At 38.3% G+C, this 72,089-nt stretch overlaps 1 protein-coding gene across 1 annotated transcript; it reads right to left on the minus strand.

Moving 5' to 3' along the window:
• Positions 1-11,736: 11,736 nt before the first annotated feature.
• LOC105442035 (E3 ubiquitin-protein ligase MIB2-like) lies at positions 11,737-47,355 on the minus strand. Its single transcript, XM_030987522.1, has 22 exons — positions 47,133-47,355; positions 44,794-44,965; positions 43,805-43,911; positions 42,857-43,048; positions 41,535-41,644; positions 40,490-40,597; positions 40,097-40,201; positions 39,255-39,411; positions 38,438-38,646; positions 37,941-38,089; positions 37,218-37,377; positions 36,713-36,819; positions 33,477-33,603; positions 21,791-22,000; positions 20,702-20,888; positions 20,097-20,590; positions 17,013-17,191; positions 16,063-16,208; positions 14,178-14,364; positions 13,528-13,648; positions 12,642-12,761; positions 11,737-12,216 (listed from the first exon to the last, which is right to left on the minus strand). The coding sequence occupies exons 1-22, from the start codon at positions 47,353-47,355 to the stop codon at positions 11,800-11,802; spliced, it is 3,987 nt and encodes a 1,328-aa protein (XP_030843382.1). The 3' UTR covers positions 11,737-11,799.
• Between the last annotated feature and the right edge of the window lie 24,734 nt (positions 47,356-72,089).

A 72,089-nucleotide genomic window follows, 5' to 3' on the forward strand; every position in this document is an offset into this window, starting at 1 on the left:
AAAGTACGCGACCCATCATCCTGCCCCTGCCCCCCCCAAAAAACCCCATTACGACCACGCTACGCCATTCGGTCTACCCTCCCCGCAGTATTCCCTTGGTACGGTACGAGTAAACAGCGGGGGCTAGGGTACGTCGCCGCCCCCAGAAATAAAAAAACACATTTGGCCCCGACCCCTAACATAACAAAATTCTCTATGTGGGCATGCCTTGAACCATAATGCATGGTCCTACAGAGTTCCTATTAACTAACATCTACATTATTATAAGAGCAGTTTCATTATCAAATCGAATAAACACTTACATACAGATAATGTTATATATGTTTTGTTCTTATACACATCATATTTATACCTAATATGGTGATCAGGGGCGTCGCTAGACCTTTTTCAGTGGGGGGGGGGGGGTGTAGAGGCCAACGATTACCGACAAAACTAGCCACCAATTACCGACAAAATTAAATTTCCAGTACAAATTTAACCCTATAAACCCGGGGCCGAAGGCTAAATTGTTTTTCCTATGGACTATCTATTGTACTTTCATATGCCCAACAACCCCCTTCTCTATTACTCCCACTCCTCCTCTCTCAGGCTCTTACCTCCCCTCTTTCTCCTCTCTTTCATCCCCGTTTGTTTTCTTTCCCTTTTACTCTTTTTTCTTCTTTTTTCCTTTTCTTTCTTTTCTTTTCTTTCCTCTCCTCCCTCTTTTTCTCTTTTCTCTTTCTTTCTTCTCTTTTCTTTCCTTTATTTTTCTTTCTTTCCTTTCTTTTCCTTTCTTTCTTTTCTTTTTTTTTTTTTTTTTTCTTTTCTTTCCCTTTCCCTCTGTTTTCCCCTCCCCTTTTCTCTTTTTTCCCGACGGCAGCGCAATTTCCCGACAATATCCTGACAGGTGGGGGGGGGGGGGGGGGGGGTGTCGCACCCCGCACCCCCCCCCCCCCCCCTTGGAGACGGCCCTGATGGTGATTCGTTATACCCTAACTTTAAATTAGACCTTCATTGTACCTAGGCAATCTCATCTAAACGCGCTAATCTATTATCCTCTCAGATTTAGAAATAATAATACTAACATAGAAATATATGTTGTATTCCTCCAGCACACAACACATACATAATCTCAGGTGTAAATATCGTTTTAGGAAAACGAACTTATCAATCAATACTGCAATCTGCATGTGATTCACATATAATTATTGCACTATTATTATGCTTCGACTACCCATATGACATATAACATAGAAATATAAAGGAATAATCATAAACTATATACAAGACAAGAAATATAGACTAAAGAATATTAAATTGATCGTCTCTAAGAAATGTGATAACTTCCACTTATGCAATATACAGCAATACATGTTGTATTATAAGCCAATCAACATCCAAACATCAACCCTTAAATATAATTAGGCCTATGGGATAAATATGAGCAGGTTTATTCGATTGAAAACTACCAAATAATAATGGTCAGACAATCCCTTGTGCCAAGCAAATGCAAACTCTTCACAGTGTTTCCAACTTCTAATCTGATAAGCAAACATGCCTCCTATCACTAATCCCCCTGTCCTAGCCCAATGGAGAGTGTTGCTCAACAACACAACATTAACGAGAATATTGGGGGAGAAAGGGAGAGAAAGAGAGAGTGTGTGGGTTCCCCTACCACGAGTGAGGTTGACCTGACCCAAGAGAGATAAAGGAGAGATGGAAGAGGGGGAGAGGTCTTGTTCCAACACTATGTATCTACACTGGATCATACACATTATCACAATGGCACTGTTGCATAGTATATCCCTAATTTGCAATTAAAGTAGGTTCTGAATGATAGACTGTAAATCTGGAAACTACCATTCATGATATTAGACTTACCTTTTCTTTATCAACCCTAGACTAGCTTTATAGTATTTAGAAACTCCAATACTAGGTGGAGGATAAACGTTAATCATATAGCAGTTCGGTACCTCGTTTATAATTTGACATACTATTCTTTGCATCAGAAGGTTCCAACCTCATTGGAAGTACTCTTACAATTTATACTTCTTTTCTGACATAGAAATCAAAGTCAATACTTTTAAGAACGGTAAGAGTACCACGTGCGTCGATCACCACGTGCAAGGCACATTTTTGCTTGTCTGCGCTGCATGCACTCACCGTACACACACATTAAACTCCATATTAAACAAGATATCTGATTGGTCAATCAATTCCAGACGCATGCGCAGTAAACAGCATCCGTCTGGAAAAAGGCACACGTGTGCTAATAAAGTAACAGGCGTGTGCTATCGCACCTTGCACGCGCCTGCTAAATAACAGGCGGTGATTGGTCAATTTAGCAGACGTGTGCCGCGTTCCATACGTCTGGGGCACGTGAATAAAGTCACCAACGGCTTTCCATATACTAGTACACCGTACGGACACACAGCCTGAGGGAAGGTGAATTCGTGGGGAGTACGCATATCATACACGCGCGCGCATTCGGGAAAGGGCAACAGATTAAAACGACCATTAAGCTGGTCTACACGAGTGCTTGTCCCACTGATCATATTCGTCGCGCGATTAGTCTTTTTATTCAGGCGCGTTTAGGGAAATAACAGCACGAGTGCCTTGACTAAAGGCTATACTGTTTCGTTGAAGAAACTGATTTTCATTATGTTTTTTGATTTGCAGATACCAGTATGAATACTGATGAGGCTACCCTGGATAAAACAAGACATATTATTATTATTATTATTATTATTATTATTATTATTATTATTATTATTATTATTATTATTATTATTACGCAATTCAGTTGTCGACGTGTACGTATGTGCTAATTAATGTAAAAACCAGCAGAGCACTTTTCGGTTTTCCAGAGTCGACATCTTGCAATGTTCGCTTACTAATTTTTTGTTCAAGAATGCCTCATTTTAGAATGAGACCATTAGTATTTCGACAGTTTTATCCTGCCAAGAAGTGAGTACAGCTTGGTGTGAATGTGATTTCAGAATGACTGATGCAGACATGGAAATTCTGGATGTTTTCTTATTTGTTCTAATCGAAATGGAGTTTCGCTTGAAGTGACAGTGTACACGTGTAAAGTTTATAGTCTTGTGTGCAGACCATTTCATATAAAGTATATATTTGACATGTATTTGAAACATTGCTAAGAATATTAAAGCAGTTTATACATATTAAAGGGCATTATTTTCAGGGTTAATTGTAGCACTCGGGTATTTACAATTTACAGGAAAAAAGCTGAATTTGGTGGTTTATTTATGGTCGTATTGATAGACTTTCAATTAATGGTCTTAATTAAGACTAGCTATTGGTATTGCACACGGAGGTTGTTGTTGGCTTTTCAACTGAATATGGTCTTAAGAAAGGGAATTTATGATATCTGTTGTATTCTGGTAAAGCTATTTTATGAGTATGACAATCTATGAAGTCATTTAAAAGGATTTCTGTATGAGTTTTAATATGAATATCTGTGACTTGAAAGGTGTGTCACATTTGTTATAAAGGTCAAGAGAAATGATTTGACCTTGTGTTATCATTCATAAAACATGAATGTTAAAGAGGGACATTTATAGAAATATTATGAAAGATATAAAATGCCGTTTTGGGAATATAGTAGTTATATCAATATTTAAATTAGTGCTTAATTATTCACGAAAAAAGGGAGATTCAGGCAGATTTGCATTTTTTGTTATATAGGTTACATTTATACTTGCAACATTATGAATGAGTCAAGTTGACTTTATGAATTCTTCAATTTGTTCTTTCAGATTGAATAAAATTAGAGTACGGTCTTATCCGATTCCAAGCGGGATATTCTGGCTGGGTTCGTCTTTCTTATGAACAAAATTGTATGGGTTGAAATATATGAAAAACGATGGAGCGAGGCGTCAGCGGCGAAGGAGCGGAGCGACCAAGTGGGGGTGGGTCTGGTATTGGGTCAGAACCCCCTCCTAGAGTAGGAAGCATTTGCAATTTTAGAACCTCATTAGGCGCATTTTCAGGCACCTCCTGGAGTAATACGATGTAAAATTGCTTTCTCCTACCCCCTCCAAGAGTAGGGAGCTTTTGCAATTTGAGAACCATATTTGGCGCATTAATGTCTGGGAAAAATGAGGCTTTCTGATTGGTTAAAAGTTAGAGTAAAGTGAGCTGTCACCTCGCGCGACGTTGTATATGCTTCGTTGCTGCACAATGCACAAATACGGTGGTCTGGTACTTCACCAGTAGTACTTGCAAAAATTATCTCGAGTGCATGAACTCTGTTGGTATCAGGGGCGTCGCTAGACCTTTTTCAGTGGGGGGAGGGGGGGGGGGGGATGGAGGCCACCGATTACCGACAAAACTAGCCACCAATTACCGACAAATATATTAATGCCAACGTCCCAATGTCAACAAATATAACCCTATAAACCCGGGCCAGGAACTAAGTTATTTTTAAATTCCACCCCCCCCCCCCTCCAGCGCGAAAGCTTTGACACGTCATTAAAAGATTAGAGAAAGAAGACGATTATTGTACCGTTACCAAATTTTAATTTTCTTTTCGCCTCTCTCGCGCGAAGTGCAGAGGGTAAGACGTTTTATTTAATTATTAGAGAAAGAAAACGATTCGTTGAACCGTTCTCGACTCTTAATCCTTGTCTGACTTCAGTTACACCCTCCTGCGCGAAGCGCGGAAGCTTTGACGTTTAATTAAATTATTAGAGAAAGAAGACGATTCCTTGTACTGTTTTCGACTGTTCATTCTTGTCTGAATTCAGTTCCCCCCCCCCTCAATCGCGAAAGCATTGATGTTTGTTAAGCTGATAAAAAGAAAACTCCGCTAAATTGTAATCCGACGCCTAAAAGAGTTTGTAAAAAAAAAAACTTCTTATAATATCATCCCCTTTCTTTCATTTCCATTCTTATTATTCTCCTTTTCCCCTTTTTCTCTCCTCCGTCTTTCCCCCTTTCTTACTTTTCTGCCTTTTCTCGCCTCTCATTTCCCCTTTCTTCCTTTCCCCCTCTTTTTCTCCTCTCCCCATCTCTCTCCTCTCTCCTTTCTTCTTCTTTCTCTCTTCCCTTCTCTTTCTTTTCCCCCTCCTTTTTCTTTCCCCCTCATTTTTCTCCTTTTCTTCATTTTGCTTTTCCCCTTCCCCCTTATTTAAAAGAAAGACAAAAACACAAACCCTGATCAGTTTTAAGCACAATCTAATGAAGAAACACTGACAAGTTCTTTTCAAAGTAACATAATTTTAAGTACTAGAAATGCGAGCGAGCTCTAGGGACAATTAAAGAAAAGGGACAGTCTAAGTCGCTTTGAATTAATTAGGGGTTCATTTTACGGAGCAAGGAAAAAGGTACATATCAGAAGGGTAAAGGACAGTCATTAGAAAGAAGAAAATGAAAGTTAAAGGGGCACTTATCCGAACGATGTATCATGTATGGTAGTTATTAAAAATGAAAGGGGCACCATTATGGCAAAATACTAACTAAAAAGCACTTTGACATCACACGGTGAATCACCAGCAACGCAGGTAATCATTGTCATTGTCATTGGCGAGGACTGCCTATGAAAATCACTAGCCAGCTGCACCAATCAATGCTTCCAAAAGAATTGGTAGGCTAATTCTGCTACGGAGCTGTCTAAAACTTAGGGTAGGCCTACATTACTTGTCTCCACTCGCGATAGTCGTATTTTACACACCTTGTCCGGTGCTAGGCTTCGTCTGTTGAGGTCTTAAAGTGTAACATGGTCTTAAAGTGTAACACGACCCCCTAGCTCCTGAAAAAAGAGTCGCTGCGTGCGCGCGGCGCTTACGTACAGCTAGCTGTAGTTATCATGCATGCAAACAGCAGTATACTGCTCGCTTTCGTTCCAGCTAACTAGCTAGTTGCTGCAATTGTTCGACTAAAGTGTACCAATTCAACATTTAAAGCTTAATACAGACCGATAGGAAAGATTATGCCTTACATGAGTAGCTTCGTAAGCTTTCTTTTATCCCATAAAGAGAGAGAGAGAGAGAGAGAGAGAGAGAGAGAGGGAGAGATTCAAGTGGAAAAGGCCGAAGATTGTCATTACCGCGAAGCATTTATAGACTGCGCTCCGACTGCGCTACATGCACAGCAGGCCGTGTTAATCGCCATTCGTTATGGGGGGGGGGGGGGGGGGGGGGGGGGGGGGGACAAAGCCATCACCTACCTACTACGTAATTCTGGCGTGTTTCATCAAGTGACTTCAGTCTAATAGCAATACCAGTTGCCATTAGAATTTGGAGATATCATTGTTTCTGATTACATCTATCTAGCACATTTAACTTCTCTTGATGATGAAAATATGCCGGAAAGTAAGCCGCAAAGAAAAGAAAACAAATGAAAAAGAAATTGAAGAAGCAGAAGGAAGGAAAGGAAGAAAGAAAATGGGATAAGAAAGAAAAAAGAAAAAGTAAAAAAAAAGAAAATAAATATAAATAATAAATGAATAGAATATAGGAAAAAGAAACCAAGAAAGATAGAAATAAATTGAACGAAAATTGAAATGAAAAGAAGACGAAAGAAGAAGGGAAAGGAGCAAGATAATATTGATATCATGTCTTCACTTCTAGTCAACCTCTTGTTTTTTTTTATAGGCCTGGCTACCTTTTTTTCCCTTCTTTCCTTTATCTTTTTCTTATTTTTTTCTCTTATTTTAAAAGTAATCTTGGTTTCTTATATTTTTCTTTCCTTACTCGTATACTGTGAAGAAATGATTTCATCCTATGGCGTATTTCATCTGGATTGTATGTTTGTCACAAGTTCATAAGTGCCCCTTATGATATCTGATAATAGCCCTTTTTATTGTTTACCTTGACACGCGTCCCCTCTAATAAGTGCCCTTTTACTTTTTGATATGTGCCACTTTCCCCTTTTTAATAAGAGCCCCTTTCCTTTCTCATAAATTCCTCTTTGACACATGCCTCCTTTTCCTTTCTTGTAAGTACCCTTTCCCTCCTAATGGGTGCCCCTTTTCCCTTTTTTATACGGCCCCTCTCCTTTTCATAAATACCCCTTTTCATCTTTGATAAATGCCCCTATTAAAATCTTATAGGTTCCCCTTTTCCTGCGACAAATGCCCATTTTTCATTATCATTAGTGCCCCTTTTAAAAATCTCTGTTGAGTGCCCCTTTTCAGGTGCGAGAAATGCCCCGTTTTCACCACTGATTACTGCCCCTTTTACTTAGACACATATTCCTTTTCTTTTCAAATAAATGTCCTTTTTCCATCTGAGTGCTCCATTTTCATTTATCCATAACATGTGCCCCTATTCTTTAAGCGACTAAGAGCAACTCTTTTTCTTTACCCCCCCCCCCCCAAGCTTGTGTCTACGCTAGATCGCATTTATAGTTGATATAAGTGTGTTATATAGTTTTCAGTCTTTCATCATCGTGATTAAAATCCCAAGCTGTAATTTTTCGCACAGCGACCTCACTTATCTTGAAACTTTTGCTTCCATGTCATGTAAGTGAATATTCAGATTGTGCATAGTAACATGATGCTTAAACAGTAGCTAATTGGACCATGCATGTTCAGTTAAAAGAGTCTGAGAAACAAATATTGAAATCATCCCTCATTATTGTGACCACAATGTAAACAATTTTATATTTTTGCTTTGAGATTTCCCTTTGTATGTGCCCTCCCCCCCCCAGAAAGTGTCTTTTTTTTGTCCCCCCCCCTGAATATATTGATTAGTTAGTTAATTCGGCGAGACATTGCTGCGGCCAGCTGGTTAGTTCGAGTGAACAGCAAACACTAGATGTATTATGCCAAGGCGCTGTGCGCATCGACTAATTTTTCAGGAACTTAGGCACCGTGTTACACTTTAAGACCATGTTACACTTTAAGACCTCAACATTCGTCACTCCAGGATCAGACCAGTCTGTTCATGTATTTGTCTAGGAGGTACTAAATAACATATTTCAACCGATCCTTAATAATCAGTTACGCTCAGCTTAATGCGAGGAAATCTTCTGTTCAAAGCAAGTGATCACTTTACAGAAGGACATTTATCACATTCAGTGAATACAATAAGCAAGAATAGGTTTGTTAATTACTAGTGAAAATGTTTTACTTTGGTGTGTGATCTGGAGAAGACCGATTCGGAGTTCATTTCGTCTTATGTTGCTTTTTAAAAAAATGTTCATGAAACACTCCTAATGATAATAATAGTACTAATGATAACAATACTACTACTTGTTATAATAAAAATTGATGAGAATAATCACCATCATTATTTGTTGATAACAAGTGCTTAAATATTACGCAGTAAAGATTAATATTAAAGCATAATGAACAGTGTAGTCATGACAAGTGAATTCTCTTCTCTTTGTTGACCGAAATCAGAAATGAAATGCTTACTTTTTAGCTAATGCGGATCTTATAAATCAACTTGCAATAGGGACTTTTAGATTAATTTGCACGTCGACAAAGTGGACTGCTACGTGTGACGTCATTTTAAGGCAATGTGACGTCTTTTTAAGGCACTGCCAGTGCCTTAAAAGGACGTAACACTTAGCAGTCCCCTATGTTGATGTGCAAATCTAAAAGTCCCCTCTGTCAGTAGACGGTGGTTGAAAAAAAAATGAAAATAGGTAATTGCAGTTCTGTATATTATCCACAATTGCAAACACATGATAAGACTGACGGTAAGGTTATGTGTATGTGTCGCGTGTGCGTGTGTGTGTGTGTGTGTGCGTGTGCGTGTATGTGTGTGTGCGGGGGGTGTTTGTGTAAGAGAGGGTTCCAATCAGCTAGCTTCCTTCACTCCCATAATTACAATACTGTACACATTTCTGTAACAAAAATATATCAGTTGAAATATTTCAATTGTAGAGTCATAACTTTTGCTAATTTATTGAGTGTAATTCTGCTCCATAATTTTTTTTATTGTTTTAAACAAACATTGACTGTCGAACGAGTCGCATTTTTAACATATATTTTTAAGTTAATAAAGCAAAACAGCAAACAAAACAAACAAAATGAACGGATGTGACATCAACCAATTATAATCAGTTAGAGCTTAAGCGCATTTTAGAGCGTTATTTAACCAACATTACAATGTACATAAGAGGCCTTGGAATACACATGATTTGATTTGTATAAAATATCAAAAATCATCTAACATACTACTTAAATTGAAATAATAATTACGTATAAAAAAAATCTCCATTGTGTGAAAAATACAATCATTTGCCATTACTTGAATCTATTACAAATGTTTTATAGATGTAAAATTTACCCTATTTTTATTTTTCAATTTGCAATTTATGAAACAATATTAATGAATATAAGAATATTCAAAGACTCTTCGATGAAACAAAATCAAGAGAGTAAAGTATATAGGTTGATTAAATATATAATGAATTATGATATAATTAAGTTTTACATCAAGCATAGGTAATTTCAACGACGTCGAAAACAAAACAAAACGAACGGATGTAACATCAACCAATTATAATCAGTAAGAGCTTAAGCGCATTTTAGAGCGTTATATAATCAACATTACAATGTACATAAGAGTCCTTGGAATACACATGATTTGATTTGTATACAATATCAAGAATCATCTAACATGCTACTTAAATTTACATACACATTATGTATAAAAACAAATCTCCATTGTGTGAAAAATACAATCATTTGTCATTATTTGAATCTATTACAAATGTTTAAAAAATGTAAATTTTACCCTATTTTTATTTTTACATGGTAAAGTTGTTCAGCCATTAGCCACATGCTTAGTGTAATAATAATATTAATAACAATATGTCTTTTTTTTTACCCAGGGTAGCCTCATCAGTATTCATACTGTTCTCCCTGAGGGCTCTGCAATCATATTATTACCCGGTCATCGGATTCAGGCTTACCACTCCCTGGGGAGCATTCCAGCTAGGCGTCATTTTTACAAGCGCACACTTGCTAATCTAAGCACATTAGCTTTCGCATCCTACCGGGTACCCATTTAACACCAGGGTGAAGAGTGGCAAATGTAGCTCAATGTCTTGCCAAAGCGCATTAGTGCCGGGGTGGGACTTGAACCGCGGACCTTGTGATCCAAAGTCTGGTGACATATCCACTTGTCCACGACACCTCTTAATACATTAAAACATAAGACAATGTAATATAACAACTTAGGTTTGTTTCAGATGTATCTACATGCACTGTTACAAGAGGAATTTTGGGCCCCCGTCAAAAGAGATACTTCGTAAATCTACGCATCTGTTTTCGGTTTGTTGTTAGTCTCATTGGTGCGACTGGGCTAAGACACCCTCCTGGACCCTGTTTCATAAAACATGTTATCAATAACCAGTTACAATCCCTGTTATAAGCTACTGAAATCGTAGCATCTGATTGGCTGAGAGCAAATTAGTCTTAGAAACTTAGCTTTTATTATTGCCAACAGGTTTTATGAAAAAGGGCCCTGTTATTCAGCAGACACTGAACTACTCTATACACTGTGCAGCAATATTAAATATAATTTGTAGATTAGGTGAACAATATGGAGGAAAGTGAAAGACTTAAAATTGCAGCAAAGTAGACTAATCTGTCACAAAGTATGATATCTGGGTAAAGTGTTAAATCTCACACCCTAATCAAACGATACAAATATATATTCCTTAAATATATTTGCAGATACTTGAAGATTTCTGGAATATATACTTCACCATATATCAATATATCCTGTAGACTCAAAGGTAATATGCTAGCAGTAAGAGTATGTCTGTCACACAATAAAGTCTGCTGATACAAATGTTTTAGTCACTAAAATGAATCAGGTAATTACAGATTTAGAGATCAACAGAGAAATATATAGTACTTCTTTCAAACCCAATCAGAGCAATGCAGCAAGTGCTATCCATAACATCGAGACTTGTGTACAAGATGTTCATATTTGGTTTAACTCACATTCACTCAAATTAAATCTTGCCAAATGCGAATGTATAATGTATGGTTCTAAGACTCAGTTAGAGAAGATTTCCATCACTTCAATTACTCTTGCTGGACATGAAATTACCCTATCCAATGTATGTCGCAACCTTGGTTTTTTTCTCGACTCAAATATTACAATGTCTACACAAATTCAATATGTCTCAAAATCAGTACGTTATCAGTTACGCAATTTGGGTTTTATTCGTAAATATCTTAATCGTAGTGCAACTGAAAAAAATTACTCATGCTTTAATTTCATCTCGCTTAGAGTTTGGTAATGGCCTTTTGTTTGGTTCGCCTCACAACCTACTCGCAAAATTACAAAAATTACAGAATGCTGCTGCTCGTGTCGTGACCCTGTCCAACAAGTACAGTCACATCACACCAGTCCTCAAATCACTTCATTGGTTGCCCTTAGAAGAATGTGTTGTTTTGCTATTATTTCACTGTATACATGGCTCTGCTCCGCAGTACAACATCGGCTTGATCAAGCATTAATTTCCCTTTAAACAGCTACGTTCTCAAAACTCTGGATTACTTGTTACTCCTAGGGTTAAAACCAGGTGGGGGGGGGGGGGGGAGCGAACCTTTGCTCATGCCGGGCCTTCATTATGGAATACTCTCCCTCAATAAATTAAGAATAGCAGTTCTGCTTAAGTGTTAAAAAACAATCTTAAGAAATATCTGTTTAATCTAGCTTATAATTGATTACCATAACCTAAAGTGCAATAATATGCTTCACATTACTGTAGCTTACTCAGTGAATACGCACAGGACCATTGTTGCACGCAGTTGTCATTCAGTATTACAAGCAAAAACCATGGGAGGTTTTTGCGGCGGTTTACAGTGTCGTATCTGAACGAGCCTTAAGGGCAGCTCAGCCCACTGAACTGCTGCATCATCGATTCCGCTGACGGACGTTCGGATGGCTCTTTCTGAAAGCATGGCTTCAGAATTTTCTTTATGTTTGGAGCGAGGTCCTTCACACTAGCTGGCATGACATCAGCACCCGCGAACGTATTGCATAGTACAGCTGCTGGATTGGGGACCGTAGGCCAGACGCATTGTCCTGAGAAGACCTCAAGTAATGTACAGGCTAAGGACCAGACATCGCATGCCGATGATGCAGGCATGTTACCATCCTTTCGTGTAAAACATTCAGGAGGCATGTACCTGATTGTACCTCTGGCAGGCAAGAGGGAGGGACATGACATGATTGACCTCGTCTTGATGTGTGCCAGACCAAGGTCACACAAATATGGCTTCTTCGTCTTTGATTCAACCTGAGCGTAACAGGATGGGGAACAAACAGAACAAATGAGTGAAGCTTGTCAAAAGAATGCTTTTCATGATGTTGGTTATAACAATTTGTGTGCGTGCAAAATGCCACCTTTTAAATGTTTGTTATTCACATTCTCCATGGAAATTGGAACATTGGTAGCATCAATGACAAGTGACAAAAAAGTGGGAAATAAGGGACAATATTGCCCACATGGCTCTCAGCAATTTAACCTCTTGCCTAGACGGGATAAAATGTTAGGACAGAGAAAGAGAGAAAAGACGGAAAGAGAGAAAAGACGGAGAGAGATAAAAAGATGGAGACTAAAATTAAGAGAGAAAAAAATTAAGGCAAGGGTAAAGGGAAGTGAGGAAGAGAATGAGACAGAGAGGTAGAGAGGTGAGGGAGATATAAAGAAAGAATACTTACGATAACATTATGTGGTTTGATGTCGAGATGGAGTATCTTAGACTGGTGGAGAAAGGTGACTGCTGACAGAAGATCCTTAGATAACTCTACCTTCTCCAGGTAATCAAAAGGATTATCATCCTGCAAATTTTAGTTATAAAAGGGTCATAGAGTGATTAAAAATGGTAGAATGATATAAATGTTCATAAGCATAACATCCCCGAGAAAACCAATGCCCGACAAGTACCAATGTGGCAATAGTACCTCTGAATAACCCTCTACACAATTACCTCTTAATAAAACTACCTGCAAGGAAAATTAACCACATTACCCTCATACATCATTGTCATCATCATCATCATCATCCTGTGGGTCCCATCTATGGGGGGGGGGGGGGGGGTCAGGTATCCTTGATACCACTCTCCATCTCCATCTTGTACTGTCTGTAACCATGTCCTAGTCAATTCATTTATCGTGTTCCTAAATACAATCTATCCATCTCTTCCAGGGTCTTCCTTTCTTTCTCCTTTCTCTCTGCTGCCCATCTAATCAGTTCATCTCTTCTCTTCACGTATCCAGTCTGCTCTCTCTAACCCTCTCCCTTAGACAAGTATAAGGGTAATTAACAGATGCTCGTCCCGGACAATTGCCCTAGTAGGCTCATTGTCCAAGGGTGTGGTGGGTAGCTGTTTGAGGTTTATTGTCTTTGGAGTGAGTTCTTCTAGAGTTGTTTCATAATATTTCCGTTATAAAAAATTGGTATATCAATGACTGAAAGAAATCATGATATTGCTTAAAAAATCTGCCTCCTTAAAGTTTGTTTGACAATACAGAATTAATAGTGTCATGCAGTGTCATTCATCCTCATGCTCATTATTTAATGTGGTCTATTTTTTTGTCTTCATACCAGGAAGATGACCGTATTGAGATTACTCCCCTCGATGAGCTGCATGACGATCAAAGCCTGTGCAGGTGAACGTTGGTGACAAACCGCCATAATCCGAACAATGTTTCGATGACGGGCACACCTGCATAGACCAAAACAAAATCCACCAAAGTGAGAGGAAAAATCCTCCTTTGAAATTTTCTAACTCTATTAGACTTTAAATTAACACTATCACCATTTTTAAGAGAAAATTAATACTGGGACAGCTAAAGAATAATTCCATGTTCGATTCCATTTGCCATGAAAAAACATGTGCATAATATTTTATTTGCTTGTAACATGAAGAATATGCCTCACTTTCAGGTGAAAAGCTAAAAAACGTTAACATTTAGGTAAATGAAATGTTAGTCTAATCTTTGTACATATTATTTAAACTTAACTGATATGATCTATTATTCCCACCCAATCAACAGGTGTAAACCAAAAACTAAATGACATGCTCTATTTGACAAGAATCATGGTAACTTCAATCTATCTTTTCTCTTTGGTCGAGGTCTGAAGGAAAATGAATGAAATTCTCCCTCTTCCCAGCTGTGTGATCAAGTGAATTAATGTTACATGATTGGGAAATGATATCACATGAAGTTGGTAAAGAAGATGAAATATCGTACTTATGGATTGCAATCTCCTTCTCTACTTCAGAATCTTGACTACCGTCTGTGGTAAGGACCTTGACTGCAACAGGTTTACCTTCCCATTGGCCCTTCCAAACCTCACCAAAGCCACCTTTCCCGATCATTTCTTCACGTATCACCTTTTTAGGATCCATTATGACGTGGAATCCACAAAAAGATTCATCTAAAATACAACCAAAACATACATTGAAGTTAACATCGCATGCACATACTTATATATAATTGTGGGTTTTAGTATATACCAAACATGACTAAGTGCTTTTAAGCTCAACTTCACTAGAAAATTGTGTGGCAATATTTCGCACTTTAAACATTTTCTTGAATGAAAGTGTTAGACAATATTAATTCGCAGTTGGCAGAAATGCAATTTGATTTAACAGTAACTGTTTAGAATTGACAAACATTTCTCTTGAATTAATATACAAGAAGATAGTGGAAATATACATGAAGATAGGGGAAATATACATAAGGATATGGGAAATGTAGTCATTGGAGTAATCTTCACTAAGAGCTTCCTCTATGACTGATCATACCCGCTATGAGCAATGTTCCACATATGTCCATTTTTTATTAATAGTTAGTCACTCCACTAATACAGGGACAATAAGCTGGACAAGACATGACCAGACTATATAAGGGTAAGTTACTCCATAATGACACAGGCAAGGTGTCTAATCTGCAATGAGATAGACTTTGAAAAATGTACATGCTATACATGTATATGAGTAGGTCACTCCATTATAACAGGGATATGTCCATGATCTCCATGACTTTACACACATGTACATACTACATAAGAGCAAGTCATTTAACTGTGAAAGGAATAAGGTAAACAAACTCTGTCATTAGAGACTTTACATACAGTGTGTACATACAAATCCATGCTTTGTATTTGAATAAGTCCCTCCATTAATATGGCCTGGATAAGGTTCATTATCGTTAGTATTTCCATTCTGCATCACTGTAGGTCGTTCAATTATGTTGAAGTCGCAAACAACCTCCGTTACTAGAGAATTACTACATTTTCATTCTGTATAATGGGTACCTGGCAGGAATCATGCTAGAGCGCTGTAATGGCAGCTAGGCTAAAGCCGGGGTAATAATTAATGCGCCTCGGAATAGAATTTCTAGATAGACGGCGCTATAGAAATGCCTATACTTGTTATGAATTATTATAAGAGAAAGTCACTTCATTATGACAGGGGGTAATGTGCAGAGGGCAAGCATTCCCACCACTGCTACATAAATTAATAACAACTAAATGCCTTTTTTTTTTTTATAAATGTAATGCTTCCTGGGAGAAATTTCAATTATTTAAACTTGCCCGGCAAGCAGTAGATGCAGGTTCAAGTTCCGCTGGTTCCAAGATTTTTTTCTGACCTGTTTTTCAATACAAATCGATCAATAGATCTTATTTACTGGGTGTAAGCCACAAATATGTTTAAATAACTAAATGACTGATGGCATGAAGTTGGGATCACTGGTGGCTTTCAAATGATATGGCAAGGTAAAGATGATATAACTTATATGGAAATAGGTTCGTGACAATCTACTTGACATTCACGAGGAACCTATTTATTGATCACCAAGGGTCTTTACAAACACGTTCGTTCTGTGAGAATTGAACGCGTTTGCACGATCCTTTAATTATTACATAATGAGACAGTATGTGAAGGGCATGCAATCACTGCTATAATTGTGTAACAAGGTGCATCCTGTTGACTTTTGTTCTGTTTGTTGTTACTTAATTTCCTCTTTCATTAATCAACATTGAGATTCCTTTTAAATTGACGCCAGGCTAAATTTGTATGGGATAAAGCAGCGAAGTATAATAAAGACCACATTTTTTCATTCAATGAACCTGAAAGTGGGCCTCTTGGTGATTCCGAAGGATCATTGCGATCATGTTGGTCTGCATTACTCCCGCCACTAGAAGTAGATGGCTGCTTCTCTTGACCACCATCAGTAGCTTCTAACTTGAAAAAGTTGATGTACTCACGCTTCTCTCTAAAATTAAACAACATACATCAATTTTGTTAGCTCATCTCAGTTGAAAGGCCATGGTGATTTATGGTAATGGTGGAAAAGCAATTTTCACAAAATCATACAGACCTCATACGAAACTGATTTTTTATAGACGGGAAATTAATAATGAAATTTGTTAGATTTGGGTGATTTAAAAGCGCTTTTTCCCACATTGTTTATATTTTGCAGGTTGATCAAAATATAACATTACGGGCAATATGCCCAGAAAGCAAAATCAACTTCAAATTTCAATTAGGATTTTAAAAAATGTACACTTTCATAATACACATCCCTGACCATTGTCATCTTACTTGTAATCACTTTTCCAAAAATATGGTAGAAGTCACAAATTTTAATAGGAAACGAGAGAAGGAATATCCCAACAAAACATATTGAGAGAAGACAGGGAGGTTGGGCCAGCTTTTTTGTATACAAATGTACTTATAAAGACAGCCTGAAAGTCATAGAAGATTTTTTTCTGAAGATGAAATAAATCATCTAATTGGGAGTGTTGTCTTCCATGATATTCCAAAATATTTTCCAATTTCTCCTATTAGTCTTCTATGGCTTTTTTTCTTTACCTTTTGTCTGACCATGGACCTGTCTTAGTAGGTCTATATGGTCTCACAAACTTTGCTGTAAATTTGTCTCAAAACGTCTCAAAAAGTAAACGACTTTGATAATTCTGATTATGTAAATCAGAAAAATTGCATGTAAGTTATTCTCCTATTTATGGTGTGAAATACTTAAAGCTGGTTTGAGTGAAAAAAACAATTCCTTCCTTACCTTTCTACCTTGATAGCGATGTACTCCAGAACATTTTGAATGTCAACCTCTTTCAGATCCTTGAGTGGTGTGTGTTTCTTGAGATTAGTCTGACTGATGTCTGCACCCTCTTGTACAAGATAACACATTAGAGCAGTAAGAGGCTTGGTGATTCCATGTTCACGATACTTCTTTCGGAACTGGAAGACATCATAAATAAAAGAGATTACAGTTTTAGACCAGATCAACAATTTCAGGATTCTTTAACATTGTTTAACATTCTTTGACAAATTAGTACCGTAATATTTAACAAAATGAATACGTTATATTTCTTTGTTGTAAATTTGCAGAATAATTACCTAACCTCTACCCAATACGAGATTTCCAAGAACATGATCACAACATGATCAAACTAGATGGATTTTCGACTGCAAGCAGTAAAAAATGGTGCCTCCTACATAGAGGGTTTTAAAAATAAAAATAGAGCCAACTTTTAAAATTCAAGTTTGATTGTAATCCATTTCCAGGTTATCAGAACATCGTGATTACAAGCTTTTTTCATATAAATATATGACTCTTTGATCTTTGACCTCTTACCCTAAAATTTAATCAGTTTATTGGCTCTGCAAGATACATCCATGTCCTGAGTGTGATAGTAATCCATCCGTCAGTTCTAATGAGAATGCGTTCACAAGCTATTTTTGCATACATAGTGAGCCCCATGAACTTTGACCTCATGACCTCTAAATCTACTCAGTTCATTGGCTCTGCAGGCTATATACATGACTTGACTTTGATGGTAACCGGTTCTAATGATAATGCGATCACAAGCTATTTTGCATACATAATGTGCCCTTTGACCTTGGCCTCGTGACACCCAAATCTAATCAGTTCAATTTTTTTGGCAGGAATTCATCAATCTTATCATCATCATCATCATCGTCATCATCCAGGGGCGTAAATACGTACCGAGGAGTGGGGGGGGGGGGTGATCGGCGATAGCCATCAAATAGCACGAGCACACGCCCACACTAATTTACGCAATCGCGCGCGATCGCGCACGCACAAACACACAACACACACACACACACACGCACACACAAACAACAAACACACGTATACCCAAACACATGTACATACATTTACACCTGCATACATACATGCATGCACATGCCAAATTTGACAACCATAAAGTAAAAGAATTGGACATATTTCGAAATACTGACAGCTGCAAACTGTAGTGTTATATTATAATGAACTCCGAAATAAGACGACACACTTTCAAGTAGTAACATAAAGATTAGGTATTTTGTCAGGAAGATGGGAACTCTTTATTTTGAGTCCCATCACTTAAAAAATTATGTATAATGGTCAGGGGCGTCGCTAGACCTTTTTTTAGAGGGGGGGGGGGGGGGGGGGGGGGTGTAGAGGCCAACGATTACCGACAAAACCAGCCCCCAATTACCGACAAAATTAAATGTCCCAACATTTACAATTTTACCCTATATACCCGGGGCCGAAGGCTAAATTGTTTTTCCTACGGACTATCTATAGTACTTGCGTATGCGCAAACGGTCATTTTCCTCGACGACATAAATATACGAATTATTTTGTCAACTTAGTCAGCATCATAGCTATTTATTTTAATGCAGGCGCGGAGCTAGGATCTCATTTTAGGGAGGGGCGGTAGTAAGCAGGCGAATCACTCAAAGAGCGCGCGAAGCGCGGAAGTTTTGACGTTTGATTTAATTATTATAGAAAGAAGACGATTCGTTGCACCGTTTTCGACTCTTATTAAGCCCTATTTATCTGAATTGAATTCAATTCATTCAATATAAACAACAAACGGCCATGGTAAGTCTTGAACACGCCAGGTCTGGAACTTCAGTCTTCATCTACCCCCCCCCCCACACTCCGGGGTCGGAGGGACCGCATGCGCGTTCCTAAAATCTCCGGGAAAGGGGTACTTTTTCACGCGACAAAATCCGGCCCGAGAATTTCCTCTCTCTCTTTGGACTCCTGAGAAATGTAAAAAGGGGGTTATAAAATATCTTGAATATCATAGAAAAATTGATCAAATCCCGGGATCAAATTCCTGAAATTCCTGCTAGCTTTGAAAGCTCATTCAGGATTATTTCACTTTGAAAAGTAAAAACATTGGCCCCTAGTCCCTCTCGATCGACTAGAGCTCACCTGAAATTGGGGGAGGGGGGGGGGGGTACATTTAGCAGGGAAAGCCAGCAAAAAGCCGGCGAAAGGGAGATTCAGAAATGTTGGCATTCCTGAGATAGGGGGATGTGCTTTCAAAGGGAGGGAACGAGCATACGCGTACCCTAAATAACACTGAGTGGGGGGGGGGGGGGGGGGAGCCGGGCATCTACTGTACATGATTGCACTTTTTAAGCGCTCGCGCGCTGGCGCACTTTACGTCTGGGCTATAATGAATCCTTGCAAAATAACGAAAAATTATTCTGAAATTTATGAAGTGCTTGTTCGTGATGATGATCGTGACATACTGTATACGTGTAGGCTATACAGTTATACATACATAACACAAAATAACTCATTTCTCATGCATTATGCTGAAATTGAAACAATCACATTTGTTTCTTCTTCTTCTTCTTCTTCCTTTTTTTCCTCTCTTTTTGTTGTAATATCAGGGGGGATGTTTGTACAGGCCATCCCCCTACTTCAAACCAGGGGGAATGCAGCCCCCCCCCATCCCCCCCCCGGGATTTACGCCCCTGTCATCATCACCGTTTAAAGTCCATTTGTCCCACTTTGTGGGGTTGGACATTTCATTTTCTTAATGGCTGCTTTCCAAGCTTTCCTGTCTGTGGGATCCATATGACTGATACCCGATGTTTTGGCATCTTCTTCTATAATTTCCCTCCAAGTTTTCCTGGGTCTCCCGCGGGGTCTTCTTCCAGTGTCAAAGTTTAGAGCCCTCTAGAGCCAGTGTGTAGCCTCTCTTCTTGCCACATGTCCAAACCATCTAAGTCTATTCATCCTCATAACCTGTGCCACCCCCATCAATCCCATTGAATGGAGGAGGACTTTGTTCTTCTTTCTCTTGTGAAGTGATACCCTGCACATCCACCTCACCGTCCTCATCTCAGCCTTTTCCATTCGCTGTACACTAGATGATTTCATTGCCCATGCTTCGCTTCCGTACGTCATGCATTTTCTAACACAGGCATCATACACCTTCTCTTTCACTCTTAACGGTGTCGCCCTTGAGGTGAGGAAATGAGAGAGTTCACGAAACTTTTTCCAAGCGCTTTGGATTTTTGCAGTCACAGCTGCAGTCTCTCCTCCCCTGACAGCCAACATGTCTTCCAGGTAGCAGAACTTATCCACCTTATCATACGTCGTTCCATGGAGATCCAGACCTGTCACATTGTCCTTGGTACACTTCTGTGAGATTGTACCTAAGCATCTCTTACAGATGAATGTCTTACTTGCTGCTTGCAGGCTACCACATATTCCACTTAATCTGCGATGGATCCAGCTCCTGCATTTGGTGCATCTGATTGAGTTTGCTCCAACACCTGTATAGCAAACTCCGCAGGGGTACTCTCCTGTTTTCTCTGTCTCACCTACATCAGCAGAAGACACCAGGACCTTGGACTTTCCAGCATTCAATTTCAGACCCTTTCATTCTGGGACTGCTTGCCATCAAGAAATTCTAGCTATCAGTTCTTGTTCACTCTTAGCCATCAGCACCAAATCATCTGCGTAGAGCAGTTCCAATGAAAAGCCTTCCCGGATGTCCTTTGCGATGACATTCATTACGATGATGAAGAGGAGAGGACTGAGCACTGAGCTTTGGTGATCTCCTACTTTGACATCAACGCTTTTGCCCGTCACCACACGACGTTTGGATGTGTGTCCATGCTTCCGCAAATAGTGCATCGGTTCTTGAGATAACGCAATCAAGAGATCGGGACGTACGGACGGACAACCCGAAAACATAATGCCTCCAGCTATTCGTAACGGAGGCATAAAAACAATGTTTAAAGGTTAACGCAATTGTAATAGCCAAGTCTGTCACAGGTTTAAATATGCAAACACAATAACATATTTCATAATCCGAACACGATTTCTAAAGTCAATGCCATAGGCCATTTAAATGGACCTTTAACCCTTACTGTACTGGGGGGGGGGCCTGGGAGGCCCCCCCCTCGACATTTTCGGAGATCGCACCGCAACCGCTTGGAATTTTGAATTGTCGTTTCATGACTTTTTTCCCTCAAGTCTTACGCACATTTTGATACCATTTTCGTCGAAATCGGATATACCTGTAAGGTGTTACATAACAATTAGTATGCGCATGTCATCAAAAAAAAAAAAAAAAATGAAAATCGCATCAAAATTTGCATAAATTATCATTGTTAATTACATTAAAATAACTTTTTTGTGTTAGAAAAGAAGTTTCATATGAATAATGAGTTTTAACATTCAAAAAGTGGAGTTTGACACGTTTTCGGTAAAATGCATAAAATTAGTGCATTTTGCATAATTAATTAGGCTAACGACAAAAACTTGCATATTCGGAAAAAACTAATTATACCATCTTGTTCCTTACGTAAATATCTACAAACATGCAAATTTTCGTGTTCATCGGACAATCGACGGCCGAGATCATAGGGGGGGGCCTCCCAGGCCCCCCCCCAGTCAGTGGGTGCTCAAAATAGCCCAGTACAGTAAGGGTTAAATGATTTATATGCAAATCCATGCGATTATATTCAAAATGATTTTGACGGAATGGAAAAGTTCAAGAGGTTGAGAACATTTACCGTTCTCAGATTATCAGTATCAGAAATATCCTGCCCCTGTCTGTATTTCATCACTGCGATGTGAAGGCAACTGTCCCCGTCACCATCTGACGAGTTGATATCAGCATCGTGCTTGATCAGGTCTTCGATGATGGCAGTACGACCGTTGGCGACTGCAAGCAACAAGGGCGTTTGATGCTGCTCGTTGTAAAGATCAATAGCACAATGCCCCTAAGAACAGAGAGATAGAGAGTGAGAGAGAGATAGAGAGAGAGAGATCAATGATGGGAGAAGATGAATACATAAAGTTAACATACATGTCTAACCAGGTGACTGATATATAAAGACTAGCAAACCCCATCCTGTTTCCATATAAAATGGTTGATCACATGACTAACCTTATGCAAATATATTTAACACGTGACCCCACAACATTACTCTGTCCCTTTGTTTCTAATATTCTAAACACCTTGAACTTGTGAACCCTCTTCCCAGAAGGAAAAACCATTTACCACCAGTTGAAATTTCCAACTGGTTCCAGTTAACTTCAACTGCAACCAGTTAGATTTAACTGGAACCAGTTAAATTCAACTGGTTCTAGTTAAATTCAACTGGTTCCAGTTGATTCTAACTGGTCCATGATGCACAAGCGGATATTTGGTGCGACTGCATTTCATTTAACTGGAACCAGTCCTTATACAGTGACCAGTTACACCAGTTGATAACAGGTCTGTTTGCATACTTCCTGTTGCACCAGTTGATAACTGGTCTGTGCATGGCATATTTCCAGTTGCACCAGTTGATAACTGGTCTGTGCATGGCATACTTCCAGTTGCGCCAGTTGATAACTGGTCTGTGTGCATATTTCCAGCTGCACCAGTTAATAACGGGTCTGTGGGCATATTTCCAGTTGCACCAGTTGATAACTAGTCTGTTAATTCCAATTGGACCAGTTAGAATCTGACCAGTTGAATTCCAACTGGACCAGTTAGAATTCAACTGGTCAAATTCTAACTGGTCCACGGTGTGCATATTTACAGTTGACACCAGCTAATTTGCATAATGGATATGGGGTGCGTGCACATCCATGTTTCAATACAATTTATCTGAATTTACAGCAGATTTCTTAATTACTGATGATTTAGTTAGGCGAGGCGTCAAAAATAAATATACCAGCCAGCGGCAGCTAACTGCACTTGTGCGTCCTGGCTGCATTTTTTAAATTAGCTCAGCCGGCTACCGCTGGCGGTAGGAAATGGCATTCAAAAGCATGCGCCGGCTGCCGCCTTTCGAATAGAAACCGAGCCTCAGATCCCAGCCTGGCGCAAGCCGGCTGGGCTAATAAGTGAAAAATAATTGCCCCAGCCAGGCTTCGGCCGTAATTGCAGCCTCGATGCGCCAATACGTGAGGCGGCAGCCTGCTGGTATCGATATTTTTGACGCCTCGCCTTATGTGCAATTCATTTCGAAAATACTACAAATACAAGTATATTCAAAATAGTTAGTTAACAAGTCTACCCATAGGAAAGTGAAAAGTATGCCGCAGACATGCCGCAGACCTGCCGCAGACTTTTAGTCTGCGGCAAAGAGTATGCCCGAAGTATGCGGCAGAAATAAATTTTGCTGCAGACTTGCCGCATACCAGTATGCCACAGGAACAGTCTGCGGCAGGAAATAACAATTTAATTGCAATTTTAAGTCGATATATAATCCAAATGAAAGAAAGTGGAGACCTTAGAAAAGCTGGGCTTGTAAGAGCAAGGTCCCCATATAAAATAATCCATCAATGTTTCACTTTTAAAAAATGTTTCAAAGTTATCAAAACTACACATGATTAAATATGGGGGAAATATTTACAAAAGGGACAGCTTGAAATTTGAAAAGGAGAGGATGAAAATATATACAAAGGAATCGAGCGGAAAAAAAGCAAACTGGAACGAGAAAAACAACAAAACAGAGAAAAACAGAGAAAGAAGAAAGTTATATGTATATAGGGGAAAATGGTATTTGGTGTAAAGAAAAAGAAAAATAGAAGAGAGGAGGGGGGGGGGGGAGAGAATGTGAAATGCTGACATTTATATTGAATAATCAAACATAACAAAAACAAAAAGATAATGCACGTTATTAATAACAATTGACAAATTATTACCTAATATCATTTCTGGTGATATAATTTTTACGTTAATTGTCGACATAGTTACTCTATCATTATGTAATTTCAATTTGCGTTTAAAAACAAAGACACTGACAGATCTAGTTACATTGATAGGAAGTGAGTTCCAAAATTTGGGACCAGTACAAGCCAGCGTCTTCAGAGCAAAAGCAGTGCTTACACGTGGAATATGAAGCGCAGTTGCCTGCCTTGTATTATAGCTATGAATGTGATTGTTCTTTCGAAATATTTGTACTAACGCATTTGGGAGAGTACCATTTTCAAAACCATACATAATTGCGCCTAACTGTATGAAGTAAATGTCTTCAACCTTCAAAAGCTTATTACTGTAGAACAAAACATTAGTATGAGCACGATAGCTCGCATTAAAAACAACTCTAACCACCCTCTTTTGGGCAACACAAATCTTATCTAATTGTGTTTTCAATGACTTCCCCCATGTCAGCACTCCATAATTGAGATAAGGCAAAATTAAAGTAGAATACAAAATAAGCAAAATTTCTTGTGGGACAAAAGAACTTAATTTATAAATTACACCAGTATTTCTAGACACGACTTTACAAATATTAGTACAATGAGATGCCCAAGACAGCTTCTCATCAATATGTAGCCCAAGAAACTTGGTGGAAGTTACTCTCACAACGTTAACAGCATCAAAAAATACATTTCCAGGTACATCCTTTAGGGAGTTACTAAAAAAACATATAGTTTGTCTTTTGAAGATTCAAGGACAACTTATTTGCATGAATCCACAAAATAACTTTCTTTAATTCAATATTAACTGTATCTAATAAAACTTCAGGGTTTTTATGAGAAAAAAATACACTTGAATCATCTGCAAAAAATATGAAAGATAGTACATCAGATGAAAGATAAAAATCATTAATATATAATATAAAAAGAAGGGGGCCAAGAAGGGACTCCTGAGGGACACCACAATATATAGTTTGATAACTTGAGTCAGTTCCATTTAATGATACATATTGTTTTCTGCCTGTTAAATAGCTCCTGAACCAGCTAAGAGCGATGCCCCTCACTCCATAATATGACAATTTACTTATTAAAATTTCATGATCAACCGTATCAAACGCCATAGAGAAATCCAAAAATAAACCAATTGTATGAAGGTGACCATCTAGTGCTTGAGCTATTTTATCAACAAAGTGTAAAATTGCAATTGTAGTGGTGTGCTTTTCACGAAAGCCAAACTAGAATTTTGAAAATATTTTAGTCTTTTTTAAAAATATCACTGTTCTATCATATATAAGCTTTTCTAAAAGCTTTGAAAAGGATGTCAATAATGAAATGGGTCTATAATTACTTAATGTTTGAGGATCACCCTTTTTAAATATTGGCACTACCTTAGCAATTTTCATTTGTCCTGGTACAATACCAGATAAGAAAGACAAATTATAAATATGAACAAGTGGTATCACAATTCCATGTATAATATCCCTAATTAATTCATTTTTTATGCCATCAAAGCCAGGACTCTTATTACTTTTAAGCGAGCTCACAAGCTTAAACAATTCTATTTCATTTGTGGGCATTAAAAACAGGCTATCTATATTGGGTTCTTGCATAAACTCAATAAAGCTTTTCTGACATCTAGGAATAGAGTCCTGAAGTTTCAGCCGGACATTACAAAAATAATCATTAAAATTGTCCACAATAATTTGTCTATCTTCTACGGAACAACCATTCACATTTATACATTTGATATATGTAGTTTTTACTGATGGTTTAAAAAAACTTCGAATTACTTTCCATGTATTCTTAATATTATTAAATGTCATTTGAAATTGAGCAGAGTAATATTTTTTCTTAGCATCACGCAATACAGAAGTAAGAGTATTTCTATAATTAGAATACTTCCTCCACAAAAAATCAGAGCTTCTCCTTTTATATTGATAATACACCTTATTTTTCTTAGTAATTGACCTTAATATTGATTTAGTTATCCATGGCATACGAGGAACTTTATTATAATTCTTCTTTTTATATTCAACCAGAGGAACATTCTCACCATACAACAACATGAATTTATTAAAGAAACTATCGAAAGCACTTTCAACATTTTGGTCTGAAAGAACATCATTCCAATCAGTTGCAATTAATGCCTCTCTCAATTTGGCAATATTTTCAGGAGTTCCTTTACGGACAGACGTGCGACCTCTAGGCTCACAATTCACCGAAGACAACATACAGTATACAGGAAAATGATCAGACATGTTAGATACTATAATTCCAGAGGGTGGATATGGCTGTACATTACAACAAATATTGTCAATTAAAGTACTGGAAACTTCTGTTATTCTTGTTGGCTTAGTGATTAGGGGCAATAATGAGAAAGACATGTTTAGAAAGCTCCCAAAGTCTTTCGCCAGTGCCCGCTGGAAGAGACGTTACAACCCGGATCTAGTTTTCTGCAGCAGGCTGCTTACTCCCACCAGTCGTAAGTTTGTAGCTGAGCCGATTCCAAGATCCCAACACCGACCCATCGGCATTCAACTGACTGCGGTTATCACACCAAACAAGACCCCGTTCAAGCGCAGGTTCAACTTTGCTAAGGCAGACTGGCCTGCTTTCGCCGAACACCTTGATCATGCCCTAACACATCTCCCTGCGGATCCAAAGAACTATGAATCCTTCATAGATATAGTCAAGAAGGTGTCACGTAGACATATCCCAAGAGGCTGCCGCACGACATACATTCCAGGCATCGATGAGGAATCAAGTCAGCTTCTGGCAAACTACACCACAGCCTACGACACAGATGCCTTCTCAGAGGACACCATCAACCTTGGAGAAGAGCTCATATCAAGGATATCTCAACGACATAGGCAGATGTGGCAGCACATGATTGAAACAACAGACCTAAGACACAGCAGCAGGAAAGCGTGGGCCACAATACGCAAGCTCGGAATTGACAGCACCAGAGCTCAACAGCATTATAATGTTACGGCAGACGAAGTAGCAAATCAGCTGTTGAAAAATGGAAAGGCCCCCAAGACGACTAATTCACACAGGCACAAACTACCTGGAGTTGACCAGAACATGTCTCTTTTCACAAGACCTATTTCTAAAGAAAAACTTCAGAAAGCTATCTCCACGCTACACGTCAACAAGGCGGCAGGCATCGATGACATCAGATCGGAGCAGATCAAACATATGGGTTCTGTAGCACAGAAATGGCTGCTAGATATGTTTAACAACTGCATCGAGAACACCTGTGTCCCAAAACAGTGGCTCCAAACCAAAGTCGTCGCTATCCTCAAGCCAGGAAAGGACTCGAACGAAGCCAAGAACTTTCGACCGATCTCGCTCCTGTGCCAAACATACAAGCTGCTTGAACGCCTTATTCTCAACAGAATTGGGCCTCACGTTGAAAGCCAACTAAACTGTGAGCAGGCAGGTTTCCGACCAGGAAAATCCACCTCGGGACAACTTCTCAACCTGACCCAACACATCGAAGACGGTTTTCAGAACAACCTCATCACAGGTGCAGTATTTGTGGATTTATCTGCGGCTTATGACACTGTCAATCACCAAAGGCTACAGACAAAACTTCATGACATCACAAATGACCTCAAACTCACCAGATTCATTCAGAAGATGATGCAGAACAGACGCTTCTTTGTCGAACTTGATGGGCAGAAGAGCAGATGGCGGAAACAGAAAAACGGTCTCCCCCAGGGTGGCGTCCTGGCGCCAACACTCTACAACATCTACACTGCTGACATCCCTTCAACAGAGAACACTCGAAACTTCATCTATGCAGATGACACCTGCATCACAGCCCAGCATAGTACCTTCGAAGCTGTTGAACTCCATCTCAACACAACGCTCGCAAGCCTTTCGGAGTACTACAGAGCAAACTACCTACGGGCAATCCCAACCAAGACTCAGGTGTGTGTTTTCCACTTGAAGAACAAGGAGGCAAAGAGAGAACTGAAGCTAAAGTGGAACAATGTGCAACTTAACCACTGCAAGCATCCAGTGTATTTAGGTGTAAAACTCGATCGCACTTTATCCTTCAAGAAACCTATCGAGAAGACAATAGGAAAAGTAGAATCTCGAAATGCCATCATCGGGAAGCTAATATCTTCACACTATGGCGCTGACCCCAAAACTGTACAAAGTGCAGCTGTTGCTCTATGCAAGTCATCCGCAGAATATGCTTGCCCAGTTTGGAGCAGATCAGCCCATGTGAAGAAGCTTGACACCACACTCAATAACACATATCGAAAGATAACAGGCTGTCTGAAACAAACACAAGTTGAGGAGATATATCACCTCGCTGGCATTGGATCTCCTAACCAAAGGCGCACTAACACCTGCCTAAAGGAACGGATGAAGCAGGCGACAGATGACAGACACATGCTACACGGTTACTTACAACCCCACAAACGACTTATCTCCCGACACAGCTTCCTCGATTCTGTCCCACCACCTGAACAGAATCCTCCACCATCAGTCAAGCCCGTACTCATCAAAGGTCTTAACCTGAAGTGGCCGGAGTGGCAATGCCTAAATCGAATGCGGACGAGAATGGGACGGTATAAGGTCAATATGGCAAGATGGGGCTATGCCCATGAAGGAGATACTCTCTGCGACTGCGGAGAGACTCAGACGATGGACCACCTCTTGCAGTGCGGCGGAACGGATTGCACAGATGAAGACCTGTCCCTTGTTAATGAAACGGCCATTGCAGCAATCGAGCGATGGAAGAACTTAATTTAATTTAATTTACTTTTAATTAAGGAACTTTACATAACTATCTTGATCTAAGGAGACACGAACGAACGATGTTTAGAAAAACATCAATTCGATTATCGTTATTACAAAGTAATAAATTCAAATTAAAGTCTCCCATAAGATAGAGTGACTTTCCAACTAAAAGTGGATTGTCTAAAATTGACTGAATTTCATTTACAAAATCATTAAAGTTACCATTTGGGGGCCTATATACAACTCCTATAAAATGATTCTTTTTACCAGGGTTATCAATCTCAACAAAGATAGTTTCTATATGATCTGACATTATATCAAGATCGTGATGTATCCGGTATTCTACTTGGGAAGGAATATACAAAGCAACACCTCCTCCACGTCTACTTTGTCTATTGTTGTTAACAAGATTAAAACCAGAAATAGAAAAAAGGCTCCTATAGGCTTCACTCGTAAACCATGTCTCAGTGACACCAAGTATTACACGTCCTAGATTGATATTATCAATGAATAACATTTTGTCAAAATTCCTACAAACACTACGCATGTTTATATGAAGAAGAGTTAAGCCACTGTTCGCATGATTATATTTAGATGCTGTTTAAAAAAAATGATCTTCTGTATGATAATTACAATTAACATTAGGGATATCATAACCGTCACATAAATTGCTCATATTGTCTTCATAAAATCTACAAATTTCATCATCCATTTGAGCCATATTGATACTTATTGATACCATATTGATGTGCAACATTACATGAAAGTATTGTATAGTAGGTGGCTGGCAATACAAACAAACATGCAAGAAAGCAGAAAACGTGACCAAAAAAAACTGCATAAGGTGAAATAAACTCATATTTAGCAATTCATGTAGGGTACTGAGAAAAGGGGAAAGGGGAAAAGGAAACTGGGATAGACTCAGAAATGGGGAATGAAGAGAAGGGCAATGAAAAACAAGGAAAATTGTAACATCAAGCATAATGAAAGAAAAAAAAAGTATATAAGATACAAGATACAAAAAGCAAAGCATGTCAACAAAGTACAAACTGTACATAAATAGCACACTTAAAACCAGACATGGTTATCTGACCATGGCAAGACAATGTAGTAACTAGTAAGTTCACTGTTAATTGTTCAAGTCTTCGAGAGAGTTGATCGTCCTTTTTAGTTCTTTGCCGTTTGTGGCAGGGACAAGGGCAATAATTAACTCGCCCATCCCTGGTCCACGCAGCCCTGACCTCTTTACTGTCCTGGGTCGCCTTCAGCAGCCTCGCGTTTTTCTTAGTCGAGTCCTCTTGAATCGACTTTCGTGTGCCGGCAAGCTTACGTCTGCTGGCCAGAACTTCACTTCTCTTCCTGTATGATTGGAATTTGACAATAATTGGCGCAGGTAAATTTGGCCTTTCCTGGATGTTTCGGCAGGACTCTCAGGCGATGACTTCTCTCGATGTCATGCTTTTCGAGACAAACACCAAGTGAGTCGTTCACCAGATGAATGACTGCCTGGTCAGTGACCTCATCTTGGCGCTCAGGGATCCCGAAGATACGAAGGCAGCTTCTTCGGGAGTACTGCTCCTGGGCATTAAGCCCCCTCTTCAGCAACTTAATTTGCTCATCTTTTCGGGATGAAGCAGCAACCAAGGTCTCAAGCTTCTTGCTAGCACTCTGGGCACCAGTTTGCAGATCCATGAACTTAGCCTCCTGGTGGTCAATGGCCTCCCTCAGATCGCACTCGCTCTTGTGGGCCTTTTGCTCCATAGCAATAAGCCGTGCCTCCTTCCTGTCGATGGTCACCTGCATCTCGGTCAGCCGGCTATCAATGTGGTTTTTCACTAGGTCAATAAACCTGTCATCACCGACAATATCAGCCAAGACAGATTGGACAAGTTGTGCTGCATCCACCTTGGAGCCACGCGTGTTGTTAGCCATGTTGGGCATTGGTACAGAAAGCGTTTCACCAATCAGCAATTACAGAACAAGATCATAAGATGACAAGACACAATCTAAAGTGTATAGCAAATGTTAATCTTAGAGCACTGCTGGAGTAGGAAAGCTGTGATAAATTAAGATATTTGTGTCCCGAAAGATATTTCCTCTAGATACTCGTAGTACGAATCAAACAGTGGTCATTATTTTGGCATAGTATGCCGTTATTGCCAAGTAACACAGAAGTGAGTGAATGGGACTGTAGTACAGGATAACCACATGACCGGAGTCTCTACTTACTGATAAAGAGTCAAGATATCATTGAAGTAATTCAACAAAATTCCTCATAGCATTGTCTGGCAGGTGCTAAATGTTCCTTAGAAAAAAGCCATTACACGAGAAAGTCAGATTGCCTCCGCCACAAGAGAAATGAAGGAATTCCTTAAGGAGTCTTCGGTGAGGTAAGGGTAAGATAATACCTTTTTATCATATCAGGTATCAGGTCTGCCACAGAAAAGGGGGAAATTATACAGTCTGAAGCAAGGCTATAGGCGGCCATTATGGAGGACCATGCAGTTACTATTTCTCGAATATTAAAGCAGTCATTAATACTTTTATATGCCGAAAACAAAAGAGTTAACTTATGACACCACCTTGGCCTTTCTCTATTTTAGTTGCACGGTTGTTTTTTATGAGTGTATCTTGTACCTTGAGAGTAGACTAGATGTAGATTCTAGTCTAAGCAAAATATTTTTACAATTTTGGGGGTGGGCCGGCCCTGTGAGGAATGTGGGGAATATGGAGAAGAACCTGCGCTTTCATATGACAGCTCACTTATTGAGTATCACCTTCAGAATCACAAGCAATATTAGTTTGCAATGCCAATGCATACTGCAATGCAAGTCCAGTGCGCAATGCCAATGCATAGGGATGTGTACAATCTGAATTCCGTGCAATCTCTACGGGAAGGATTTTAGAACTACTAGACCTACTTACTAGAATCTAGGCCTAGACTTTTGAAAAAACATTATGGAGAATTTAACCTACCCTTTTTGGTGCTCTGTCTAGCATGTCCCTGCTGTCAGCAAGTCTTGCATTTGATCATCATCAAGAAGTTGAAATCTTGGGAGAGTTTCTTCAGCCATTTTTGCCTTCGGTTTGAAATCACCGACCAATTCTTCGCACACGTACGGTATCCTCGATCGCTCAAACCAGTTTTTAACATGTGAACCTATGGATATTTCACCAAGACTGAACTATTTTCCCGGTAACCATGGTAACTGGGATTTTAGAACTATTATTTTAGAACTATTACATGGGTTTGGAATTTTACCGGGAATTTTACAGGAATAGTTAAAGTTTATGAATGCAATTTCGACCAATCAGATGGCGGGATTTCTTAAGTGAGGAATATAATCCATTCTAGTGGATGATAAGTCTGTGTTATATTGGAAACGGATATGTTGTTGATATTAACTTTGCTATTTCGTCTAATGGCTAAGTTTGGATGTAAACCTATATATTTGTAGGATAGGAACTGTAGTAGTTTGTTTGTGTTTAGATTATGTGACTTTGTTTGTTTGAATACGAATATTCAATTATGTTTTAAATATATTATTACTTTAATAAAAGGCAGTCCGTGTCATGAGTTTAACCATCACACATCTCCTCATCTCATCTCATCTCATCCCTATTTTGCTACCCTACTATTACAAAAGACGAGGGCTACACATGTAAACTAGACATAAGAGATGCAACGATCGGAACAACAGACGAGACGTACTAAAATGAGAGATGGGAGATGAGAGTGGGTGAATTATTTAGCAACAGAGCCAGTTTGTTGTTCCCAAACTATGTAAAAAAGTCCATAAATTTGAAGCCATGGCTATTGCTTTGCCTAAAAAAAATAACTTTAATTTTACAGCTTTTCTGATAACGTATCTCAACATAGGAAAGTGAAAAATATGCCGCATACCTGCCGCAGATCTGCCGCAGACCTGCTGCAGATCTGCGGCAGACTTTTAGTCTGTGGCAAAGAGTATGCCGAAGTATGCGGCAGAAAGAAATTTTGCTGCAGACTTGCCGCATACCAGTATGCCACAGGAACAGTCTGCGGCAGATCTGCGGCAGGATGAAACTTTGCTCCAGACTTGCCGCATACTAGTATGCCACAGGAACAGTCTGCGGCAGATCTGCGGAAGGATGAAACTTTGCCCCAGACTTGCCGCATACCAGTATGCCACAGGAACAGTCGAGAAGTGGGAAATTATACAGTCTGAAGCAAGGCTATAGGCGGCCATTTTGGAGGACATGCAGGGCCATGAGGTTGCAGGCTGAGCCCATGATCTTGTAAATTCCTGTGATAATTAGCACTGTCAATTGTCTTTTTAGCTTCTGTCAAACCAAACAATTTGCTTCAAGTAATTATGCAATGCATGCTCTCCAATCTCCAGCATAGCCTTCCTGCAAGACTGCATACTTAATTGCCACGTACTGGATATGAAAGAGTATGCGGCAGGTCTGCAGCAGGTCTATATGAGATATGAATATTCATGATGAAGAGTCTGCGGCAGGTCTGCAGCAGACTCTTTGTTATAGCCTTTTCTATGAACATTCATAATAAAGGAGTCTGCGGCAGACCTGCCGCAGACTCTTCATCATACTGAAAGAGTATGCAGCAAGTCTGCGGCAGACCTGCCGCAGACTCTTCATCATACTGTAAGAGTATGCGGCAGGTCTGCAGCAAGTCTGCGGCAGACCTGCCGCAGACTCTTCATCATACTGAAAGAGTATGCGGCAAGTCTGCAGCAAGACTCTTCATCATACTGACAGAGTATGCGGCAAAAAAGAGGTTTAAAAAGAGATGGGAAATACCTCTGTGATAAGTATTTCTGCAATATTCCGATTGTTCATATGTACTGCGAGGTGAAGAGCCGCGTAGCCGTCATCCTTCTGGATGTCAACCAGAGATCCTTGTTTCTTGATCAAAAGACGAGTAGCACTAAACCACAACAAAACATATTTAAGGTTTTAATTACAGGACAAACAGTCTCAGTATCTCTGTTATTAGAGTTTTTAAAAATGGGACACAATATCAACTAAATAAAAACACATGTTAAACCCCGTCTTATGGTAACCTACCCGGGTGAGGTTTAAACCCCGTCTTATGGTAACCTACCCGGGTGAGGTTTGTCGAAAAAGTTCTATTAAAACGGGGCTTTTATATACAAAATATGGAATAATTCCTTTTCATAACCCAGGCCAGTCATGAGGTATATATACATACAAAATCGCTCGTACCTACCAACAGTGGCGTAATGAACAAAAAAAAAATCTGCAGCACCCCACTCTTACATGCGAGTCCCGCTGAACGTTTTTCAAAGTGGGGTCTAGGGACAAAGCTCCGGCGGGGGTCAAGGGGCGGAGCCCCCGAAGGTGAAGGGGTATGGCCATCAGTGGCGGATCCACAAATTTCTTACTGGGGGGGGGGGGCATAAAATGGCATTGAGTGAAATATATGTAAAACGATGAGGCGACAGAGCGAGGCTTTAGCGGCGAGGGAGCGGAGCGACCAAGCATTTGCAATTTTAGAACCACATTAGATGCATTTTCAGGCACTTCCTAGACTAATATGACGTAAAATTGCTTTCTCCTACCCCCTCAAAGAGTAGGGATCTTTTGCAATTTGAGAACCACATTCGGCGCATTAATGTCCACCGGCACTTCCTGTAAACAAGGAAATGCTCTCGGTGGTCTAGCCTGCATTACGCAATTCGATATGATGAAAAATTGAGGTTGGGACATTATTTTATAGGCAGGGTGGCCCATTAGCAGGCCCCCCCCCCCCAAAAAAAAAGAAGGAAATCCTCTGAATAAAATCAGCATTTTGAAGTGAATATTGGCTAAGAATCATCAGAAGAAATTTGTACCAAGAGTAATAACTTTAATGGAATATTAAGAAATAAATAAAAATTGATTTATTAATTCTCATATTAAGTTGTGAAAATATAATCCAAGTCTACTGACCTAAAATGACATTTGACCTGCACTTTGTGACCTGGAATTTGCGTCATATGATTTGTGATACTTGATAACCCCTGTGTACAAGTTTCATGGAATTTGAACAAACGCTTTTGAAATTATGCTAAAAATTCAAAATCTTGATGTTGATACCACAACAAAGTCTAAGTTTGCAGACCTTAAATTACCGGTACACTAGATCTTGACTATGTCACCTAAAAGACTACTCACATGATTGGGGATACTTAATAACCCTTTAATTTAAGTTTCATTGAATAAGAACTTATACTTTTAAAATTATACAAAAATTTCAAAAACTTAACCTGAGGTTAAGTTTTCGATAATGATTAACGACAGAACTAGCCACCAATTACCGACAAATATATTAATGCCAATGTCCTAATGTCTACATATTTAACCGTATAAACCCGGGGCCAGGAACTAAGTTATTTTTCAGTTTTCCCCCTCCAGCTTTATTAAATTATAAGAGAAAAAAGACGATCCCTTGTACCGTTCTCGACTCTTAATTCTTGTTTTGCCGCGCGCGGAAGCTTTGACACTTCATTAAATTATTAGAGAAAGAAGGCGATCCATTGTACCATTCTCAACTCTTAATCTTTTCCTTAATTCAGTTCCCTCCCCCCCCCCCTCTGGTGCATAGCGTGGAATTGGGTTTCATATTTCATTAAATTATTAGACAATTGCAAGGAAGACGATTTGTTGTGTCGTGTCATTATCTGAATTCAGTTGCCCCTTTGCGCGGAAGCTTTGCCGTTTCATTAAATTATTAGAGAAAGAAGACGATTTGTTGTACCGTTCTCTACTCTTAATCCTTGTCTGAATTCAGTATCCCCACTGGGCCCCTTAACAGTACACGTGCAGTTTTACATGATGTATGTATGGAACGCAGTGGCGGATCGGGGGGGGGGGGGGGGGGGCCCGGCCCCCCCCCCCCCCCCCCTTGAGAAAAAAATCATGTAAAAACACATGATTTCTACCCTTTTTTTTTGGGGGGGGGGGGTGCAAATTTTTGAATTTTCGAGGACCAAAACAAAAAGTGCTCATTCCCCCCCCCCCCCCCCCCCCCCCCCCCCCCCCCCCCCCCCTACTGAGCGATTTTTCGGCCGGCGCGATTTTCAAATTTTCGGGAGTAATAAAAAAGGTTGGGCCCCCTCCACTGAGAAATCCTGGATCCGCGCCTAATGGAACGTTCGTTCGTGGAATCTGTGCATGAATCGCCCGAGTGGTGCATGTTATCTCCCGGCAGTGCTTGTCGCAGTAGCTTCTGGAAAGGAATTTTCTACTAGTGTTATTGTTAGTGGCCACCAGGCGCATATGCAGGGGGGGGGGGGGGGTGGTTTGGGGGGTTAACCCCCCCCCCTTAGCTTTTTTATGTGTGGGTTTTGGAGCAAACCCCCCTCCCCCTCCCCCCTAACAAAACGAAATATCGACTGGCCAAATTTTAAAATTTTGAGACACACACACACAAAAAAAATGTCCTCTTACCACCACCTCCCCTCCCCCCTCCCCCTCCCTTCCCCTCTTCCCGCTTATTCAGCGGCCGACTTTAAATTTTAAAACCCCCCTCCAAAAAATTCTGCGTACGCGCCTGGTGGCCACTAATTATTAGGCCCAGTATATGCTCTTCCTGGCTATTTGAGAATGTGTCAGTTTGCAACAGAAATAGAGAAACGCGCATTTTGTTGAAAATCTTGTGATATCACGAACATTTATAAATCACTTGTATGGACGGTTTAATTTTATTTGGGAGTGGGAGTCTGGGGGGGTGGGCTAGCGCCCCCAAAGCCCCCCACCAGTACGCCAGTGCCTACCAACCTAAAATCTGAGAGCATTAGATCAGATTAGTAGAACTAAATGTCGAAAATATTATTGAATTTTGCAGGTTGTAATGAATCAAAAGGAGCAAGGAAAACACAGAAAAAGATTAGAAAAACCACATGTATGGAGATAGTAAATGAATAAGCTCAAACAATACCAGTTTAATATCTATCATATTTTAGTCACCAAATCTAAATCGTTTTGGTGTCGCACCGTGAGGTATTCTTGAATTCTTAAATTATAAAACTCACTGTGGATTGTCTGTCAAGGCAGCGTGATGTAGCAGGTTGTATCCTCTTTTATTATTCAACTCCAAGTCGATGTTTCTTGCATTTATCAGGAGCTCAGTAATCTCCTTCTGTGTTTTTCGGATAGCGTCATGCAAAGGGGTGTTTCCAACATTGTCCTGAAATTGTATATGTTTTTTTTTTAATTCCTATCAACATTTGGAATTCCTAATGCCAGAATACAATGTACCACTGTAATGTACAGTAAATTAGGAGACACCTGCATAACATAAAATAAAATTATTTACCTGTCTATAAGCATGGTACAACATAATGCGCCAGTATCCAATCAACTTGAAATCAGTTTCTATTCAAAATAACATGAACTCAATATAAATGTGTGGACATCAGACTTCTTCATTCAGAGAGTTTATTTATGTCTAATTCTTGCTCATAACAAATAAAAAAAAAAAAAAATCCTGATTTGTTGTGCAGCATTGTGGCATTGAGACAATGAAATATATCTTACTTGTGCATTTGGAGTACCACCTTTTCCAAGGATCAGTCTCACACACTGAGTATGGTTCTTCGACGCCCCGATATGAAGAGGACTTCTTCCTCCCTTGACATTCGTAGTGTTGGGGTCGGATCCGTGGTCTAACAGGTACTTCACAATTCGTGCATTATCTCTTCCAAAATCAATTCAAATATAAACCAAGATTCAATAAAAAGAAAACCCACAAATGCATGGTGATTATAATTTGCTTTCATCATGTGTGAGTACATCCATTTAGGAAACCATGTGTTGACTACCACTTCGATTTACATATTGGGCAAAGGCAAATTTGACATGAACCAGAGGGCTGGAGATGAAAAATATCAAATGATATAAACTTCATCTTCTTCAAGTAGTGATTTAAATTTAAACCATGACTTATTTCCATGGTAATGGTAATGGTTTTTTTTAATACCCAGGGTAGCCTCATTGGAATTAATACCGTTCTCTCTCCTGCAATCATATTTTGTTAGTAAGATTTCATTTTATTAGATTTTATTTATTAATACTATTACTCTGTCTTTACCCAATCAACCATGATATGGCGCTCAAAGCATTAAAATTATTTCCTCCAACCAACCAACTGTTTATTTAATCTGGGTGAATAGTGGCAGAATTAGACTAATGTCTTGCCAAAGGACATTAGTGCCTTGATAGGTATTATGATGATTATTCATAATTGAATGTTGAACTCACTGATGGACAGCATTTGCTAGGGCAGTGTCACCATCGTCATCTTTGACATTGAGTTTGGCTCCATTCTTGATTAGTAACTCGACTACCTGAAAGTGATCTTGATAAGCAGCTAGATGGAGGGGTGTGTTCTCTTGGACAACCACATTTACCTGTGCAAAGAGTGTAAACAAACATATTACAATGATCTATGAGCAAATAAGGAGCCGTTATTGGATTGGCGTACGTTTAAAAAAAGAAATTGAAATAGAGGGTGAGGAGGAATTACCATTTGGGATAGAAATATAGAAAAGGAAAGGAGTGATATTTTGTGTGATCTGTAGCAGAACCAACCTATCCATGTGTCGTAGTCCTACAAAATGCTACTTAGTAAGACATAATCTGCCTTTCAATGTAAATTCATTTTTATACAACGATATGGCGTTGCACATTGCAAATGATAAAGCATATACCATCAAGTTCAAACGAAATTACGTAATAAAATATAAAAAATTATTTACAAATCCTTTGTTTTTCTTGAGGGCTTCAGCAACCCGTTTCACATCACCCTCCATAACGGCCTTGATGAACTCCTTGGCGCTCTGAGCAGTTACTTCTCCTTCATTAGCTGCTGCTTCGGTTGCTGCGGCAGTCATCATCTGTCGAATTTCATCTGAGTCAACGAGCCCAAGCGGATCGAGCAGCTGCTTCAGCAAATGCGCCATAACACCTTCCAGAAAATTACAACAGGAATGGGAGACAGAAAATTCAGCAAGAAATTGCCAAGTTGATTTCTTAAAAATCTTTGATATCATGTTCAACAGACACCATTTCTGATTCAGTATACATAGACATGCCTGTAGGTTGAATACCAGACAAAAGGGTCTTTTCATTTCTTTCCTGCCAATTTCATCGCTATTTATCCACTCTTATAAACCTACAGCAATACTTGTGATTCGTGGCATGTCAATTTAATAAATTAAATGGAACATATAACATATATATTCAGATAAATACTCTTGGGGAAATGAAGAAAAAATAGGCCTACTGTAGTGGCTGATTAAAACTGTGTAATAATCATGCTTTTAGAAATGCTAAGCCCATAAGTTCATGGACTTTAAGGATATTCTAAAATATATATTTGAAATATAAAACACAGATGCAAACAAATTGTTATACTGGAATTAAAATAAGACAAAATAAAAACATAATTTACTAACATTAGATATAGACAGGAAGGATAACTGTATAACAAGTTCATAAATCACAGTAAGCCTATACCTTCAGAGCACAAACCACTGGTACAACCACTATTACATTTTACATTACTGTTAGTACCTGCTCTGATGTCCTGCTCAAAGATTCCATCTGACCCCGTCCCCTGTTCTACCATACTTAGTGCTTCCGGGTTAAAGGTCCAGAATGCTCCACCCACATTGACCTTGACATCACCGTCTGCATTGATGTTAAGGACACGCCCTTCCTCACCAAGAGCCTGGATTTGAGTCATTTAAAATTTAATTGTGTTTACTTTGATCAGCTTCATTTAAAAAATAAACATACATAGGCAGCTTACGAGTACCAAGTCAATGAATGTATTCCCAAAATATAATGAACATTTGAAGAATTCGAAAATGCACAGTAACATATCGCTTAACAAATTTTTGAATTAGATAATATAACAATGTCCGGTATAAATGAAGAAAAATCATAAAATGTATATTTATAAGCCTCAGAATAGTTGGATGTGCTCAAAACTAGATTAAATAATTTGCCTATGATCATGTATTCCATACTAAATAAAGATGAAGATCAATATGATAGACATCATTTTAAAAGGAACGCTTTCGGAAACTACAAATGAATGCACAAATCCACATACTTGATTTACCTATGATTACATAATCAAACACATAAAGGGTTCTTCAGGACTTTGTCTTTAATATCGCTCCATCTCGTTCAGTAACAAATGGGTAACTCCAATTTCAGGCACAGGGTTTGAAAAGTAACAACAAACCATCTAAAGCTTAATTGGTTTCTCAAAGCTACCTAATTCTAGACATATACCAAGTAAAATTTTCAATGAGTGCTGAACAAGTTCATTGTTTTAATTTACTGTGTACATTACAAATTGGTCATTACTTAATAAACAATTAGTTATTTGTACAGTAATATCTGACCTTTGACATCTTACTGTTCCATCCCCCATGTTCTTTCTGCAGCTCCTTCACGGCAGCCTGGTCAGACATTACGCGCACTTTGTCTCCGGTGTTGAACGAAGGCAGCTTTAATAAGAACAAAAACGAAAATTGTAAAGTAACAACATTAACAATAAATTACAATAATATTACTGCTTCTACTTGTACTACTGCTACTAATACTTCTACTACTACTGCTACTACTAGTACTACTAATACTACTACTACTACTACTACTACTACTACTACTACTACTACTACTACTGTTACTAGTACTTCTACTAGTATAACGCAATCAAAATAATTCACCATTTAATTGGAATTAACTGTTTTCAAGTTTTCAGGTACAAGAGATTTAAAAGACCAAGTATGTACCTTAGTGACTGCAACAGTGTTAAAGATCAACATCTGTCCATTCGGGTACTTGATCCTGACGTCACTGTTTGCCGTGAGACTCGCCAACCGGCCTACTTTTCCTATGAACTAGGAAAATAAGGAGAGAATGAGAGAGAAAGCAAGAACACATAATGGTTTGATTCAGTATGATTTACGAGTGTATGATAATGGGACGGTCTGAAAGAAAGTCAATTGTAAAATGAACATTGTCTGTTTAACTGTAGCCAGAAAGCCATTTACTTCAACACAGAGTCAACACTCTCATGGCTCTGAACTCAAGATTTCCTTGTTCTAATTAAAGTCAAATGCTGTTTTTCAGTTGTCATCAATATTTATATTATACCATGGTTACGGTCGTAAATAAATGTATTACATTAACTAATACGTCCTACAGACTCAACGCTTCCAAAAAGGAGTAAAGATTCTTAATGCCTTATTCTACTTATTACTTGTTTACTATTTAATTTAAAAACTTTACAAAACAAAGCAAGTATAAATATAATGACGAAAATATCAGTGAATCATCATTAAGAAATACTACAATTTGAGAACGAATGAATGATTGCACTGGTGCATTAAAACTTCACGAGGACACTAGAATTTGGAAGTAACAGAAAGGCCGAAAAAGAAGGAGTGCTGGGACAGGATGAAAAAGATAGGGTACAAACGCGAAGAGAGAACTGGATAATTATAGCAAGAGGATCTAACCATAAAAGCCATAGTAATAGAGAGAGAGAGTAGAATTTTAAACTTCTTTCCCTATGTCAGTTGCACCGAGGCGCCATTTGCTGATGCAAGACTACGCCAGGTACTCAAGTGATCTTTGAACGAGATATTCAAAAAAGAATATTGCAAAATGGACAGCTCAAATACTGCGTTACATTACTGGCTAATGAGTTCATATTGCTTTCGTGGGCATTACTAGGGCAATTAATAACGCAATCGAAAGTGACGCCTCGTTTGAAATCTCCTTGGTCAAATAAAATAGCAAGTGATATATCTTTTTATAGAAGAACAATCATACCTTTTCCATTCCCGACACCCAGCCTCCATGGTTTTCTTGGAGCGGCTTGAGAACATCCTTATCCAACTTCACAACCACTCGGTCACCAATTTCTAATGCGTTGAATTCACCTGTAATAAAGAAATGACGCTACAATGAAGAAGATGTGTTTTTTTTAAAGAAGTATTTAAAGTTATTATATATCTTCTACTTTTATCTTCAAACTCCCTGTAATTTACTAACAGGTTAGCTTAATATAGTCCCAATTTTATCTCAATCTCCATTTTCTCCTTCTATATAATGTGTTTATGATAGCAATAAGTTACCCCTACACTTCTCACCTTTTTTTCCCCTCCCTCTCTCTCTCTCTCTCTCACTCTATTTCTATCTCTCTTTCTGTTCTCTAAATTTCTACCTGTTTCTATTTGGTGGTGGTGGTTATTTTACCCGACTGCTAAGAAAGCATAAATGCTTGTTACTAAGCAACCAGACGGCCGACTGCTTTAGGTCCATTTGGTAATCATTACCATAGTCTATGTCTATGCCATACACACTTTTTCACCATAAGCAATCTCAACACGAACGCAATATTTTTAAAGCCTTGCACACTGTACTAGCTAGTCAGTTTATAATAATAATAATAATAATAATAAAATAATAATAATCTTTTTAGAGTCCACTCCAAATTTTATTAATTTAAACCACAAATGGCAATTATTTTTGCCCAATTGATCGTGAGCCCGGCAGCCACTGAGCAGTGCCAGATTGATGTTGCTCTATCCTTTATTGTCGAACGCCAAACAAGGTAGCAACAACTCCCGTCTTTTAACGTCTTTTGGTATAACACGGCCGGGGTTTGAACCCACGACCTCATGGTGTCGCTTTAACAAAATAAAATCAATCCCCATTATACATTTACCAGAGTTTTAAGGGCTAGGGGCAGCAGACAGTCTTCAAGTTTCAGTCCTTGATGCTTTTTCCTTCATCTGGTTTCGTATAATTCTCTACTGGCCCTCAAAATGTTAATTTTGTTGAGTGAACTCTTTATTTTCTTTTATGTAAGTAAAACAATGTTAATTGTCATAATACCTCCAAATCAGGACAATTCATACAGGTTATTGTATGCTCAAAGCCGGCTATGTCTGCATGCAGTTAAGGAAGACATGCATCTATGCAAGCACCAATGGGAAATGTTTAAACCGCACAACTTAATTTGTGGAGACAATCAAAAGATAACATATATTTCATGCTCTCTATTATATGTAGACATTAAAGATGATGAACATTCAACTTTTACAATTTATAAAGATTCCCTGGCATGTAATTTACATAGTTTAACTTACCGAATTTTGGCAGATGGTCCTTGTAGTAAGCGTACCCGGATGTTGCCTTGAGGCACTTGATGTCGACCTTCCCATCATGCCCCACACGGTATTCATAGGCGCCCCCAACTTCCCAATGAACTGCTATGGCACTGCGCTGGATATTGGCCCAATTGGCCTCTCGAAATACCACGCCAGTATGACCTGACCCACCTGTAGCAATTATTATTTAACCCAAAATAAATATAATGCATAACGTTATGCAGAATAAGGGATGCTTCAAGATACCCATATAAATAAAGTCTTTTTGAGATCATGTACAGACTATTGTAGGTCTATGTATTACTATTTTTACACAAATAATTATCACTGATTGTACAGGACATTTTCAAGCTTATTCACCTTTTAAAAAAATGTCCATTCATTATTTCAAAACTGGAAAAATCTTTTCCAGCATGTGACCCTGTATACGCAACTTTACAAATCAAATCATCAGTTTAAGAAGATTAGAGACGGTAACAAATGGGTATTGCATGAAAAAAAGATTTGCGCCCGTTCAAACAAGAGCTTTCTGGAGGAAGAGTTTAGGAATTGTCCAAAAGCAAGTGACATGTGAAACAGTATATATAGGAAATGATGTGTACTGTCAGCTTTTGGAATGATCAAACTGAAAAGAAAGTAACACAATCTTGCTGAAAATCACATGTTCTGCACACTGAAATGGGTTTATGATAATGGGAAAAAATATGGGAATGTTAAGGGAAGTCCAGATATGAAGCGGTAAACCGCGGCGCTATTTGTATAATGTGTAAATGAATGACAACTAGGCGCAACAAAGTTCCTTTGCGTCTGCAGTGAGCTCTGTGTTATAAGATACAGAAATATGAAGCCCATTACATCTACGTCATCTTAAAAAACCCACCTCGGTTTACCGAGTCATAATCTGTGGCTAAAGAGGGATAAGCTTACCGTCCTGCTCCTGCCACTTCCAGTCTCTTCCTCTGCAAACCTTGGCTCCAGGAAACGATCCCTTTGCTTCAGTCTTCCGACAAGCTGCTCTAGGTGACATCAGCTTTCTATACCAATGAAGCAACCAATCAAAATATAATCTTATACACTCTAAAAAGAATGTAGTATCACACTACTGACAGAAATCTCTCGACATTTCATCAAAGAATCACTCGGTTTCACAACAATTTTTTTGTTGAACACTCTGTTGCGAAAGTCGTAAATTTTGTACTCCTTCCATGGATTGAATAAATATGTCATTATTCATCGGATTCATTGGATAAGTGTCCTAAAATTCTCTTTTAGCAACACAAAACAAAATCAAATGCCATATAGTCAGGGTTCTCTTTGCAGCTCAAGTTTTGTATTAGTTTTTTTTAAAGCAAGCAAGACTATGCTATGGAGACCTTTTACCAAGTCAGTCTGACAAGACCGTCACCAGACCGACGACATGCCGAACAGAACATTACATTACCCTTTATATTCGAGTCCCACTGATAAACCAACTCCAAACCGAGTCCATTGCAAAACGACCATTTTTTGGACATTGTGGGTAACAACAACACGACTGACACCAGAACGACTACAAACCGAGCAAAAAAAATAACACCACCCCAAATATGTTGGTTTGGAGTTGGTCTTGAACCAGTTTGTGGATATGACTGATTGTTTCCTTGGTCTGTTGTCAGTCTTGTGTCGTTTTTGTTGGCATGAATGAGGTATAATGGCCAAAACTTGGTTGTTTTGAAGTCGGCAATATGACTCAGGTATATCATACCTTAGTCACACCGCCAAACTGACTCCAAATCATGGGGATGATGTAATTGCTCAATCGGTTATCCTATCTGTTTGGTATTGGTCTTTTCAGTGTGACTGGGGAATAACGGCCAGGAATCAGGCAGTTTGGATTCAGGTGATTTGACTGAGGTATTGTAGAAGAAGGATCCTACCCTGCAGACTTGGGGATGATGATTCGGAGAAAAGAGTGCTTCAGGTCGTGCTTGGATGTCATGTAGCATTTGTTACAAAGGTCATAGTCCTGGCACGAGCTGCACTTCCATCTCATTCCGGCAATATCATCCTCCTTGCATTCACCGCACATTACACCATTATGCTTCACACCTGAGGATAAAAAGGAGAGGAAATATATTTAAAAAACTGGGCCCCGCCTTCCAAAGAGTTGTGATTAATCCAAATCAATCTCAAGTCCTCCAATCGGAAGTTTGCAGTCTCCTATTTCTTTTGTACATATTTGGGATTGATATCAACTCTTTTTAAGACGGGGCACTGGTCATAATTACATATAAAAAAAAAATTAAAAAAATATGGTAACAAAACAGCGAGGAAAGAGAAAATTGCAAGGGAGAAGAGGAAAGAGACAACAAATGAAGACGAATGGATTACTTCCTGCACTTATCAGTAGCCTTGTAAATTGGCATTCCTGTATACAAAAAGGGAACATTCCAACCATGGGCGTCAATCCAAATCAGACCGTGGGGGGGACACAAGTTCAGACAGGGCGGCGCCAGGTTATTTTGTAAGGGGGGGTCGAATGGGCGCGCCACGCAGGGGGGGGGGGGGTGTGTCTGAGGGGACGTGCCCTCTCAGAAGTTGAATACTTTTGTTTTAATTGATGCATAAATGGCTCAATTTGGTGCATTCTTTTTGCCAAATTAGAAGAAAAAAATAGTAGAACGCAGGGGGTGTCTGAGGGGGGATGTGCCCCCCTCAGAAGTTGAAGATTTTTTGAAATTGATGAATAGGTGGCTCGAATTGGTGCATACTTTTTGCCAAATTAAAAAGAAAACAGTAGAACGCAGGGGGTGTCTGAGGGGGGTGGGGTGTCCCCCCTTAGAAGTTGAAGATTTTTGTTTAAATTGATGGATAGAGGGCTTGATTTGGGGCATACTTTTTTCCAAATTAAAAAGAAAACAGTAGAACGCAGGGGGTGTCTGAGGGGGATGTGCCCCTCTCAGAAGTTGAAGATTTTTTTTTAAATTGATGGATAGATGGCTTGATTTGGGCCATACTTTTTGCCAAATGTAAAAAGAAAACTATCTTAAGCTCAACTAACAAGGAACAAGAACGCAGGGGGTGTCTGAGGGGGGAAGTGCCCCCCTCAGAAGTTGAAGATTTTTTTGAAATTGATGGATAGATGGCTCGATTTGGTGCATACTTTTTGCCAAATTAAAAAGAAAACAGTAAAACGCAGGGGGTGTGGCCCCCTCAGAAGTTGAAGATTTTTTTTTAAATTGATGGATAGATGGCTTGATTTGGGCCATACTTTTTGCCAAATATAAAAAGAAAACAATCTTAAGTTCAACTAACAAGGAACAAGAACGCAGGGGGTGTCTGAGGGGGGTGTCCCCCCTTAGAAGTTGAAGATTTTTGTTTAAATTGATGGATAGATGGCTTGATTTGGGGCATACTTTTTTCCAAATTAAAAAGAAAACAGTAGAACGCAGGGGGTGTCTGAGGGGGATGTGCCCCTCTCAGAAGTCGAAGATTTTTTTGAAATTGATGGATAGATGGCTCGATTTGGTGCATACTTTTTGCCAAATTAAAAAGAAAACAGTAAAACGCAGGGGGTGTGGCCCCCTCAGAAGTTGAAGATTTTTTTTGAAATTGATGGATAGATGGCTTGATTTTGGGCTTAATTTTTGCCCAATTAAAAAAGAAAACTAAGTTCAACTAACATGAACAAGAACGCAACGGGGGGGGGGGGGGGGGGGGGGGATAAATAGATGAATTTGTCGTTTCCATTGAACAATCAGCCATAAAGTTTGGAAGATACAAGGGATTAATTTGATTTTTTTTTCAGTTGGTGAAAGGATTTTCATCGTAAACCAATGTTTGAACTTCCGGTAATGTGAATGTAATATTAATGACGCTTCTAGTTCTATTAATAAAATCTGATCGCCTGATTTGGCTTGATTTTTCTCAACACAGAGAGAAAGAGAGGAAGAAAAAAAAAAAAGAAGAAGATTTTAACCCCGAATCATGGGGGGGACATTTCGCCACCTGAAAATTCGTGGGGGGACGTGTCCCCCCGTCCCCCCCAGGATTGACGCCCATGATTCCAACCAGTCAAACAATGCATTGTGGTCTCACTGTAAAAGTTTCAAAAACCTACGTTTATGTTGTATCCCATATAAAATTATATTTTCGTGTTCCTTAAAACGTCATCGTATTTTTCGCATATTTTCGATAGGTCATGAATGAGGCTATTGAAATGGCCTTAGGTTGATTTCTTTTGTTATCCTTTGCGATTGAGTCATAACCGTCTCACCTGCGGCGGCGTTGTCGTAGATGAGCAGATCGTAGTTCTCATCAAAGCCGGCCTGGTAGTCATTAACGTTGCCCATGTCCCAGCAGACCACCACGATCTTCGGATGTGCTGGGTTCGAGAACCTCTTTCCTATGGTAACCACGGTGCCGAGGTGTCCTTCGCCATTATCCTGGTCTGACCATCTCCAGTCAGGACCTCGAACCACCCTCGTTCCCACTTCCATAGCCATCGTGAGGTGACCTAGAGTGGGTTTAAATGTGACGCACGAGAGTGAAGAGAACCAGGGTAGGAGAGCTTAAATTGCACCAAAATCATTAAATGCATCATTTCATGAAGATATTTTTCGGATGCTTTCTGAAGAGCGCAGTGATGAGGAAAATCGGTGTCAAGGAAAATCACAAAAGGTCAGCGTACCTTACGCTCACCTGAGCCGATAAAAGTAGGGTCCTAGCTCGCAAAAAGGAACCTAGCTCCAACCCCTTTTGCACCAGGAACCAGAACGCAGGTATCCAATTAAAAAAATTAGGTCTTTTTCGCATAAAAACGATTCGTACAATATTAAGCCAGAATCTTTACCTTCATTTTAGTGTGATATAATATTTACACTTCGTGATCTCTCAGAATATGAAATATAAAATGAAGGTAACCGACAGTTTTCAAGATTTACACATGCATTGATTTTAAAGTTTGCCACGCTCACTGTTCGGATGGTGGATATTGAAAACTGACCCCAATTTGAACAACCTTAGATCTCCCTTTCTTGCACGCAAACCTTACAAATTTTGAATAGAATCCGGCAATGGGTTTTCAAGAAGAAAAACAAAAATGTCCAAATATACTGCCACTTTAATAGGAACTTTGGGGCACTGCCCATAGGCCCCCTTGTATGTTAATCTATGTACCATCACATATGGAAACGTTGTATCATCCGCTCAATTTGAATTGCGTGCATAGAACAAATAAGCATTTTTCCATGAAAAAGTGAAGTTTTCTAAAATGTGCATTTCTTTCCAGCATTGGGGCGCCCGGAAGTCACTCGGGTAACATTTCATAAAGTACTATATAAAAAGACCATATGCAATTTGTCTGTACTTTCGTCGGAAAAAATACATTTATCCAGCACAATGTCGACTCTTTTTGCGTTGAAGAATAACAAATAGCGAGTTTCAATCACACTTTGGCCGTTCTCGCAAGCTCTCACTCGTTTCACTTTGGTCAAGCGACTTTGGGGCAAGCGGTTAATGAAAATACTAATCGTTAGCTTTCTTTTGGCATTAAACTTGTTTTGATTGATTGTATAATTATGTCGGAATAAAGGAAACAAAAAGGCTCGACCAATAATTTATCAGCGTCTGAATTGACCTTGAATTCCCTGATGCAAGCGCACTAATGACGTCATCTTCGCTAAATCGGTGTCTTTTATCGTAAAATGCGACACTTTCACAATGTTTATATATCTTTTTAAATTATTAGTATTATATAACATATTTTTTCTGATATCACTGAAGTTTTGGGTTTTATTTAATGAGTAATTTTAAAATAAGAGCCATTTTACTGTTTTAATTTACTGGATCGTACCATTAAAGTCGCAGGGTAGAAAGATGCATTTCCAACCGGGCCAAATTTAATTTACGTTCCGACATTCTGTTAAATGGGTTCGAGTTGTAAATTAGGAATCCACTGCTTTCTGCTCAAACAAACATTCACATGCGGAGTCGTTTATCAATTAAATTATTCAAATTTATGGATGCTTCCTAGCTTCCCAGGTGTTTGTGTTGCTGTTAAAGCATTTTTATTCACCTGCTATCATTCTTTGTACTCCAATTACCAGAACGCAAATTTCATTTTGGTTTTATCATGGACCTACTACAAATGGACACTGAACGGTACCATAATATATTCATGCACCTGACTCTGTCAAAAGTATCATAATGACATCCCGAACATACTTCCAAGCTTTGATCTCATCACGACCGCCGCCAGTCAGCCATAAAAAAGACAGAACTGTGACTTGAAGAATCTACAAAACCCCTGCGCAAAAGAAACTGAATCGCTTAAAATCAAGGAAATGCATGTGCAGTTGTGGCATAAATATGAATATTAACGTGTATGAAGTTTTTAACAGAAAATTAGAAGTAGTTTACAAGTGAAACCTGTAAATTTGGCTATAACACAATGATTTTAAACTTCTTTTTAAAACTAATCCTATCAGTTTCCAAGGAATAGAAGGTAATAGGACAGTACAGACTATGTTTGTTTCAAAGTTTGGCAGGTCCAGATGTATGTCCACCAGTGTCCTCTTCTTTAATAATCAATCTAAAATCACACAAATTGTCATATTTTGGGGTTCACTGCTCCCCTAACTGGTCTTAAATTACGATAGTTTTCCTGAAAACTACCCTCCGGGCCCTGGCCCAGCGAAAATAATCTGAAGAAATGTAAAAGGTCCCTTTGTCTGTGATGATGCGTGATTACATAATCAACATTGTCGCGTCAAATGAATGTCCTAATCAACATACATATTTTCAGGTGGCGGTGGTCATGATGTGATCAAAGTAAGACTCTCTTTAGGGTCCATGGTTTTATAGTTTCATCGGAGTCGTTTATCAACTATATGTATTTAAATTTATGAATGCTTCCTCCCCAGGTGTTTGTGATTTTTAATGCATTTCATTCACCTGTTATTATTCTTTGTACTCCAATTGTTAGAATACAAAATGCATTTTGGTTTTATAGTTGTATGCAATAAGTAAGTCAATAAAAGAGTATGTTCTGCACAATAAAAACAATGTGTGTCCCTATTGTACAATGTGATGTGTCCCCTCATTTTGTAATAGTTAATTTACCCATTCATATAATGGAACTACCTGCCCGATGAAGCCAGTGGCCTGTGACCCCTGAGCACTCAACACCGTGTGAGAGTCAGTTTGTGGTCAAATTCTTTTATGAGAAAAATACAAGCAAACGTTTCCATATGTTGAACAATTTTAGATCATCCTTGCCAAAGGATGATCCCTACCAAGCTTGGTTAAATTCTGGCCTTGCATATTTGAGAAGAAGTCGAAAATGAAAATCATATGACACTCTCACACGCAAGCAAACATCTAGAAGCTTGAAATGGTTCAACAGCGATATGTGTGCTTCATCTTCAATGTCCAGCGCAGAACAAGCAGTTAATTAATAAAAGTGAAGCTGAACCACCTCAAGTGGCCAACATTACAAGAACCTGGGGCAAAAGCTCAATTGGTGATGATCTATCTCATCACCAACTCACTGATGAACTTTCCAAACATATTCCTCACTCCATCTACTTCTCTGCAGAGAATGCATTTTCAAAGGATCAAAGTTCCTTATGCATGAACGCTGGTCTACCAGAGGAGCTTCTTCCATGATGCGATAGGACTCTCGAACTACACCGTTAATTGTACCTCTGTTAACAGCTTGAAGCAAGAGGTACACAAGACCCAGCTCCGTTAAAACAGTAGCTGATTTACTCGCATGCAGTTAATTTTACATTGAACGCATATTTTTACTGCACCTCAACAATACACCCGACGATGGCCTGTTTTTTTAAACATATAATTATTTCCATAGAGGCACCTTTGGGAGGCATACATCCAATTTGAACAACTTTAGATCTCCCTTTCCTGCAGGTGATTCCTACAAATTTTGGTAAGAATCATGCAGCCATGGGTTTTCAAGAAGGAGAAGAAAATGTGCAATTACTGCGACTGACGAACTTTTGGGCGCTGCCCCAGGCCTCTCCCCTAGGGGGTTCGTACCACATTTGAACAAATGTAGACCCCTTGGCTAAGGACGATTCCTACAAAGTCTGGTTAAAATCCGGCAATGTGTTTTGAGAAGAAGTGTAATTTACGGACGACGGACAAAAAGCGAAAGCAATAGCTCACTTAAACCTGTGGCTCGATTGAGTTAAAAATATTTTGTACATGACGAAATGTTCCACGCTAACAGGTTATATACAGTATTTTCAAAGGTAGTGTTTCCTTTTTGCAGCCAACATTAAATTCTGTAGAACTTTGCTGGAATTATGAATATGTTATGTATGTCCTATCTGTAAAAATGTTAGCAGTGTTCTAGTATTCAAATTAGGCAAAGAAGCCGTTTACTTTCTAGATTTAGCTGTCAGACGCTATTGAGTGACTGACTTCTTTTTTTCTTTGGTAATAACATATTACATGAGCTGTAAAGGTTACAAGAGCAATTTTTGTCTACATCAATTACCCACTTCTTTTAAAGGCCAAAATTAAAGTGATTGAATCATTGCGCAGCACAAAAAGTACGACCTTTCGGTACAAGGTTCTGAATATCAGACTATTCAACTGAACGACCACGATTGCTAAATTCCATCCGACAACTAAGGATCGTTAATTTCCCACAAAAACACATTTTCAAGCCCTTTTGTTTTGAGGGAAGTTCTAAATTAGTATTATCTTTCAAATGAATTTAACCTTTTCATTTTGTGGCCTGTAAATGGGACTTGTCAAAATTATTGACTCCTTAATTTGGGGAGCAAGAAAACGAAATGAGGAACGCACCTGTAGTCTGAAATTGTCTGGATTTGTTGAGAGTACCATAAATAATCACAAAATAAAATAAATAATCACAAAATAATGAGGGGCGAATTGTGGAGGTATCAGTAGATAAGGAATCTTTCTAGATTATTGCACCAAACGCACATTCGAATCAATCATGGCCCTTCCTGTGAATATTACTGACAACACGTTCCCATTATAAAAATATTAATTTTACTTTTAGAATGATAATGCCCTTTACCTCTTGATTCAAAAGTTCTGACAGATTAAAAACACTGTTATTTAAAAAGAATCCTGCCAAGTTACAGTTCATATTACAACTATTGGCTAGTCAAGATTCACTTGCAAGTAGGAAGAAACCTAGATTTGAAAGGCTCTAACTAACCAATTAGTATAATCCATAAAAGAGATATCAAATAAATTGCTGATAATTATGCACAAATGATTCTTTGTTGAAGTTCGGATTTTAATTTCGTTTACAATATTTAAGCAAAAGGCCTTTCTGTATAAGTAAATCTTCCGAAGCCAACGCAAATAAATTCAAATCATTTGTTACCTACTAATATAACTCGAGACTTCAGTTTATGTAGGTACTGTGAAAATCCAAATGTTTCAGCTAAAATAAATTAGCGCTCTTACAAACAAAAATGTCTGTTACATAGTGCTTTACATCACTGAAATAACAGAAAGCTATGCTGAAAATATAATTATATTTTTTTGTTTGTTTCTGGTTGGCCTCTCCGCTAACACTGATTACAAACAAGTTTAAAAACTTGAATACCCTTGATTGAAACAAAGCTGTGTATGTCATAGCTAGTGCGTTACATCACTAAAATCGTCAACAGAATGATATCTACGACAATGTTAATTTCATACACCTCACCGGATCAAAGTCCAATAGAATGTGAAAACGGACTATTATTAACGATAACAATTGGGAAAAACTGATTCGATTGATTCCTTAATTCTCCCAACTACATTATTACAATTTCATACCTGCCAACCTGAGACAAGAGAAATTAGGAGTAAATTTTTCTGGATGGACTACGAGGTCGCGAACCACCGAAGGATTGGGGTAGTAGCCCGTAGATTGGAGGGGGGGGGGGGGGGGGCAGAGATGCCAACCCTATAGGATGGCTGTCAGTAACATTTACCATATTTGTCCGTAACAAATGGGGGTCTTTCCGTAACGCAAGACACCGCAGCATAATTTTCGCGCAAAACGTACACAAACACCCAATCACTCTTCGAACCTACCATATTCAAGTCCAAAATAAAGATGTGCATAAAAACGTTTTTAAAAATCTGTTTCCAGTCAAAGGATCTCCTTCTCGGGTACTCGCTCTTTTGAGTGAATCCATGATAATATTCAGGAAGAAAACACCTCGTTCAAGCGTCGAATGGCAAATTCGAATCCACAGTCAAATGGCAGAGCTCGTATTCTACACACGCACACGTACACTCACCAGTACCACAGACACACCATACAGCCCAGGCCGCTAGGCCCGGCGTTCATGAACAACAACACACCGTATACCGCACTGCACTTGCAATGCGCCCGCTGAACCACCGAAGTCTTCGCTACTATATTGCGGGCGCCATGCGCACGATCATCTACCCCCATGCTCCCCTTAAAAGGCACGAACGCACGTAGAATACGTAGCGGCCGTGTTGTTTTGGAATTAAACAAGATGGCGGCGGACGGACCATGTGCGCGAAAGTGTCTATCCAGTGTAGTCAAATTCAGTGAACCTATGAGTGAATGCGTGCGACATGCAGCGCTGTGTGCGGAGGCTATTTGATAAGGCGGCATTCGCTATATAAAGTACTTATGTTTATCGTTTCCCCGTAAGGCGTGATCTGGTTATCACGGCCGTCAGATGGTAAAACGGTCTAACTCGAAATTTTGACTTTTTGAGGTAAATTCACTTTCCGGGTAATGTGAGGGCGCTATTTCCAATGGTGCTATCGAGAAAATCCCATCATGTCTTCTTTTCGAGATAATTTCCGCTATCTTGGTACTTTTTTGTATTTTTCCTTCAGATTTGTTGGTAAAACGGTCTATCTCTGAGTTAGCCCATTGCCGGTAATATCGTTTGGGGGTAAAACGAGCTATCTTTTACATAAACCTTTTAACCTTCTGAATTGAGATTTTTTTTTATCATCGCTGTCAGATGGTAAAATGGTCTATCTTCGAGTTAGTAGTATGGCAATAGTGTTTATGGTCTTTCTAGAAGATAGACCATTTTACCATTTTATGATGTGTAGTGGGATTGTATTCATGTGCTGTGGTTAAACAGTCTATCTGCACAAAAATCTCATTTATTTTATAATAAAAACCCCAAATAAGCACAATATTCTTCAGTTATCAGTGTTTAATATGCTTCTTCTTGTCCCATTGCTAAAAATGGATTATACCCATCTCCTAAAAAAGCTGAAACCTCTAAACTTCAAAGTCATTTTTCTCAGAACAGCGATTTTCGAGTTAGACCGTTTTACCATCTGACGGCCGATCAGTGCTGTGTTATGCTTTAGTCTTATGCAACAGTCGTTTGTTTTAAAAATATTTTAAAATTACAAAAAATCGGAGTTTTGAGGCATGCAATCGGAATTCGGAGTGGGTATGAAAAAAGCGGAGTAACTCCGCCTAAATCGGAGTGGTTGGCAGGTATGCAATTTAATTACATTTTAGATGAATGTAAATCGTCTCAAAGCAATCAATTGGCTCTATATACCATTCTAGACATTTAGGTGTTGAAAGATTTTTCAAAAAGCTTGTCTTATGTCTTATTTTTAAGGAAAAACGGTTGGGAAAAAATTCAAAAATGGTTGGGAGAATTTACTGTTAATCATTGTAAGAGGGTGTTGCACAGTGACGCCTTCAAAGAAAACCATAAATGTCTTTGTGGTTTGTGAATGTTCTCAGGATTTTTTGCCTGTAAGAGGGAAAGTACAGTAGAAGGAATATAACAAGTAACATTTCATACATATTTTATACAATTTTAACAATGTTACCGAGTCGTTTATCGTTTATCGTTTCTTGTTGGCAATGCAATCTTCTACTTCTACTTCTATCGTAATACTCATCAACGCCTGTTCAGCATCTAGATGAGGGTAAAGCATAGAGTTGTTATATACAGCTCTATGCGGTACAGTTCCTGAAAAGGGAACTAAATTGAATCAAGAGCCACCTTGAACTGCTTCAAAGAAGGCATAAGTTCATTTGTATGAAAGCAGAACAATAAGAGAAACAGAATGGCGAAAGTTTGAAATAAATCAGACCAATGAAAACAGAGTAATGATTGTTTGAAATACGAAATCACAAGAGCTATGCGATATCAAAATAGCAATTTTGTCAGCGGATTGTGACGTAGCATACCTGCCAACCTTTGAAGACTAAAAATAGTAATCATTTTTTTACGAGGACTGTGACGGAGTGGAGCGACAGAACGAAGGAGCGAAGCGACCAAGCGGGGGGTGGGTGTGGGAGAGGGCTGTCCCCCTCCCACGGTAGGGAGCTTTTGGTATTTTCAACATGTAGGAATGCCTTTTTCCTTCACTTTAAACTCATTTTTCAACACTTATGCAACCCCCTCCCCATAAAAAATATTTTAAACAACAAGGACTAAAAGCTCAAAATTCCCCTGATGAAATAGAACCTGGAGGAGAAAAATAAAGGGCTGTGCATAGGCGTGTAATGAGGTACTCAAATACCCAATTTTTTTGTTGTTGACACCACCATACTACGGTAGAAGTATCCCAGGTTCGTCACTGAAAACTCAAGCGATTTACTTGGAGTTGCAGTTGAAGGTGCTGATTTAATAATAATAATAGTAAACAATGCTGTTTTTAAAACCAAAGATGACAGACTAATTTTCCTCAGAGTCCAAACAGAAATCTGGACATTTGGTCCCACTTTCTGAGTGGTGAGTTGACAGTGATTGAGCTGTGAAACTTTTTTTTACTCTTGGTACCATGCCGGTGCTCTCCCGGGCACGCTTAAGCGTTGGATTGCACAGTGCCAAGTAAACGGGCAAAAAAAAATTTTTTTTTAAATTAATTTAAATAAAAAAATCATAATAATTACGCCAAAATCGGAGTAGTTGGCAGGTATGACGTAGTCACGGACAATGTGTGTTGACACAAAGGGCCTACCAAAATGTATTACTTTGTAAAGAACAGGGGTGATAGTGAGCACTAAAAAAAAAAAGTTTTTTTGTTTTCCCCTCAACCACGCCCCCCTTGAGTAAAAAAAAAAAGAAGAGGATTCGAGGGTAAAAAATGGCATCTAACAACATTCCCCCCTTTCGAGTAAGAAAATTGGGGGAAAAATAGGGCAAAATAGGTAAGAATAGAGAAAATAAGAGGGAAATTGGGATATTCAGGATAAAATAGGGAAGAAAAAAAAAATTGGTAAAAAAAAAAAAAAAAAAAAAAAAAAAAATCTGGACTTTTTTTTTTTTTTTTAAATCGGGAAGAAAAAAAAAATCGGGAAAAAATCGGGAAAAATAAAAAAAAATCGGAAAACCGATTTAAATCGGGTTTTTATCAGGCCTGAAAGAAACATCTGCAATAGGTATTTTGTGTACGCTATAATAATAATAATAGCTCACATTTATAATGCGCCTAATACTACGTTTCTAGGCGCGGAACATATTATTACCCTGGTCATGATGTATTGTGCTTTACTGTAAACTAATTTTGTAAATCGAGTAAAAAAATGTCCTGTACTTTACATATTTCACAGAAAGCCATGTTGAGAATATAATTATACATTTTTTTTTCGTTTCTTGTTGGCTTCTACGCTAACCAGGTATACAAAAGCGTTTAAAAATCGAATACTGTCGACTTGTCTGAAATATAAATCTAAAAAACAGGTTTTGCACGTATACTTCGCGATATTGTCCATAGATAAAGGGGTTCCCTGCCCTCTACAACACGATGGCTTTTGATAGCTGAAAAACAGTATACATGTATCTATAAAAACTTATTTAACATGTGTGAAATAGATAAACGTAAAGAGAGGGGAAACATGTGTTGTATATTTCAAATGCCCAGAAAATCGACCTCTTGTCATGTACAACTGTCTTGCGTTGCATTGTTCGGTTTAGGCATTCTACAAAAATATTGCTCCTCTTTCATTTCTTCGTGTTTACTTGGTTTACTGTTTTCATAATGAATTTACGGTGATAATGAATGAAATAAGTGTAATCATGTAAATATTAGGTTTACTTGAATTGACGTTTGGTACTTGTCTATTTTCTTTTGAATCATGTGAATATGGACGACGACTTAACATTTATTTAACTTCAGAACATTAATTGCTAGGCTTTTATGCTTGATTTCAAAACTAAACCAAGTATGCACCATTTCAACAGCAATTATATGATTTTCATTCTTCCGCAGGGAGTCCAAAGTGTATTGATCCCATAGCACTTGACGTATGCACCGGAAGTAGGGGAACAAAAAACAAAAAATCAGCAGTAAAGGAGTAAAATTTGTTTGTATTTTTAAACAAAAAAGAAAAAAAAGAAAAAAAGAATAACAAAACCTGAATAGAATCAATTATATTCCATTTAAAGAAAAGGAAAGTAAACAGAAAATAAATTTCCTAAACAATCTGCATGCCCCTAAATTTATCAATGGAGGATTTTATAATAACGATACGCCATATCATGGAAATATTATGAGAGGATGGGCAAGCTTTTGTGCGTTTTATTATGAGCCCCTGAACGATGGCGTACTAATGGGGGGGGGGGGGGGGGGCAATTGCCTCCCAAATAAAATTCAAACATGGTTTATTTCTAATTTCGATACCAGTGATTTACAAATGTTGGTGAAATTAATGACATGGTTTTCCGGAATTCTTTTTTGTAAATCATATTTTTGTATGCGTTTGTTGAAAATTACAAATCCTCAAATTTACAGTCAGGCACAAAAACATGCTTTTTAAGAAGCCTTCATGTCAAGGCATGCATAACGGTGGGGCTCGAGCCCCCTAATTCTTTTGAAAAAAGTATTTTAAAGAGAAATAGAAAGAATGAGTGACCTGCAAGTGTCACAAATGAGGTATCAAAATATGCTCATCTGACCGTAATTAAATGCCTAAAACCCCCGAGCTTAAGGAGGCTCCGCCCCCTGGACCCCACTAAGGGCCCTAAGGCGCCCTGTATGCTCATCTGACCGTAATTAAAAGCTAAAACCCCTGAGCGTCATAACCTGCCAGTGTCACAAATAAGGTATCTAAATATGCTTATTTGACCGTAATTAAATGCCTAAAAGCCCTGGGGCGGTATTCTGAACATTGTTGTAAGTTTTGTGTTATCTTTTGTTGTATCTCCCAGAGATAACACAGCGCTAATATTGTTGTAAGTTGGTATTCTGAACATCATTTTATCCCTGTGTTATCTCTTGAAGGACCGCCTCTATCTTATCTTTGACCACTGTTGACACGCACATTTCTATGGACCCTACCAATCAAAATGTGTTTTATATAAGCATGATAAGTAGGTCAACCAATAGGAATACTTTATGCCATATCTGAAGATGCGCCTAGTGCATAATAATCTTGGGTGTATTAGATATTTGAGCGCTTATTACGCGCGTCATCATATGCGCTGTGGCATGTGGATCATGAAGACAAATCACGCTTTCACTATATTGGTTAAGATGAGAGCATTAAAATCGTCATATCCTAGCATGTAATTTATTAGAAAGTTCTCATCTATGATTTTTCCGGTCAACACACAATTTTCTTCTAACTCGTCTATTGGCACGAACTTGGTTCTGGGCAAGAAATATTGCCGCTATTATATCAACACGAAAGATACAACAACCCACTACCTGTTGTAAATATTGTTGTAAATACCATGCAAGATAAGATAAGATAAAAGATACAACAATTTTCAGAATACCAATTATCTTGTCATATTATCTCTCGTGCGCATATGCAAATGAGGATTAAGCGCCATTTTATTACTAATAAGCACAATTACAAGCGCACCAAAGTTTAAACGCAGGCGCTACCAATTAACAGATGAGAGAAAAGATACAACAAAAGTTACAACAATGTTCAGAATACCAACTTTATCTTATCTCCAAAGATACAACAATATTAGAGATAACACAGGGTTCAGAATACCGCCCCTGAACTTCCTTGACCCCCGCCCCCTGTACTATACGCCTATTTACGCTCCACTCGCTTTGTTCGCTACTGAAAAACGTTCCGCGGGGCCTGCATGTCACATGTACATGTAGAGTGGTGGTGATGCAGAATTTTCTTCTGCCCCAAAACATCTTTGCTCACTACGCTACTGCCCTTGAAAGATGAGCCCCTGGAATGTTTGCCCCCAATCCCAAACTGCTTCTGGCACGCCTGGCCATGAGGCAGTGTTGGCATTGAAATCTTCCGCTGAACATACTGAATACAAAGTTTGAATTCTTGTGTTACTGATTGCGGCAATCGTCGGTGAAATTGGGCTTAGGCAAGCTTTTGTGTTTGACTGGGTGTCAAATTTGAAAGAGCGTACAAAGGTACAAATGACCAAACCATCTTGGTTTGATCAAAATCGGTTCAGAGACGGCTGAAATATCGATAAATATATTACCATCTCTAATATTTGTGGGACCCCGCAAATATTTGATAATTTTGAAGATGTTTTTGATCTCTCTATTTAATCGTTATGATCGTAGAGAGAGATCAATGAAATTGTGCATGTTATGATTTGTTTAGGTTATTTTAACAAATCATAACATGCACAATTTTATTATTAAAAACCAATGACTTTTTAGTGAATGCCCTCATGCGGATTAACAACTCTTTTCAATTGTTAAAAGGCTTATTACTAGGTCGTTTTGAGCATGGTGCAGTTATGACTATTACATGTAGCTTGAAATGAAATGGTGCAGGTATTGGTTACTAAAATTCAATTTGACCAGAACTGTACTTTCTATACCCAAACTCAACTATCCCTTTAATCACCTCAAATCCAATGAAGATGCATCAATATACAGACTCCCTCGGGGAAATTATTTGGACAAAATAGCGAATAACAACAATGGATTATATCATCGTGTTTCCAAGCTCATTCTGTTGTTGTATGCGATCCTGTAATGGACATGTGTACGGCAAGTGTTGCTGAAACTTGTGAAAATTGCTGATTTCGATCGTTTTTTTTTTTTTTTTTTTTTTAAGCTTGTGAGTGAGCACCTCGGTAGCTCCTCCTCCAAGCTCTTCATATTTGTTCTCTTATTTTTGTGAACTTTGTGTTATATTTGTTAAATTTGTTACCAGCTTCAATAGTTATTCGTCAGGAATAAACAGGACATTTTGTTCGGTTTTTAAATCCCAAGAAAAAGGAAATTTGCTTTCATATTTTGATCTTCTACTGGAAGGTGTGTAGATGCTGCTATAGGTCTACATGACTCTTTTACATCATTAACTCAACATTGAATTCTTCTATCTATACATCTGTAAATTGACAAGTTCCTCCCTCTTTTGTCCTGGGACAATAACACCTGTCTGTCTACATTTAAATTGATGGCTCCAGTGAACACTCCTGATGACTAGAATCATGCAACTGGTAAGAACTCTCAACATTCTTCTGTTCCTGTTCCTATTCACCAGATCTGTTCATGCTTACAAACAATCTGTGTTCTATCATGAAAGAGGTTGTCATAGCAGTAGCAGGTGCACCTATTCATGTAAATATGGATCTTCAAGAATACAGTATTACTCTAACACTGTCGCAACCTTTCAGCTACTATTGCGATCAGGTGATGTTGATCCTAACCCCGGACCGTCTCTTTCAACAAAAAATTATGATCAACCTGGTGGAACACATTCTAATACTCAACACTTAGCTAAAAGCCGTATTCAATATGACACAGCTTCTCTTCATAAGTTGAACCCCCCACACCACGTCTACGTGCACCAGCGACTACCCTGCAAAGTTTGGAAGACCATAACTGATGTTGGCTTTGGTCGGTCAAAGAAAACTCGTCGCGGCAAGAACACAATTCCGAAATTGAAATCTCCTGACGAAATAACTCTGACTACTCTAAAAAATAACTTGTCTGATAATCCGCTCAAAGTAATGAAGAAGGGGCTCAAAATATCTCACCTAAATATATGTAGTCTACTGCCTAAAATAAGTGACTTACATATAATGTTAGAGAACAGGCCTATTGATATTTTCACATTATCTGAATCACATTTAGATGATACCGTTCTTGATTCAGAATTGAGTATTGATGGATATAAGCTGGGAAGAGTTGATAGAAACCGTAGGGGAGGTGGAGTGGGAGTGTATCTTGCAGACCACCTGATGTATTCCCGCAGATTCGATCTCGAATCCCGTGAAATAGAAGCTTTGTGGATAGAGTTAAAGTTTCCAAATACTAAACCAATCTTAATTGGAACATATTATCGTATAAGGTCATCGATAAACTCTGTAGACAAAATAACATGCAACAATTGATAAAATTACCCACTCGTATTACAGAGACAAGTAGTACTTTGATTGATTTAGTTCTGACAACTGTACCTAGGAATATATGCCATAGTGATGTTGTTGCCCTTGGTCTGAGTGACCACAACATTGTGTATACTGTACGGAAGCTATATAGACCAAAAGTCCCCCCTAGAGTAATTACCTATAGAAGATATAGACACTTCAATGAAAACACTTTTATAAGTGAACTTGATGAACTGGATTGGTCAAATTGTTTAGTAGTGAATGACATTAAACTAGGTTGGTCCACCTGGAAGTCTCAATTTATGAAAATATGTGATAAACACGCCCCCCTTGTCACTCACCGAGTGAAAGGTAGGAAAACACAATGGGTATCTGATGAATATGTAAATCTTACCCGGATGAGAGATAGGTTAAAGAAAAAGGCAGATAAAGAGAATGCTAATGAGGACTGGGTACGGTATCGATCAGTCCGCAATCAAGTAAATAATTTGGGTAAATTGCTAAAGAGGCGCTTTTATCATGAAAGTGTCTCTGAAAATCGTAAAAATCCAAGGATACTATGGAAAGTGTTACGAGAAGTGGCTCCTAACGACAGGACGTCTTCACAGTATTTAAATGGCCTTGATATTAAGGGTGTTATTGAGACCGATTTAACGAAAATTGTAAATGAAATGAATAACTATTTTGTGTCAATCGTCTCAATTGTAAGTACCGATTTGGGAAACTGTAATTCAAAATTACTGTGTTCAACAATAAGTGATTGGAATTCATATTTGTCTATTTCAAGTGAAACATTTACCTTTGAAGAAATTAGTGAGGATTTTGTAAGGAATGAACTTAGAAAATTACAGACCACTAAGTCCACAGGTCTTGACACAATAAGTGCTCGGCTACTGAAAGCTGCAGCACCTGTAATTAGTAAACACTTTACTCACTTCTTCAACTTGGCTATACAGTTGGGAAAAATACCAAATGAGTGGAAAGAGAGTAAAGTTATCCCAGTGTTTAAAGGGGGTGATAAAAAAGATCAGAATAACTACAGACCCATCTCTGTTATACCTTTAGTAATGAAACTTACGGAATGTGCTGTACATGAACAATTGCAATCCTTCTTTGTAGAACATAATATGCTAGTACCACAGCAGTCTGGGTTCCGTAAGGGACACAGTACAGATACAGTGCTAACATACTTCACTGATTATATCCTCAGGAAAATGGATGGAGGATGTCTTAGCGGTGTGATCTTTATAGATTTTCGCAAAGCGTTTGACTCTGTAAATCATAAAATATTGCTCGGAAAATTAAAAATACTATGGTGTAAAAATTTTGAACTGGCTTGGTTTGAGGATTACCTAATGGATCGTAAGCAGAGAACTGTCATAGGGGAAAATAAATCTGAATGGGGCCAAGTAAAATCAGGGGTCCCTCAAGGATCTATCTTAGGCCCCCTTCTTTTTACTATCATGGTCAACGATCTTCCACATGTTTTAACTAAATCTCAAATCATGCTTTATGCCGATGATGCAATTATTTTCTACAGTAGCAGAAGCCCGCTAGAAATTGAGAGTATCCTAAACTCAGAACTCAAAAAGATACAAGCCTGGGTGCAGACAAACAAATTAGCTATAAATCCGGTTAAAACACAGTTTATGCTCTTTGGATCATCACAGAAACTAGCTACTCTCTCACAACCAATCAAATTATTTTTAGACAATCAACTACTTTCTCAAGTTGACACCTACAAATATTTGGGTGTCTGGTTAGACCCAACTTTAAGTTGGAAAGAACATGTTAGACATACAAGCAAGAAGATTGCATCTAGGATTGCACTTCTAAGTCGCGCTAAAAGATTTTTGCCTCTAGACAGTTTGAAGCTACTTGCAAACTCATTGGTAATGCCTCTGTTTGATTACTGCTCCACTACTTGGTCAAACTGTCCACACAATACAAAAGTCATATTCATAAACCAACATAAAAGGATGGCCAGAATTATCCTTGGGGCACATCAACTCACACCCACTGTTCAAGTTTTCCGCCGACTTCACTGGGTATCGGTAGAAAGGAGGTGGACGTTTCATAAATGCAAAATGATGTATCAGGTACTGAATAACCTTGGCCCTTCTTACCTGCCGAACTTACTTATAAGATCCCAGACTCTCCACAATCACAACACCCGGAATGCAACCAATTTTGGACTAGCATTACCTCTGTCAAGAACAAAGATGGGTAAACTAGCATTTTCTCATGAAGGCGCAGCATTGTGGAACCAACTCCCTTTTTGTGTTAGACAGGCCCAATCAAAACATTCATTTGCAAATCTATATTGGAGAACATTGCGTTTGTGATTATTTTTATTTCATTTTTTGGTCTTAAGTGTCAACATTTAATTGGGAGTGGCTCCTATTAATGTATTCCACTTTCATGAAAATTTGTCCTTTCCCATGTATGTAAAAGTTTATTCCTGATGTGTATATGCTTATATTATTATTGATCTATTTGATAGGTTAAGCATAAACTCATATTGTATCAGCTGGACAAATATTGCTTTGTTGTATATTATCGGGTTATATAATAACTATAAACAAAACAAACAAATAACCCTGATATATATAAAATCATGTATACGTCTTTTAACACTGTTTGTTATTTCATGTAATCATTTTTTTGTGTACAGGGCCTCTCAGAAAAACAGTATTCATACTGAGAGAGTTACCCTGTCAAAATAAAACGAATAAATAAATAAATAAATAAAAGTTTCAACGTATTATGTACATTCTGAAGTGTGGAATACATTGGAGTATGTGACTTTATCTGGAAATATATCAAATTGGAGTAGCCAGCACTACAATTTTTGAAGCAAGTGAGTGATTGAATTTGTGCTATGAGTTTGTAGCGTCCCGTATATTAATTTTGGCGTGGTGTTTCTTGCTGTCCCAGCTGGTCAACCCAGTTGAAAATTACTCTTGACTCATTGTTTGGTTCAGTGCACAATGTCAAAATCACATTCTTCTTCTCCAACTGTGAATACAAGGCAGATAGCTGCTGTCACTGCTCAAGTTGTTACAGACCTGCTGAAGAACACAGAGTTTGTTAACCTGCTTGAATCTTTTGTTAGTTACTTAGTTCTGTAGTGGAAAAGAAAATTGATGATCTACTATAAACAAAGGTAGAATCTCTTCAAGGCCAGATGTTTGATCTTCAACAAGGAATGTCCATGAAGGACAATGAAATAGGTATGCTGAATAAAGCTGTGGCTGATCAATCCAAAGAAATTTCATCACTGAATCTTGCCCTTGATTCGTTGGAGCAATATTCCAGGCGCTCATCCATCCGAATCCTTGGAGTTGAAGAGAAGCAGGGAAAAGACACCGAAGCGGTTGTAAAGGAAATCATAACAACAAAGCTGGGAGTTTCCCTCGAGCCATCATGTGACATTGATCGCCTACATTGTACCGGGTCAGCGAGATCAAGAACCACCACTGCCAGACCAAGATCTATTATCGTCAAGATGCAATCCTACAAAAAGAGGAGAGAAATTTTGTTGAACAGAAGAAAACTGAAGGGAACAGGAATCCTGATTGTTGAAGACCTCACCATAAAAAAAACAGTCTCTTCTAGCAAAGACTCGTGCTCACAAGAAGGTCATCTCAGCTTGGTCATCCGATGGCCGTATTTTCGCTTCACTACCCGCAAGTGGAGGAAAATCTGTACGGAAACTGATAAGGAATGAAGACTTACAGCTCCTGTAAATTTACTCATTTCATCGTACAGGATTATGCTGTAAATGGAACTTGATTTTAAATCTCGCTGACTGTTTGCGTTATATTTGGCTACTTCAAGTCTTTTATCATTTTGCTACCGTAAACATTAGTTTGTTGTGTACAATTTGTATTTATTTCTTTTGTTTGTAATTTTATTTGTGTGTGTGTGTGTGTGTGTTTGTTGGTGTGCTGTGAGAGTGTATGTGTAATGTCTGGCATTTGTGCTAATTGCAGAACTTCTATAACTTCTACTTCTTCTCAGTCTTCATTTTGTATTGATTGCAACTCTATTATATTCCCATTTAATAATATTATCGATGATAACAAATTTTACTGGTCTGTATATACTTATTTTCATATGAATTCACATGTTGACCTTAATAAACTTCAGGGTTTGGAATTTAATCCATTTGATACAGATTTCATGAGAACATCTGAGAATGAACTTTCTGATTGTGATTCTAATTCTATAAAAACTGTTGTAAATCCATGTGAATATGTATTTGCTGATGATTTTTGTAGTAATTTCGATGAATTTCAAATACTATTATCTTCTCTTTCTTATGAATTTAGTATTATTGGTATATCTGAAACGTGGTTTCGTTATAGTACAGAGTTGTCATTATTTAAGTTGGATAATTATAATCATCTACAATCATGTAGGGCCACACGTAGAGGTGGTGGAATTGCCCTTTATGTTAAAAAAAATTTAAATGTAACACTGCGATCCGACATTTCTTTTAGTACACCTGCATATAATTTTTTTTAAATTGAAATTCAAGGAAAACCGAAGCCAATTACCATTGGTTCTGTATATTGACCTCCAAATACTAATATAAATTGCTTTCATGATAAAATGAATGACATTCTAGTAAAATTGGAAAGTGAGCGAAGAGATGTTTATATTATGGATGATTTCAATATTGATTTACTGAACTATAACACACATTGCAAAACAACTGATTTTCTAGATTTAATGTTTACTTTTAATATGTATCCTTTGATTTCAAAACCCAATCGTATTACACCATATAAAGCATCATTAATAGATAATATATTTACTAATACAATTCATAAAAGTAAATATTCAGGACTCATTTATTCTGATCTCTTTGATCATTTCCCAATATATTGTTTATGTAAAAATAAAGAAAACTATTTTGATCCAACTCACAATAAGAATTATAAGAAAAGATTAGTCGATGACAGAAGAATATTTATGTTCAAGGAGAAACTTAGTACAACTGATTGGCACACAGTATATGATAACAATGATGTAAATGTATGTTACGACTATTTTATTGACAAGTTTTGTACGTTATATGATGAATGTTTTCCTGTATGTACTTCAACATCACGCAAATTTAGTCATAAAGTACAATTTAAGAAACCCTGGATAACTAATGGTATTCTGAGATCAATTAAGCGTAAACATAGAATGTATAAAGTTGCAGTTCATACATTAAATACAAGGAAAAAAATAATATATAATGATTATAAAAACAGGTTAACTTCTATAATTAGAGCTTCAAAAGTTGAATATTATTCTAGGTCATTCTATTCAGTCAAAGGTGACATGGTTAAAACGTGGCGAGAAATTAATAATTTACTTGGAAAAAATAAACATATTTCATTACCACTGAAAATGTTTTATGAGAATTCATCTTTCCATTCTTCAAAAGATAAAGCGCAGGCTTTCAACTCTCTTTTTATCAACATGGCTAAAAAACTTTCAGCGTCAATTCCAAATTCATCTTAATCATTTAACAACTTTTTGACTGCACCATGCATGTCCTCTTTGTTTCTGAATCCAACCTCCTCTCATGAAATAATTAATCTCTGTCATGAACTCAAAATGTCTAAAGCAACCGGTCCAGATGATGTATTAACTTCTGTGTTAAAAAAATATATACACTTTTTTGTGGACCCATTGTGCAATATCTATAATAAATCTCTTGTCTCAGGAATATTTCCTAACAAACTTAAAGTGGCCAAAGTTATTCCGTTACACAAACAAGGACCAGTAGGTAATATAGAAAATTACAGGCCAATTGCACTGTTGTCAACTTTTTCAAAATTACTCGTAAAGATTATGTTTAAAAGACTTTATACATTTTTGTTAAAAAATAATTCCTTAGCTTCAGAGCAATTTGGTTTCCGGAAAAATCATTCTAAGTCTTTAAGTATAATAAACGTTTCAAATTATAGAGCGCGTGCATTTGATGAAGGGAAATTTTGTTGTGGAGTGTTTATGGATCTCTCCAAAGTATTTGATACCATCGACCATCACATCCTGCTGAAAAAAATTGCATTATTATGGTATAAGAGGTGTTCCTCTAGAATGGGTTTAGGAGTTATTTATTAGAAAGAAAACAGTATGTGATGGCCGATGGTACAGAATCTAATTGTTTGTGTATAAATACGGGTGTCCCACAGGGATCTGTGCTTGGGCCACTGTTATTTTTGTTGTACATTAATAATATTTTAAATTCCTCAAGTATTTTAAAATTTTCATTATTTGCCGATGACACTGCTGTTATTTGTTCTCATAAAGATATTAATATACTAATTAGTAATATAAATTATGAATGAATTATGCGTATTAAAGATGATGTTCTTAAGAAAACTGATATTGTTGAATTTTTAGGTATCAAACTTCCTGAATCACTTGACTGGTGCCACCATATTACCCATATTTGTTCAAAAATTTCAGGGGGGGTTGGTATCATGTCATTCTTTATAAAGACGTTGCCGAAACATATAACTATTTACAACAGTATTGTTTTAGCACATATCAACTACTGTAATATTATTTGGGGTAATACTTACAAGACTCATTTATATAAAATTCATATTTTTCAGAAACGTGCTGTTCGTATAATTTCTAATTCTAACTATATGACTTCAAGTGCTCCTTTGTTTTATGATTTGAAATGTTTGCCAGTCTTTGACCTCATAAAATTAAACAATTTAGTCTTCATGTTCAATTTTCATAAACAAAAGCTCCCATCAATATTTAATAACATGTTTAAAACAAATTCTTTTTACCATTCTTACGAAACTAGAAATAAATCAAACTATCAGTACCCCTTTGTACGTACTTCCTTGACCCAACATACTTTAAGATTCCAGGGAATACATGACTGAAATTCCTTACCTTATAATTTAAAAAGTAGTTTAACCCTAACAAAGTTTAAATATTCATGTAAACAGTTCTTGTTTAAAAAAATGATGTGCACTGAGTAGATGTTTCTGTACAATGTGCCTGCGGTGTGTGTTGGTGTGTCTTTATGCATGTGAATGAATGAGGCTGGGTGTATGTTTGTTTGATAAGTTTTACAATATTTGTTATATACCGTATTTGCCGGCGTATAGGCCGCAGTATTTTTGGAAGAGAAAATATCAAAAAGTCGGGGTGCGGCCTATGCGGCGAAAGAGTAAAAAAAGTTTTTTGTTTTTTCTATTAGTTTCGATTTATGGCGCTATGCCTGGCAATGTCTCCCAGCTCAGTAATCAGTGTGTTGACTCACCACTCGGAAACTACAACAGCACTAAAATTTGTCTGTCATCTTGGTTTGAAAGTAATCTTTCTAATAGATCTCAATATGTAGTTTATAATAATAATTCATCAATTTTTTTTATATAACAAATGGTGTACCACAAGGTTCTATCCTAGGACCTAGTACTCTATTGTTTTTAATTCACATTAATGATCTTACACATTCTTCTAAAAACGACATTGTTACTATTATTTGTGACAAGTTTAAAAGTACAAATCAGCGCCTTTAACTGCACCTCGATGTTAAATGAAGGTCCTTCCCCGCGTGGGTTTTCTGCAACAAAACAACAACAACCAAACTTTTTTTGTTTGACTGATGTCAAAATCGGGGGTGCGGCCTTATCGCCGGCAAATACGGTAATTTGCTTGTATGATTATTTTTGTACAGGGCCCCATTCTCACAAGCTTTGTTTTTCTTGGGGTCCTTTCCGATTTTGCTGTTAATTTGTTATGTATTTTATTTTGAATTTCAATGGAAAATAAATGAAATGAAAAAATGTGTATGCTTGAATTTTCATAGGATAAATTTGAATATATTCTAACACAGGACAATACTGTGAGTGAGTTTTTTGAGGAAATGAGAGATGAATAAAAAGACACTAAAAACAAAGTTTCGAACAACAGAATCTTGTAGGCAAGTGATCAGACATATTCCAGTTTTTCTAAATGCCGATATTCCCTTATAAAAAAGTACCATGGTAACCATGTTTTTGTGTCCAAATTACCATCCACCATGGTAACCATGGTACCAAACAATGAAATGCATTGTTTGATGACCCTATGTTTATCATTGTTTGATTGTGGATGGTAATTTGGACAATAAAACATGGTTATCATGGTACTTTTTTTTAAAGGTTGTCATTGCTTTGTTTCCCCTTTCATTAATCATTTTTGTTCTGCTATTTTTCATTTTGTTCATAATATTTGTATGATATAAAGTTAAGTAACACTTTATCTAACATGAGAACTGTTTTACTCGTGTCATTACCAAGCACCACAGTCACCACCTCTACTACAACACATTTCACTATCATCATCTAAGTCATCATTTTCATAAATCATCATCACCACCATCATCTTAATCACCATTACCATCATACCAACCATTACCACAAACTCCAGCTACCACTACTATGAACAACACCACCAGCACCATCATCATTATTACTTGCACCTGTTCCCCAATATCATCGCATTGGCGCATTAACACCACCTCCATCACCAGCACCACATGTTCATCATCACAACTACTACCAACAATTCTACTGTTACCACCACCACCACGAGCATGGCCTCACCATCCTCATTACCATTAGCACCACGTACGTATATGGGGGGGGGGGGGGGGGGGGCTATTTTCCATTTTACTGTTATTTAAAACTTTTACTCTGATTCTCTGTGAACTGTATTTCTTTACCATGAATTTGAAAAGAGACTCTAAGGCCCGAATTCACAAAGGAGATTTACATTTAATAACCCATGGTTTAAACCCTCATTTACATAACCCATTGTTAAAAAATAAGCGCAAAATAAGCCTACCTTGCCATGCGCGCGTTTTATATTGGACCTCTTGACTGTGTTGCGCTTATTTTATGATCAGGAAGGTAAAAGAAGACCGTGAAAGTATCGAGAAAGTTCGGACCATCAACGGCAGAATCGTTTGCCTACTGAATGGCGGCACAAAGGTAATCATCGACACGCCTGATGACCTCCTGAAGATCGGGTGGTCCGAGGACCGTCTTCGTTCATCAGGTCTTTTCTTGATGGGGTAGGGATACGTCGATCGACCCGGTGAATGTGACGAAGCATGCTAATTTTTTTAGTTTAAACGTTTGCGGGTTAAGAAAAAAAAATGATGGAATATTGGAACAGTACATGAAGGATTTTCATATTGGATGATTGAGTAAAACCAAAGTTGACGATATTAATGAATCTTTTTACCAGATTGTTTCAAATACCTCTTTAAAGACCAACAAGTCAAAGCAACTTTCCGTTTCGTGGCGTTCATGGACTTGGTGTTCTACTACGAAAAGAAATATTCAATTTTGTGTCAATTATTAAACAGCTTAAATCTGAAATAGTATTTTGGTTAAAGATCAGCGAGAAGGCAATTGGATTTCCTTTTATAGTTGGTGCTGTTTACATTCCTCCTGAAAATTCTAAATATTTTAACGAGTCTATGTTTGATGACATTGCTTCTGATCTTCTCATGTTAAAAAATGTACATAATATGCCATTTTGTCTTCTAGGAGATTTTAATGCAAGAACAGGGCCCTGTTGCATAAAACTTTTAATGTAGCGTTAAGCCCCTAATTTAGCGGTAAGTCCAGAAACAGCGTTAAATTTAAAGTTAGCGTTAACTTTCCATTGCATAAAGAGTTAACATAGTTTTTTTAGCGGTAAGCACTTCAGAAACAGCGGTAACTTTACTACAGCTATGAAGGTAGCGTTAACTACGGCCATCAATCAATTACGTTAAGCTTTCATTCCAAGATGGCAGCCATACTACATGCCATACAGCACGCCGCAGCTCTTAGGAGAGGGTATTTCGCGACCGGAGGCATCCCTTTGACCTATATGACGACGAACAAATGTTTAAGTTGTATAGGTTCACCAGGCAGGGATGCCTCCACCTGATTAACAGATTATCCGGAAGGATCACACATAGTACCCGGAGAAACTATGCATTGCCCCCAAGTTTGCAAGTTTTCGTCGCCCTTCGTTTTTTCGCCACTGGCTCTGTGATGGATTGCACTAGCTGCATCCATGGCATCCACATCTCCACTACATCCAGAACGGTACGGAGAGTCGCTCTAGCCCTCGGCGAGCTCCAGGACGAGGTATTTATTCGTTTTGTTAATGTTTTTATGGCATGAATATGATCCATTCTTAGAATTTAAATCCTGTATTATTATGTGAGTGTGATCATTTCACTTTTCATGGTTGAATTGGCAAGAAAATCACACATTTTTGCCAATATTCATTCCTTAAAATATATACCCAGTACAGTGTTTATGAGGAAAAACCCCATTAGGGTAGATATATCCCTTAATTCAAGATCTTTTATCCATAAATGAACTGTAGTGATTTAGCCCGAGCCAATACGGCTCCGGCGGATATATGCGCGTAGGTCCCGCATTTGGGCAACACCCGCGGTAGTTTTCGCGGTCAGGTTGATTGTTGGGAACATCAGATTGAAATCGAGACTGTCAAGCGTGCTGGTCTGCTGGTCTCTTCGGATCTCTTCGGATCTCCAAGTGTACGTGGAGCTCCACTCGTCGGTACACATCGGCATCGAGCTTCGAGTATAGTTGGTTCTGCAGTGTATGGTAGGATAAATCCTTATTCTAGTAGTTTATAGTATAATGCTTAGTTAACTGTAGTTATTTAGGCCCAGTAAGATAATATTCCGCTCCGGCACTACAATGGCGTGATCGTTCTTTTCGGACTTGCGCGAGATATTTTGTTGTAGCACACGTGTGGGTGACGCCATCTTGTTTGTATTCACTCGTGTACTTAAGGGGTTTTCCATTTTTTGTAAATTCATTCGTGGGGCCTTGTAGGCTTGTTTTTTCCCCATTAGTGGTTTAAAATTGCTGTAGATT

This window comes from Strongylocentrotus purpuratus, unplaced genomic scaffold (genome assembly GCF_000002235.5).
Source record: "Strongylocentrotus purpuratus isolate Spur 01 unplaced genomic scaffold, Spur_5.0 spur5_scaffold_16, whole genome shotgun sequence".
NCBI lineage: Eukaryota > Metazoa > Echinodermata > Echinoidea > Camarodonta > Strongylocentrotidae > Strongylocentrotus > Strongylocentrotus purpuratus.

Coding starts and splice junctions, on each gene's coding strand:
- LOC105442035 (XM_030987522.1), bottom strand. CDS start 47,355: ATGGAAGTGGGAACGAGGGTGGTTCGAGGTCCTGACTGGAGATGGTCA. Junction 40,202..40,489: donor ACACTGTTGCAGTCACTAAG/GTACATACTTGG, acceptor TTCTTATTAAAG/CTGCCTTCGTTCAACACCGG. Junction 39,412..40,096: donor GGAACAGTAAGATGTCAAAG/GTCAGATATTAC, acceptor ACTCAAATCCAG/GCTCTTGGTGAGGAAGGGCG.